The 72,089-nt window shown below is 36.8% G+C and overlaps 2 protein-coding genes across 2 annotated transcripts; one reads left to right on the forward strand and one right to left on the reverse strand.

Moving 5' to 3' along the window:
• The first annotated feature begins 10,641 nt into the window (after positions 1 to 10,641).
• On the forward strand, positions 10,642 to 20,559 carry LOC107783286 (ABC transporter G family member 28). Its single transcript, XM_016604262.2, has 14 exons — positions 10,642 to 11,041; positions 12,084 to 12,160; positions 12,490 to 12,759; positions 13,055 to 13,118; positions 13,218 to 13,364; positions 13,549 to 13,583; positions 14,276 to 14,349; positions 15,311 to 16,233; positions 16,481 to 16,777; positions 17,804 to 18,289; positions 18,567 to 18,715; positions 19,438 to 19,727; positions 19,828 to 19,958; positions 20,186 to 20,559. Exons 1-14 carry the CDS (start codon positions 10,824 to 10,826, stop codon positions 20,340 to 20,342), a joined length of 3,318 nt encoding a protein of 1,105 aa, XP_016459748.2. The 5' UTR covers positions 10,642 to 10,823; the 3' UTR covers positions 20,343 to 20,559.
• A 587-nt stretch (positions 20,560 to 21,146) lies between these two features.
• LOC107783285 (ATPase GET3B) lies at positions 21,147 to 27,335 on the reverse strand. The gene is made up of 11 exons (XM_016604261.2): positions 27,091 to 27,335; positions 25,837 to 26,048; positions 25,685 to 25,747; positions 25,477 to 25,587; positions 24,752 to 24,826; positions 24,582 to 24,650; positions 24,438 to 24,503; positions 24,045 to 24,122; positions 23,868 to 23,966; positions 22,839 to 22,973; positions 21,147 to 21,562 (listed from the first exon to the last, which is right to left on the reverse strand). The coding sequence occupies exons 1-11, from the start codon at positions 27,221 to 27,223 to the stop codon at positions 21,425 to 21,427; spliced, it is 1,179 nt and encodes a 392-aa protein (XP_016459747.1). The 5' UTR covers positions 27,224 to 27,335; the 3' UTR covers positions 21,147 to 21,424.
• Positions 27,336 to 72,089: the final 44,754 nt, after the last annotated feature.

The raw sequence follows: 72,089 nt of genomic DNA on the forward strand, positions 1-72,089 counted from the left end.
CTATGGGTCTCTTTTTTTTTTTAGTAACAACATCCCCTTCATTTCATCCAAATATTTCCAGCTTGTACGGCTATGGCTCTCTTATTTCCTTTTCATGTTTGATTATTCAGTGGAATTGAAAAGGCGTTCAACTTCTTTTCATCAATGGAAGTTATGATTACTTATAAAAAAAATAAAATAAATGAAATGCAACTTTTTTTCATCTTCATATGATTTTTCCCTACTTTGCTCCGCCATTATGTGTTTTTCACAAAAGGCATATGTTAGAGGGATTGTCAAGAGAATCGGCTCAGGTATGTTAAGGCTAATCCTTTTTCTTTGGCATGATCCAACTAACGAGACGTAAACATAATGCTATTCCATAAGTGGTTCTACTCTTAGCAGTTAAGGATATCTATGTTATTCATTCCTATAAAGTGATATTCAAGTATGTCTAAGTATGTTCCTAAGTCCCTATTGAGGTATATGATAGAGATGTTAATGTTTTTAATATAGTGATACATGCATCTTCATGCACTTACCACCGTGCTAACGCCAGTCGGGCAATTACCACTGGTTGGGCAGTTATGTATCATTATTTACCACCGGTTGGGCAGACATGCATATTCATTTACCACCGAGCTACGACCAGTCGGACAGTTACCACTGATCAGTTGGGCAGTCATGCATCATACGATATGGATAATAGTCTCAAAGAGAAGCATTGTATATATGTAAGTATAATAAGTATGCATATACGATGGCACTTTAGAGATTCAGGTTGATTCTTATATGTCTTAAATAAATATTGACTTATTGTTACATTTCGGTTCTGCCTTACATACTCAGTACATTATTCGTACTGACGTTCTTTTGTTGGGAACACCACATTCATGCCTGCAGGTATAGATAATCAGTTTGACGAGCCCCCATAGTAGACGAGATTGGCATTCAACAAAGGATCGGTAAGACTCCACCTCATTCGGAGTGCAGCCGAGTCTATGAGTCATCATGTTAGAGTTTTGCTATCCCATTTGATGTCAAATAATTTTAGAGGCTTTGTAGACAGAGGTTCATTTTGTACAGTATGTCAGAGGCCTTGACGGCCCATATGTATTCATGTTTTAAGAAAAATGATCCAGTGATACAGTGTTGCCCACTTATAGTTATACATTATGAGTTGTGGCCATGTTGGCCCATGATAGTTACAAAAGGAATAAGTTCAGCCAACTCGACCTATGTATGTTCTAGTTTTGGTCGAACGATTATGAGTTACAGAGTGATTCGCTCGGGGCAGTTCGGCACCGGGTGCCAGCCACGCCTCCCCAGGTTTGGGGCGTGACAGCTACCCAGCAACAAGCTAGGGCATCAGCTTCTGACGGGTCTGGGAGTTCAAGGGTCCGAGAGTTTATTGCTTTGAGCCCCCCAGAGTTCACGGGGACATATCAGAGGGAGGACCCGCAAGATTTCATAGATCAGCTTCACAGGATCTTTCGGGTTATGCATGCCACAGAGAAAGAGGCAGTTGAGCTAGCAACTTTCGACTCCGAGATATAGCCATCCTTTGGTACGAGGGATGAGAGAGGTCCAGGGCACGTGATGCACCTCCAGCTAGCTGGGAGAAGTTTTCTGATGCCTTCCTTGACCAGTACTTACCGCGGGAGATCCAATAGGCTCGGGTCGATCAGTTTCTAGACCTCAAGCAGGGAAATATGAGTGTTCGAGAGTATAGTCTCCGTTTTGACTCATTAGTCAGATATGCACCATCCATAATTACTACTATGTGGGACAAGATCCGCAGGTTTATAGCAGGGTTAGCCCCAGAGTTGACCGAGGCATGTGCCACCGCTGCATTGCATGATAATATGGATATCTCCCGGATTCAGGCATTCGCTCAGAATATAGAAAGGGGTAGGCGTCGACAGCAGGGTACAGAGAGGACTGAGCAAGGGCAGCATAAAAGGATGAGATTTCCCAGGTCTCAGGAGTAGTCTCAGGGTAGTTATAGGCCCTAGTACTTCAGACGGCCACCTAGGCCTCCGCCACCTCAGTTTCAGGGTTACAGGGATGACCGTTATACCCAGCCAGGACCAGGTAAGAGCTCACGGGCGTCGGGTTTGCAGCGACAACGAAGTTCAAGGCATACATGGTCATTTTCGCCGCGGTGTGACATCTGTGGTAGATGACACTTAGGCCAATGCCGAGCAGGTTCTGATGCTTGTTATACATGTGGGCGCCAGGGGCATATGATGCGAGATTGCCCAAATAAAGATTTCAGGGGTATGGCACAACCAGCGAGTTCAGCAACAGGATCATCTATGTCTGTGCATCCTTCAGGGCGCGAGTCTCAGTCTTCGGCTGGTAGAGGTTCCAGTTCAGGTGGTAATCAGAACCGTATCTATGCTTTAGCGGGTCGACAGGACTAGGAGTCTTCACCAGACGTTGTGACAAGTATATTGACCATCTGCTCTCATGATGCTTATGCCTTGATAGACCCAGGATCTACATTATCATATATTACCCTATTTGTCGCGGGTAAGTTTGGTATAGTGCCTGAAATACTAAGTGATCCTTTTGCGGTATCTACACCGGTCGGAGAACCGATTATTGCTAGACGGGTTTACCGAGGTTGTACAGTGACAGTTTGTAGTCGTCAGACCTCATCCGACCTAGTTGAGCTAGAGATGATGGATTTTGATGCTATTATGGGCATGGACTAGTTGGCATCTTGCTATGCCACAGTTGATTGCCGAACAAAGGCAACCAAATTTCATTTTTCAGATGAGCTAGTCCTTGAATGGGTAGGTAATACAGCGACACCCAGAGTTAGGTTTATTTCCTATCTAAAGGCGAGGAAAATGATTGCAAAAGGGTGCATTTATCATATTGTGCGAGTTAGAGATGCAGATGTTGAGATACCTACACTTCAGTCTATTCCCGTAGTCAAAGAGTATGCAGATGTGTTTCCAGATGAGCTTCTAGGTATTCCTCTAGAGCGAGATATTGATTTTAGCATCGATTTGCTTCCAGGAACTCAACCAATATCCATCCCTCCGTATAGAATGGCACCTGCCAAATTGAAGGAGTTGAAAGAGCAATTAAAAGATTTGCTGGAGAAAGGTTTCATCAGGCCCAGTACCTCACCTTGGGGTGCACCGGTACTATTTGTGCGGAAGAAAGACGGCTCGCTGAGGATGTGTATCGATTATAGGCAGCTGAATAAGGTAACCATTAAGAATAAGTATCTACTTCCAAGGATAGATACTTGTTTAATCAGTTGCAGGGGGCTAGATTGTTTTCAAAGATAGATTTGAGGTCGGGATACCACCAGGTCAGAGTTCAGGAGAAAGATATTCTGAAGACAGCCTTCAGGACCCGATATGGCCACTTCGAGTTCCTTGTCATGTCTTTTGGGTTGACGAATGCACCCGCCGTATTTATGGACTTGATGAATATCCTATTCCGGCCATTTTTAGATTTGTTCGTGATAGTATTTATTGATGATATTCTGGTTTATTCAAGTTCAGAGGGTGAGAATATGGACCACCTGCGTGCGGTACTCCAAACCCTCTATGATCGTAAGTTGTATGCTAAGTTTTCTAAATGTGAGTTCTGGTTGAAGTCTGTAGCATTCTTGGGGCATATTATATCCGATGAAGGTATTAAGGTAGACACTCAGAAGATTGAGGCCGTGAAATCTTGGTCTAGACCTACCACTCCGAAAGAGGTTCGTAGCTTTCTAGGCTTAGCAGGATACTACTGGAGGTTCATAGAGGGTTTTTCTTCCCTTTTGGCACCATTGACGAAATTGACGTAGAAATCAACTATGTTTCAGTGGACGGAGGCTTGTGAACGGAGTTTCCAAGAGCTTAAGAACATGTTGACCTCAGCGCCAGTTCTAACACTTCTAGAGGGTTATGTCGTGTATTGTGATGCCTCAGGTGTCGGGTTAGGATATGCCTTGATGCAACATGGGAAGGTAATTGTGTATGCTTCAAGGCAGTTAAGGAAGCACGAGAAAAATTATCCAACTCACGACCTCGAGTTAGTTGCGGTTGTCCATGCACTTAAGATATGGCGATATTATTTATATGGTGTTCATGTTGATGTATTTACAGATCATAAAAGCCTGCAATATATCTTCAAGCAAAAAGAGTTGAATTTGTGACAGAGGCGATGACTTGAGTTATTGAAAGATTACAATGTTAACATTCTCTACCATCCAGGAAAAGCTAATGTTGTAGCAGATGCGTTAAGTCGCCGATCTATGGGTAGCTTAGCACATGTAGAGGCCGAGAAAAAACAATTACCTAGAGAGATTCATCATTTGGCTTGTTTGGGGGTTCGGTTAGTAGATTCCGACGATGGTGGAGTTGTACTCCAAAACACTGCAAAATCATCTCTCATAGCTGAAGTCAAGGAAAGGAAGTACGAGGACCCAGAGTTGGTCGAGTTGAGAGAGCGAGTTCTGTAGTAGAAGAAGTCGTTGTTAGAGCTCAAGGGAGATGGGGTTCTCATATACAGGGGTCGTCTGTGTGTTCCAGATGTAGCAGGGCTACGAGACATGATTATGTCAGAGGCACATTATTCGTGGTACTCCATTCATCCTGGGTCGACGAAGATGTATCATGACATTAAGGATGTGTACTGGTGGAGCGATATGAAGAAGAACATCGCTGAGTTTGTCACCCAGTGTGCTAGTTGCCAGCAGGTGAAGATAGAGCATCAGAAGCCCGGAGGGCTAATACAGACTATAGAGATCCCGACATGAAAATGGGAGGCGATAAACATGGACTTTGTCACGGGTTTACCTCGTTCTCATCGTAAGTTTGATTCTATATGGGTGATAGTCGATAGGCTCACAAAATCAGCTCATTTTCTACCGGTCAGATCTACATATACATCAAAAGATTATGCAAAGTTATATATTAAGAAGATAGTGCGGATACACGGAGTACCGGTATCCATTATATTTGACTGTAGGTCCCAGTTTACAACACATTTTTGGAGGTCATTTCAGAGAGGTCTAGGGACTCGGGTGAATCTCAGCACAACTTTTCATCCACAGACTGATGGACAAGCCGAGCGCATAATTCAGACGCTCGAGGATATGTTACGAGCATGTGTGTTGGATTTTAAAAGAAGTTGGGATGAACATCTACCTCTTGTTGAGTTTGCATATAATAACAGTTACCACTCCAGTATCCAGATGGCTCCGTACGAGGCTTTGTATGGGCATAAGTGCAGATCTCCTATAGGGTGGCTTGATGTTGGAGAATCTGGGTTACATGGGCCAGACCTAGTTCAGCAGGCCGTAGAGAAAGTAAAGCTTATCCGGGAGCGACTGTTGACAGCTCAGAGTCATCAGAAGTCATATTCTGATATGCGACGACGAGACTTAGAGTTCGAGGTTAATGACTAGGTATTCTTAAAGGTATCCCCTATGAAGGGCGTGATAAGGTTTGGCAAGAAAGGAAAGCTTAGCCCACGGTATATGGGGCCTTATAGGATCATTCGGAGAGTGGGCCAAGTAGCTTATGAGTTAGAATTACCCTCAGAACTGGAGTCAGTCCATCCGGTTTTTCACGTATCTATGCTACGAAAGTGCATTGGTGATCCTACCAGAGTGGTGCCCACGGATGATGTACAAATTACAGAGGACTTGTCATACGAGGAAATTCCAATTGCCATCCTAGACCGACAAATCCGCAAGCTACGAAATAAGGAGGTAGCCTCCGTGAAAGTTTTATGGAGAAACAAGAATGTGGAAGAGATGACATGGGAAGCGGAGGAAGAAATGAAGTCTAAATAACCCTACCTATTTCAAACTGAAAATATGGCTCGAGATGGGATTCTACAACACAATTCTATTCAGGCTAGTAGGTCATCAGGTAAGCTCTTATTTCCTGGCTTTCAGTATTTATGATTTACGACTTTGAGGCAAAGTGTTGTTATTTATAGACATTGGCCATGTGTGGCATGCATAGTATATTTTCTGCCTGCGTGCAGGTTAGCTATAGTCTAGTGTACAAAGGAGACTCTAGAAAAACAAATTCCAAAGTCTCTAAGAGTAAACATTCGAGGACAAATGTTCCCAAAGGGGGAAATGATGTTACACCCCATATTTTTGTACGTAAAACTGCATCGTGAGCAAACTAATATAGGACCAAAAATGAGATCATCTTTGAAAATATATAAAGTAAGTTAATCATGCTAACTCGGAGGTTAAAAATAATGAAGATCATGAACAACAAGTACAAAGAGGGTTGGAAGGTTCAGAAACTAAAGGAATTGAAGAAAATAATTTTTCGTCAAAAGTCGACAAGTTGGGAATGTTATAGCATGTACTTTTGGGGTGAGACCAGGGTGTTTAACATGATAAGGAGGTTATGTTATGAGTTATATTAGTCGTATGATAGTCGTGTGTTATGTTTTGAAGTCAAGCGAGTGGTGGACCAAAAGTCGATGAAAATCATCACAAGTTACATTCATAAGTTTTACTGAAACTTTGAGTCAAATATAACTGCAATTTTCACCCAATATACTTAGAGTTATGGTGTTTCACCCATCAAATTAAAGATCTATGAGTCTATTTTCTAACGCATTAAACCGTTTGTCAATACGATATCGGAGTAGAGAGATATGGGCATTTTTGCGAGACTGCGTAGATTGTCACCTACTTACTTAAACGAGAATCCAAAAATGGGTCAGTTCGGGTCGTCCAAAGAGGCTTTTTAAAGGCATATCCCCTTCATATATTAGACTTATAATAGGGCAAAATAACCAGACATAATCTCTGCAAAAAGCCTCCCAAAAATTGCCCACAAACACCAATTGATTTTCTCTCCCTTTCAAGTTCTAATTGGAGGTAAAGCCTAGAGTTTGAAGAACCAAGATAGGAACTGAGTTATCCAACAAATAAGGTACGTTTACTGCTCTATTTCATCCATTTTTTTTCTGTTGTATATGCAGAGTACGTCGTTCTATATTTGTAAGAACTCACGGGACGGTGATCAGAAGCCGTGAGTTCGAGTTATTCACTTGTAGCGGACTATTTTGTGTTGCTGTTGGGCTGCGTGTTTTACTACTATTTTGTGGAGTTTTAGAGGAGGAAGGATGTAGAGAAACACCACATAAATTCAGGGTGGTGGGCTGATCGCTCGTCGTAACATTTTCGGGTTGTTTGACACTACTACGGTGGTCGTTTTGTGTATGAAGAGATTGGGGTGTGTTGGGCTATTTTGTAGTATTTTGTGGTGTATATAAGGATGGAAAATAATGTATATAGGTTGCTATTGTTGCGTTCTTGTGTTGTTGGTGTTATCTTGAATTTGGAGGAAGTAAGGATTATAGGGGAGATGCTCCTCGTTTTAATACAAAATAAGCTTATCGTTCGTTGTGCGATATTTGTACCTTACGTAACTTAATGATAGTATTATTATCGTTGTTGTAGATTAAAGTGCGAAGAGGCGAGTTCAACTTGGTGATTGGAAAGATTGTGATGAGGAATGTTAAGGCTAAACCTTTCCTTCATTATGGCATGATCTCGTAACTACATATATTTGACAACGAGACATAAAGAGAAGTTTGTATTCATGAATTTATTCACATTATCCTAGTCTTAGAAGTTATAGTATTCTTCCTTATCGGGACTTTATATTCAATTGAGTATATATATATATTACAGTATTTTCACCACCATCGAGCTATAATCGGTGGGCAGACCCCTATTGGGCAACCTCTGATCAGATGGTAAGTTATATACCGAGCCTACTATGGCCGAGCGCCTATGAGCGAGCCCAGGATGGCCGAGATACATAGTCTAGTATGGCTGAGCGCCTATGAGCGAGCCTACTACGACCGAGCAGTTACACGTACCGAGCCTTATAAGGCCGTACATTTATTTTACTTACTATATTGAAGGAGTTGAGTCAGTATCAGCAGGTAAGTATATCTCCAGATCATCTTTGACTACCAGTTACTTTCAGTTATTATATTATCAATTCAGTTTCAGTTTTCAGTTATGTTATTGCCTTACATACTCGTTACATTATTTCGTACTGACGTCCCTTTTCTGGGGACGCTGCATTTCATGCGTGCAGGTTCAGATAGACAGACAGGTAGACCTTCTCGGTAGGTGTTTCCCGAGTTCAGCCTGATCGGTAAGCTTCACGTCCTTCGGAGTTGTCGGGTCTAGGGTTTTGTGTATATTTTCTGTATGTATGTATATATGTTATGGGTAGATCGGGATCCTGTTCCGATCACAATACATTCATCAGTAGAGGCTTGTAGACATATCCTGTCAGTTAGTGCAGTATGTTGGGCTTGTACACCTGGTATGTATAATTTGTTGGTTTGTCAGCTATAGTAGTCATGACGGCCTTGTCGGCCAAGCTTTATATTGATGTTTAGTCAGCGCTAGTTTCCATTCAGTTTTATATTTTGTTTCGCAAAGTGTCTTGCAATGTGGCCCCATGGTCAAATTATGACATTATATGTTCAAAGTCCCTTAGTCGCAAGTTGGTACGCTAGGTTAGGTGAGGCATCGGGTGCCGGTCTCGCCCCCCAAGTTCGGGGCGTGACAAGTAGTATCTTCGCCGGTCCAACAATAATACTCTTGACTTGCGCCCTCCAGGATAATTAAAGTGATAATTTGCGTTATCCAATAAAAAAAGAGGCAACTTTTGCTTCAGAGCAGATGATTTGCTTCATGAATCAGAGTTGGGTAACACCGTTAATTTTTGAACATATTATGTCAGTGAGACTAAAGGTGCTCCACTTTAGCATACTTAAGGGACTAAATATGCTCAGGGTTATATTTGAGGGACCAAAATAGACTTACCCTCAAAGATAAGGGACAATATTGGTCAAAACCTATGTCAGTGAGACTAAAGATGCTCCACTTTGATTTTGATGATCATAGTATAATATATATATATATATATATATATATATATATATATATATATATATATATGTATGTATATATATATATCTTAATGCGCCTTGATACATTTTTGGCTATGCCCAGCCTCTAGGCTACCCCAGAAAATACCTTTTGGTATGCTAGCATTTTAAGTCGGGGCTAATTCTCATCTTCATAGTTAAAACTCTTCTTCATATATATATATATATATATATATATATATATATATATATATATATATATATATATATATATATATAAAATAGAAGTTGGGAATATATAATAGAATTTGGTTCCCAACTAAAGGAATGAGAGAACATATGCCAAAGAGTAGTCCGATCTTGTAAAATACTCTAAAATTTATGAGATACCATTAATTTAGTTTGAGATCTTTAGCAAAATGAAATTTGTTGAAGTCATATAAAGGGACCAACAGTTCATTAAGTAGCAAATTTGGTTTATGAAATTTGCCCCAAATTCAAAAGCCCCTAAAATTTTGGTTCAAACAAAACAAAAACAAGAACAGGGATGAAGTGGAAGGGTGAATATACAAAGCTTTTCATGAATTATTAGAAAAAAAAATGGGAAAATTATGTGTTACTTACTAATCTAATGAAATATTTTTTTCATATTACAAGTAAACGTCAAGAGAATCGCTAAATTTTTATGTGGAAACCAGTTTTACGCCATCGATCGAATCTATACCCACTTTTAAAAAAAAGTTTAACTGTCACCTCATTTTAGTAACTTCTCTTTTTCTTCACTGCTGCTTTCTTCTTCCTTGTGTTTCGGGTTTCTTCTTCTTTTTCTTAGTTACAAAATGAATTTGTTAAATTTGTTGTTGTTTTAACAATTTGATGAATGAGATTTGTTCTTTATGATATTGAAAGTTATGTTTCAAATTTGAGCTCATTAATTTGGAGTAGATTTGAGTGTTGAATCATGTGTTGGATTGTTAGAAATTCAAAAAACAAGTTTATGTTTCAGAACTTCAGATTTTGAATATAAAGTTGTATTAAAAAATTGAACTACTTAAAATTCCAGATTTTGAATCTGAAGTTATTTGAAGTAGTATTGAAAAATTGAACTGCTTAAACTTTGAATTTCTAAAGTTGCAATTAAAAGATAGAAGAACTTCATACTGAAATCTGAAGTTACTTTGAAGAGCTTGAACTACTTAAGATTTGAATTTTTAAAGTTGCAGTTGAAAAATAGGAAAACTTAAGATTTGTTTTCTGAAGTTACATTGAAGAGATTGAATTACTTCAGACCCGAGCGGGTATACTTTGTAAATTTTTATGCAATGCAGGTATAAATTCAATGGTTACCCCAAAAATGGGTATATATGCAAATGCTCCAAGAGAGTCGGAAACAAATCCAAAATTTAAAATTTATGGGTTCAACATTTAAGCCTCTTAATATTGTAACTATTATATTTTTAAGCTTATGGGTTCAGACGTGTTATTTATTGCAGTTTTAATCAGTTTTTATTCAGAAATTTTTATTTCGCGTAGAAAATTATGGGTTCACATGAACCTTCTCTTTACGCATTCTATTATTAATCAATGTTAGAATTCTACTTATAATGACTGTATTAAAATCTTGGAGAGCTGAAAAATTAATTAAAAATGATTGCATAATTTCGTCATTGGTATGACTGAAAACTATGTCACAGATTATATATTTTCACATTGTTTGAAATACCGTTGCTTAATCTAACGGTCAATAATACAAAATCATGACATCTCTCTCCTCTTCTCCTATTTCCCCTCCCCGCCATTTCTTCCCTCCGAGAAATCACCATTCTCCTTCTTCCACTTTCCTTTCCCCAAATCCAAACCCTAGTTTTCTCTCCGTTTTCATAAACCAAATCTTACCATATATCACCTGAAATATCCATCCATTGTGATGGTCTTTGATGAAAATGCGCAGACAAAAATGGCAGAAATACAATGCCTTGCTTGCCAAATTTTTGCTTTGCATCATCTCGACGAATCACATCGCGACAGCACAGCAGACCGGTAACTCCGGGTCGGCTCAGCTCTTGACCCAGGTCCTTTATAGCAGTTTCAGCAATTTCACCTCCTTGTTTGACCCTGGCGTAACCAAGGAATTGGGGTTTTGCATCGAAGATGTGTAAGTCATTTTCTATAATTTTTCTCTTCATGCATTTTTTTTTTTTTTTTTGTAAAGAATCTCTTACACTACCAGGTGGCGTTTAACTATTAGGGTCTATAGCAGGCAATATGCTCTATTTATAAGAATACAAATCCCACTTCTTATGGAGGCTTATTCCTTTAGGGATATCTTTTAGGTTACCTGATAGTGACAAAAATTCTTTACACTAACAGTATATATAACTTAAACTAGTTTTTTTAATCAATTCAATGTATTGTGAAACTGTTTAGATTAGGAAGTAGGAACTGCAAGCGTATTAGTTCAATTAATGAGCATGGCTGTAGTAGACTTACTTTAGGTGTAATGTTCATTAGGAGTTTTATAATCTAGTTATAATTTGTTATGTTACTTGAATATGTAGATAATTTTTAATTTTAGTAAACCTAAATTATTGAATATTGGATTGTGATGGGTTTAAATAGAGTGACATGTATAGTGAAGATTCTCATAGTCAAACATAACTGCATCGAACGGTGTGGTCTAGTGGTCAATGAAGTGGGAGGAGAACGGTTCAAATCCTAGCTAGACAAAAAATATTGGGTGATTTCTTCTCATCTATTCAAGCCTTTGGTGGATAGAGCTACTTGGTACAACTGGTGGGAGGTAGCAGGTGCCTAGGAAAATAGTTACATACAAAACTGTCATAAAAAAAGTCAACCTAATCTGATTAGGATTTGATGCATATGATACGATGAACATAGTGTGGACTCTCAAACCCTATTCTTACCGATACTGTTGTAAATCTTGGTGTTCGTGCTCTTACTATCTTAGTAGTACTTTATCTTAAATCGTGTCATAATAGAATATATGTCTCGGAAAATGTTTTTTGTGTTGCTTTAGAAAAAGGCACATTCTTCAATTCCTATGTCATTAAGTCAATTTTCGAAAGCTTTTCCTAAATCGTATTTCACTTTGGTTGTTAAGTGTTTGGCTTGACAATTCATCTATAGAACTTTGAAAGCAGCTAATTTTCAGTTGATAAATTCTGATCGTGTTGTAGGGATGCTGAGTGGAACGCGGCTTTTAATTTTACAGACAACACAGATTTTTTGACAGCATGTATTAGACAGACAAAAGGTACTAATTTGCTGAATAAGATTCTCTGAGGTTGTATCTTTTCTAGTTTGAAGCCTGCTGGTCTAGTTCATGATATTCTATAAGATGTGCATCAGTTAAAATTCAGAAACTTGTGAAAAGATGTAGTATGTGGGCTTACTTCTTCTGATAAGCTAATAATATGAGTTTTTTGGTTGGTAAACGTTTGAATAGCAAGTTCACTTTTGTGGTGATCAATAGTAATTCCACAAGTACAGCATATAATATCTAGTTCCTTCTATTTCCAATGGCATGGATTGTTCTATATTGTCTTTATTTTCATATTCACAATGTCTTTGTTGGTCCAATAGGTGATGTAATAAAGCGGTTGTGTACAGCAGCAGAGGTAAAGTTCTATTCTCAACTTTTAACGCAAGGCGCTGGAAGAGGAAACCTGAAACCTAACAAGAATTGTAATCTAGTATCATGGGCTTCTGGATGTGAGCCAGGATGGGCTTGTAGTGTTGGAAAAGACATGCAGGTTGACCTTAAAAATTCAAAGGAAATGCCACCTAGAATTCTTGATTGTCAACCTTGTTGTGAAGGTTTCTTCTGTCCTCGTGGTCTCACCTGCATGATACGTAAGTATCTACAAGTATATTAGCTTATAGTCATTTGTATTAAGCAATTCTGAAATGTTTGAAAACACCATGTCTTGATATTAAGAAACTCTGAAATGATGTTTGGTCTAAATTGATTGAGCTTTCGTATCTACTTCGGATAGCGAACAAGGACATACTGGTTTCTTTTTATTTTATTTTATTTTATTTTATTTTATCTTGAGGTGATTTCTTTTTGTGAAGTGATGAATCTGCTTCTCTAAATAAACAATCACAAATTTATGTTTGTTTTCATTTTCCTGTTTTCCGGTTGAAGCTTGCCCATTAGGCGCGTATTGTCCTCTTTCAAAACTCAATAACGATACTGGCGCATGTGACCCGTAAGTTTCATACATCTTTTGGAGTTCTACTTAATTATTCTTACTTGACCAGAATTTTTTGCATCCTTCAACTGATATTGCCTGCCTCAACATATGAAGGTATCGTTATCAACCTCCTCCGGGACAGTCAAATCATAGTTGTGGTGGAGCAGATGTCTGGGGTGATTTTGTGAGTACTACTGAACTATTTTGTTCAGCGGGATTTTACTGTCCAACTACTACCGAGAAGATTCCTTGCACTAAAGGGTATTTATATTTATCCCAAAACCGGAAAACATGTATCTTAGCGTGCTTTCTCTTTTTCCCCTGCTGGTTTAGGCAGCAAATAGCGAAATGCTACTTCTGTTTAACTTGGTGGATTTTTTTGCTCATATTAGAAGCTCATGTTAATCCATTCACTTATCATACTGTCTGTTTACCTTTTTTTCAGCCATTATTGTAGAGCTGGTTCTACATCTCAAGCAAGTAAGTCCTCATCTCATGTGACAGTCTGTTTTTTCTCTGTACCGCGTTCTGTGTTGCTTTATTTCTTATTCTTGACTTTTCAATAAAATTTTAATCATGGCTTAACTTCGATCATTCCAGATATATAGTACTAGTAAAAATTCCTCTTTGGTTCTGTTGTCTAACTTGTACCATACTTCTAAAGCAAACTACAAAAGGAAAAAGAAAAACACAGACACGCACAAAAATCTCCGCAGAGTGTCTTAGCAGCTTACAATTCAAAGTGAAATCCAAAAGAGAATACTAGGACGCAAATTCGGCATGCTGTCATATCCTATTATCTTTTTTGCCTAGGCTACTAGTACTGTTAAAATATATAAGATGGATATCCAATAACTTTTGCTAGAAATTAGCAGGACATATCAAGATATGTGCATACTGGACATCCACCTTACCAAGATTATTATTTTGGTGGTGGGATGTGCCTGACGTTCTTCTCTACTAAGAGAAAGATTTCTTTGAATTCGTTTTGCTGAGATGAGACATCTTGTAGTTGTCATGCTACAGAGTATGTGTTACTTGTAACTTGAAGATAATACCACAAGATGAAAAGTTATATTAAGTAAGAACTCATTGCATGTACTTCTCAATTTCTATTTGTCAAAATATTTTCTGGTCTGAACATTGCCATCATCATTATTATGGACATGCAGGCTGCTATAAATTGGCTATTTGTGAATCACAGACAGCAAATCAAAATATCACAGCTTATGGTATTATGTTTTTTGTAAGTCGTCTCCTCACTCCTAGGCTGTAGAAATATTAATTATCTGTAAAAATTTCTACTTTTGAAATAATGCTCTTGGGTTGTTAGTTAGTATGGCCATGCATGTCTTAATTTTTTAGGCTTGAAATGGGAGAAGGAAAGTGAGAAATGCATGCCAAAAAGAACAGAATAGAACCAGCAAAAGAAAAGATCTGCTTTCAGCTAATGCCCGCTATTTCCATACCAAAGGAGGAGGAAACGGGAGGGATTCATCTTGACGTAGCTTCTACTCCTCGTTTCTTAACGATAGTGGAGTAATGGCTGCATAAATAATGCAGCTGAACCCAAAATAAGGACAGATCACACAAGATATAACATCTTACATTTCCTTTTCTTCGGATTTCATCTGTAACAAGTCACAACTCGCAACTAACCAAAAAGCTTCTCTGATAACTTGCTTCTTCTTTTTCATTTGAAGTTCTCTAATTTAATTAACTTCATTTCTCGGAGTTCCAAATGGATACATTAGACGGGAACAAATGCTTTTGGTTCCTCGGTAATTCGTTAGGAATTCAAAATTTTTATCTCTGAAGAGTCTGTACATCACTAATTATCAAAAATGAACGTCAAATTCGATATTCATGTTTCATTGTAATAATGAGATCCATGCTGCATTTGCTGAAATATGTGTATGTTTGCAGTGGATATCTGTTAGAGATTCAAAATGTGAAAGTTCTATGAATATGTTAATTGAACTATGACATGTTCTTAAGTAATCAGTTTCCAAGTCTCCTTTAATCTGCAAAGACTTCCATCTGTCCTGAGTTTTTTGTGTTTCAGAGGCATTAATTATCTAATAGATATGACTTCTGTAAACTAGTCATGCTTCAGCCTCGAACATGCTTATTTTATTACCTAGTTGAGATAAGATTTAGATTTCACACAGGTTGCGACATGTAACTGGCCTCTCCATTTCTAATAGGGTGCAATCACACTTATACTTCTCATTATATACAACTGTTCTGGCCAAGTGCTGAGCAGCAGAGAGAAAAAACAAGCAAAGTCCAGGGAACGTGCAGCAAAAAGTGCAAGGGAGACCGTACAAGCACGTGAGAAATGGAAATCTGCTAAAGAGATTGCTCGCAAGCATGCAACTGGTCTACAATCTCAATTGTCAAGGACATTCTCCCGAAAAAAATTTGTAAGTCAACAGGACCCGCATAAGGCCCCCAGTCACGCTAGGTCTCGTTCAGAAGCTGCCTTACCCCCATTGCCCTTAGGTATGTCTCATGCCAAAGCTAAAAAGCAAACCAACCTCACAAAGATGGTTCAAGAGCTTGAAGAAAATCCTGATAGTCATGACGGTTTCAATATTGAGATTGGGGACAAAAATATGCAAACGCCTGAGCAGGTTGTGGACAAAAATATGAAAAAGCCTAAGGCTAAACAGTTGCATACCAAGAGTCAAATATTTAAATATGCATATGGTCAAATTGAGAAAGAAAAAGCTCTGCAGGAGCAGAATAAGAATTTGACCTTTTCTGGTGTAATCTCAATGGCAAGTGAGATTGAGATTAGAACTAGACCTCCCATTGAGGTGTGTTTCAAAGATTTGACACTTACTTTGAAGGGGAAAAACAAGCATTTATTGAGGTGCGTAACAGGGAAATTATCACCTGGCCGTGTTTCTGCTGTTATGGGTCCATCAGGTGCTGGGAAGACAACGTTTCTGTCTGCATTGACTGGTAAGGCTGCTGGGTGTACCACGACTGGTGTGATTCTCATAAATGGGAAGCCCGAACCAATGCAGTCATACAAGAAAATTATTGGCTTTGTACCTCAAGATGACATAGTACACGGAAATTTAACAGTGGAGGAGAATCTTTGGTTTAGTGCTCGGTGCAGGTATTCTGTCATACTTCTGTTAGTCTGAATCTATGCATTCATATAACATTTCAAAGTATTATTGTGAGAATTCTATGTCCCTTCTATTGTTGTTAAACACAAACTAGGCAGAGATATGACCAGCTTATATTATCCAAAAGGAAGTTAGTTTTGCTTTTCGCTACTGCTTTTACTTTTAGCATTGCTGTTTTTGATACTATATTCATCTGGCGCTTGACTGCTCTTCTTTATTGAATCACTCTTCCAGATTGGCAGCTGATTTGCCTAAACCAGAAAAGGTTTTAGTTGTTGAAAGAGTGATAGAGTCCTTGGGATTGCAGCCCGTGAGAGATTCTCTTGTGGGGACAGTGGAGAAGCGAGGCATCTCTGGGGGTCAAAGGAAGAGAGTAAATGTTGGGCTGGAAATGGTTATGGAACCTTCTTTATTAATCTTAGATGAACCCACTTCTGGTTTGGATAGCTCTTCATCTCAATTGTTGCTTAGAGCACTCCGTCGTGAAGCTCTTGAAGGAGTTAATATATGCATGGTGGTGCACCAACCAAGGTGATGTTGCGAATGATAGTCTCAACTCTTTGGTCTTACTCTATTCTTCCGCATTCCCTGGTGGTTATCATATTGACTTTTATCTATTGCAGTATCTTTGTGTTTATCGCCTCACACTCATTGAACGAATTGCAATCATAAAACATGTGGAATTATATCCATATAAATTTAAGTAGTTTTTCGTCCAGCATAATGATGGCTTCCAAATTACTTTAATTCTGAACTACAGTGATGAAAATCAAATTAAATGCTCGATGTTCTTATGGACTAATTGGGCCAACATGTAGCTAGTGAAGTGTGATATTCATATAGTTCTTAAGCTAAGCTGCAACTAGTGGCTCTTGGGGGTTCTACATTTCAGCAAGTTGGATATGCCTTCTTAAATGTGTAACTAACGCTGCAACTAGTGGCTCTTGGGGGTTCTACATTTCAGCGAGTTGGATCTGTCTTCTTAAATGTGTAACTAAACGCTGAAATAGTTATTCAAGCCTGTGGAAAATATATTTTGTTATTATTATTATTTTGATAAGCAAGCTTTTGAAAAAAATGCTAAATCATTCTGAAGGCCGTGAATATTTTTATGCTTCACCATTTTTGCTACTGTTGGTCTTCCAAAAATGTTATCTCATCAATTGAGTTTTTAGGAAGCTCATACTAAAAACCTTATCTAGTCAATTAATTCTGTTTATTATTTAATATATATCAAGAGTCAGAAAAGACAAATATGAATACCATTACCTAAAGAGGCAAGTAGAGAACTTACGAATGGAGAAAACTGAGGGTCTAAAAAAATTACTCAAACAAGTTGACGAAACTTGTGAATCAAATTCGAACCTTAGGAGAGGATTTTCAGAAGAAAGAATTGTACCAATGATTAGCTAAACCAAACCGGCATGGAAGAAAACCACCACAACTGGGATGGTTTGACAAAGTTTCCTTTTGGTTCTATGTAATAAATTAAGGAAACATATATATTTTCCAACCGGACCTTACCATCCCTATCTCAGTAATCACTTCCTTTTGCAGCTATACTTTGTTCAGGATGTTTGACGATTTGATACTTCTCGCCAAGGGTGGCCTTACAGTATATCATGGACCAGTGAAAACAGTTGAAGAGTACTTTGCAGGCATTGGAATAATTGTACCTGATCGTGTTAACCCTCCTGATCACTTCATCGACATTTTAGAAGGAATTGTTAAACTTCCGAGCACAGCAGTGAACTATAAAGATCTTCCTCTCAGATGGATGCTTCATAATGGTTACCCCGTACCACCAGACATGCTAGATTCTTCTGGTTCAAGAGCATCTTCGGTTGGAGAAAATTCAGCTGATGGAGCAAGTCCTGCAACTGCTACCTCCGATCAATCTTTTACGGGAGACCTGTGGTCAGAGGTCAAATCCAACGTTGAACAAAAGAAAGACCGCATGCGATACAACTTTTTGGCATGGAAGGACTTGTCCAATCGGAAAACCCCTGGCATATTGTTCCAATATAAGTATTTCCTTGGAAGGTAATGATAAATTTCTCTCCTTTTCAGTTGTATAACTTCTAATTATCATTCAAGATGCATGTGTGTGTGTGTATGTATGTATGTATTTATAAGTTTCTCTCTTTTTCCGTCGTATACCGTCTAATTATTGTTTAAGATGTCTGTGTGCTTGTGTTTGTTTATCTTGTGCTTTCTGTCCTATATTCAAATACGTGTACCAGTTCGTTTATGTGATGTACAAATGTTTTGAGTTTGCATTTGTTCTGACATTGGCATCTATGATACTGCATACTGTCAGAGTCGGCAAGCAGCGATTGCGAGAAGCCAGGATGCAAGCAGTTGATTTTCTTATTCTATTACTTGCTGGAATCTGTTTGGGAACACTTGCTGAAGTGAGCGATGAAACCTTCGGAACTATGGGGTACCTTTACACCGTCATTGCAGTTCGTAAGTTCAAAACCTTGGAACAGTGTATATACTTAAAGTTTTTTCATCTTTATTAAGGAGAATTAATTACTTAAAGGCAGTTGATTATTTTTCATTTGCAAACTTAATCATATTTTGAACTCTGTTCCCGAAACGTGCTAAAATAAAATCATGATTTATTTCATGCAGTTCATCATTTTGTAAATCTTTTTACAGATAATGAGGTTCGCTGATCTAAATTAGCATACTGTGCATGTGTAGTGTAAAACTTTCTGCCATGAACTGACAAAGTGTTTTAAAGTTAAATAAAGAAATTAATTGCAGTTTTTGTTTTTGAACCTCCTTACTGTTAATAACCATTCTTTATTGCTTACCTGTAGTAAGAAATAATAAATCTCAAATAAACAAAGCATCTCAGAAAAGGAGATAGTACAACAGATTGCAGAAGTTAGAGAGTAAAAGAGAAGTTACAACATTTTTCACACCCAGCCCAGAAATTCTCTTGGAAATGTAGGTTTAAAGTTTAGACCGAGAATTTGAATCATGGATTTGGCATGGTGAATTTTACCTTGAAACAGTGGCATTTACTGTATAGAAAACTGTCGAGGTGTCAGAAAAAATGGATTTTGATACCTTATCGTTTGATGGTTTTTATATGAAAATTTTATTATTGGCAGTTCTCATATATCTTCATTAACTTTTTACTTTCCCTTAGTTCTAATCTTTCCTAAATTTTTTTCCAGCTCTTCTCACCAAAATTTCGGCATTGAGATCATTTTCTCTAGATAAATTACACTACTGGAGAGAGAGTGCATGTGGCATGAGCAGTTTGGCATACTTTATGGCTAAGGATACCATTGACCATATCAGCACAACCATAAAGCCTGCAGTTTATCTATCAATGTTCTACTTCTTCAATAATCCAAGATCTTCGATTTTGGATAATTATATCGTCTTGCTTTGTGTTGTATATTGTGTTACTGGGATAGCGTATGCACTTGCCATCTACTTCAACCCTGGTCAAGCTCAACTGGTGTGTACTATTGGAACTTTGATTGTGAAATACATTTCATCTCTATGCCATTATCCTATATTGCCATGATTCTTTACTAACAAGCTAATTTGTGTTTCAGTTGTCGGTGTTGCTACCAGTTGTTTTGACCCTAGTTGCAAGGCAGGACAGTAGCTCAATAATGGGGAAAATAGGAGATTATTGCTATACAAAGTGGGCTATGGAAGCATTTATAATTGCAAATGCTAAAAGGTTTGCTGTATCCTTCTCCCATAATCCCATTATACCTAACTTTTTCTTGCATTTTAACTACCTTGCTAACTAATACTAGCTGAAAGTTAGAGTATTAGTAAATCATCAGCAATATGCACCTGATATCAGGCATTTAACAAGTCTCCATATGTTGATCTATTCATTCCAGGGAAGATTTTAATTTCTTTCTTTTTTTTCCTCTTGCTTTTTGTTTTCGCGGATTTTAGGTACTCTGGAGTGTGGCTGATCACAAGATGTGGTGCACTAAAGCAAAAGGGCTATGCACTTGATCATTGGTATCCTTCCTTAATATCACTCCTCCTCCTTGGTGTTATCAGTCGTTGCGTAGCATTTTTTCTTTTGGTAACTTTCCAGAAAAAATAAGTCTTATGTAGTTGCTCTCTTGCTTCATCGCTCGGCACACTACTACTAGCACAAACGAGAATACCAGCTTACAGGCTCGCACCATGTTGAAAATGTTGGGAAGCCTCTTCAAAGTTGGGTCCCTTGTGAAAATTATAGTACATAACCTTGATATGATTCTTGCCAAAAGTGTAATTTACTCAAAACAAACTGTATATGGCAGCCAGAGTATTAAAAAGGTTAGATGTATCATTCTTTGTTTGGAAAAAGAAAACAAGGGCAACTTATGTGCTGGTAGTGGTTTCTGTTGGAGATTGATGCTACCTGCTTCCCGAGCCTCATGATGTAGCTATAAGCCTATAACCATCAAGAGAAATACCGAGAATGTCGTCTCATCTTTGTGAAGTTGTCAAAGATATGACTGAGAATACACTTCAGAATTTGAGGATGTACCCAAAAGATGATGTAGATCAAGATAGAAAATATCATATTATGGAAATGGCTATGCAGCCAAATGTGATAAATGCCAACTTGTTGACAGCATAAATTCAGTTTTGAGTAGCCAGTATTTTTTACCAACTTGTTGACCTCGACTCCACACCCCCCCCCCCCCAAAAGCTCCAACAGTCATTATACCCATTTGTGCATGCACAAAAATTTTGCATGTTTTTTTTTGGATAAGCAAATATAGTGAAAAATGCTTCACAAAGCAAAAGAAATTGGATACTAATGATTTCTCTTCATATTCATGCAATGTATCAAAAGCCATACAATCGAATAGTTGAGTCAAAACGGGATGATAACGGTTGAACTATCAAAGAGATCTGCCGCCAAAGAAATAATAATTTTCCAGTCAACCAAACATCATAAATATCAGCACAAAACTTTTAACTATCGTTGCCTCGCTGAAACAGAATTTGTGTTTCCCTGGTAAAATGCCTAGTTAGAGTGATGATGAAGCCTATCTATAACCTCCTCCTACCCCTATCCCCTACCCCTAACCAAAAAAGAATGAAGGATATAATCACACTCCTAACATGCTCAGAAAACTATAACTAGAATGCTGAATATCTGGTAAAATACATCAACTTTTGGAACAAAATTTATTTCCAAACCATATCCCCAAAGAATTTTAGTCCAGCGACGCCCCTTATCTCCACGTCAACCAATGGTGCTTGGATTAACTTTAAACTTGCTAACTCTGGATCTTTAGTGATCATATCAAGGGCACGCATCTGATCCTGTAACGTATAAAACAACTGTAACATCAGCAAAACTATGCAAGATAAGTTCAGGGAAATTAGAGATTCACAGTATAATGCAGTTTCTAAGTTAAGCTAAAAGTTTCAAGGTCTTGAATTTGCACTTAAAAGATTAGAATATAAGATGTAGAGGATTAGATTGGTTTGTTTTGACATCTTGTCATGATATAAACCCCTTAAATGACAGATAAATTTGGGCCATTTGTTGAATGACTGCAATTTACATCAGGAAAGGTACCATAAGACAGAATAACTTCCCATGAGAGATAGAGAAGATACCCAGAAATCCTAGTAATTTTTCTCTTCTATATCTTCTCGTCTTATACTCTCTATGTAACAGCATAAAACATCAAACCAATCTATATCAACATTCATATTATTTGGATTCAAGTTAAAAGAATTAATGCCACTTCTTTTATCAACGCCAAGTGCATTTTCATTTGTGAATCTCTAATCTGACATCCTATTTCTGTTATAACATATAGTAGCTCTCAGTGCCCTGTAATGAAACAAAAAGCATGCGTGATTTATGATGTATTGGTTTGGTCATGAGTACCTTTTCTCGTGCAAAGTTTGTTAAAAGTTGCAGATGCAGAAATCAAAGGATAATGTGACACGTGGAAAAAACTTGGCGCAACCCACCATACGACAAGTTATGAAACAGTTAGCATCTCCATAAAGCTGAAGACATCAGAACCAATGTGTTTCCCCTAAAACCTCCTTGAAAAGGACATCTTGGAACTACGAAACATACACATTGTGGAAGTGTACATTCAGGACATCCATGCCTTCTTGCATAACTTCTCCTAAAAGGTGTATCTACAGGGCCTTATTAAAATTAGTTTTCAAGAGTTACATCTTTTTTGCTCAATAATTGAGATATATCAATGGTTTGACACAAATAAATGATTCAAAAGAAATTTATTCCCAATTAGAAATTCGGACACCTAGCTCAGCTTCCTTTAATAGCTTCACCGCCTTCCAAGTGATGCAAAAAAGAAATGCAAGGGAATCTGCTGTAAATCCTGTGGACTGGGTATCTTTCATCTAACTTAGGTTAATACATTTTTTAGAAGGAAAAAAAAAATTAGGTTAATACTTCACGAAAAAACTTCCCCTTTAGCAGTCTAATTGGGAAGGATTAAACTTAAAAGAGAGATTCATCTGGATCAGAATCAACCAATAAATAATTCGAGATATGGGATGAATCAGAATATTTTTCACTAGGCTAAATATTTGAAGAGCCAACTGTTACCTTTCTTCTCATCACACAGAACTTGCAGTCTGATGTAGACGGAGGTAGGACTTGGTTGACAATAAGTCTTCTTACTGGGACAGTTTCCTTCTTCAAGGATGCACAGAGCCGTGAAGACTCATTTGCCGCCATAACCTGTACAGAATGTTTTTTTTCCCACAAAGAGGTCACTCAACAATTTTTCAAAAAGATGTTGCAAGCACTGGCAAAGAACAGCTTGTCCTACATGATAGCTGTTTTGGTCAATTCATATTGATTGGTTGAGCATAAGTAGCACTTAGAGGTACTACAGGTAAATGTGTTTAACTGAGCAAGGAAATCCTGATAATAATACATGGGAAGCAAATATGGTAGAAATGACACTGGCCTCTGAGACAATAAAAAATAAGCATAAACAATACCACAGGGCAGCAATTGCTTATCTATTGCTCCAAGTATTATGAAAAGCCCTAAAAAGAAGGTGAACAGCACAGAAAGATATTTATGCAGCAATTAGCTGCACTCATCTTATCTCAAGATAGACCCCAACGAAAGCTGTACAGTCTTATCTTCCCACCACGTGATATAGGAGGATTAAGATGAATGCACAAAGAAATGAAGGTTTTTTTGTTGGGTAATTGAATGAAAGATTAAGTGAAAAAAAGGAAAACTGTTAAAGAGTTCAAGAACTTGTCAAAAAAACAGCCTTTTTCAACCAATGAAGTCACCAAAATTCCAACATCTTTCCACAGCCATGATAGCAATGTTTTTTTTTTATTCTTTAGTTTCTCTAATATGCATTACTTAATTTGATCCATATTTTCAACCCTGAGAAAATATTATGTAGAAGCCTCCATATGATGAATAATATTGGACTTGCCGGTAAAATACAACCCAACTCTAAGGAGCACGAATCACATTAAATGAAATTACAAGAGCTGGGGGATGCTATTTATGATTGGACGCTAAAGTTAGAGAATTGATTTGTTGCAAACTTATGCTGCCTAGTTCTTAAGTTAAAATAAGAAGACAAGGAATTTGGCGCATTACGGTGGGGATTATCACAATGATAAACTCTGTAGTTGCTGAATCACGGAAAAGATCTCGAACTTTTGCCATCCTCTCCCTTAATTGCTCAAGCTTGTCACTCTGCAGTGAAAAGAAATGATGCTCAATGCAAAGTAATTAGCACAGCAGGAAAGCTAGTATTGCAACTTTAATGCTTACAGCAGCATTTTCTTGTGTCTCCGCCTTGTTGAACATGGATTTTAAAGCTGAAGTTGCTGATGCTATTTTCTTTTTAAGCTGTGACACACAAAATAGTACTTATAATGCTGAAGTGCCCAAAAGTAATACTTTGCTTGATAAACTCGAAATGAAAGGAGTGTCGCAAAGCCTCACATTTAAACATGCTAAAACCACTGGAATATGTTATGGTTAAGAGGAGAAGAAAGACGTTCTCACATTTAAACATGCTAAAACCACTGGAAGTCTGGAATAAGTTATGGTTAAGAGGAGAAGAAAGACGTATCGGCTTGAGAGTTCTCATTCTTAAACATGGAAACAATTCGATGAAAGAAATAATCTATAATGTCCTTCTAGTAGCATAACAGTATTTACCTTCATCATCTTGCCTATTGATGCATCCAAGAAATCTGGAAGTGATAGTAGTCTAAGTGTGTGCCCCTGCAGTATCAACATGTAAATGCAAACTTTAAGCCCAGAGAACAAGTTTTACAATTAAGCCAATTTCTTTCAACTCACCGTTGGGGCTGTGTCAAAAACTATGCGAGAAAAGCTACTATAGTCTTTTGATTCAAGAAACTGCATGACCTGCAGAACCATTCTATGGTCAAAGAGACTGGAATAAGACAACAATAAGACAGTTGTTTATGTGGAGCATTGATACTAAAAACAGCATCTACTATACATGCCTTGGAAATTGCAATAGCCTCATCTAGACCAGGTGGAGGAGTGTCCAACAGCTCTCCAAGTTTTAGTTCTCCCAACTATCACAAGTTAATAAGAGCAGAGTCAGATACCACAAGGAATCTTGCGAACATCATACTGCCAATTGCCAAAATCAGAACTTTTTTTAAACAGTTGCTATTTCAACTGCTGCAATAGAGAAAGAAACTTGAACCTGAACTTAACATGTAATGTTGAGTTCAGAGGCTTTACCAATTGAAACAACAACCAGATACATGGTGAATTGCTAAAAGATCTATGATTAAATCAGACACAGTTAAATTGCTAGTTGTGTAGTACTCCCTCAGTTCCCGTGGACTTGTCCAGTATCAGTATACTATAAATAGATATTCCCTTTTACTTATCCACCTTAGCAAATCGAGAGAGAATTAATTATATTTTTCCAATTTTACCCTTATTATTATGTAACTATTTCCCAAACTAATTGGAGTAGCAGTACTCAAATTTAGATTTCCAAAATACCATTAATAAGGATAATTTAGTAAAATAAACACTTAACTAATGATTTCTTAAGGGGACTGCAAAATGCAAACTGTAAAAGTAAAAGGGAACAGAGGGAGTAGGAAACAAGGAGAAACCAAGAATAGGCATGCATAGTTAAAACCAAATGAAATGAGAGGGATTTATTTGGAAAAGAAAAAAAAATGAAACATTTTGCTTGTGCTGTCACCTGCTCAGCAAGCATTCCGAGACCCATGCTGTCCATAAAATCTTTGACACCTCTGCCACCTTGTAGTTGGCTTCTAGCACGGAACTCTTCCCTTGTTTTCTCAGGGTTTATCTATTTGAACAGCAGTTTATTACATGATATATTTGTCTTAAACAAGTGGATACTGTGATCTAAGTACCAGCATCACAATCATAAGAAAGAGATATACCTCTAGTGCATATAATGGAGAATCCACTCCTTGAACCGGAACAAGTGCCCCTCCAGTCAAATCCTACAGAAAACACAAATTATTAAATAATAAATACATTAACTTTTACCCTCTTTTCGAACAATTTTATAAGAGAAGTACGTAGCAGTTACCTGATCAAAAGAATCACTCAAGGAGTGGGCAGGGTCAGTTGAAACAACAAGAGTCGGGTGACCATGATTTGCAAATTTTACTGCCAGAGAAGCAGCACAGCTAGTCTTCCCAACCCCTCCTTTCCCACCTAACATGAAATACTTCCGCTGTGTCCCACGAACCATCTCATCGAAGCCAACAAAAGCTTTAGTGGGAGTTGTAACCAATCTTACTACAAAGATGAGAGGAACTTAAAACAAATCACAAAGTTGTTCTTTATAAAACATCTTAAACATTGTCCTGTGTAATGTCAAGAATACGTGAACTCATGATTTAACGATTCAAGTTGGCATTTACTGTTTACTGTTATGTGCAAAAGTAGCTGTGCGGATTCTTGTTTCAGACGTATTTGTCCTAAGTATTAACAATCAATTGCTACACTAGATACAGTATAACTTGTCATTAGAACTCGGGTGGCGTTGACAGACCGCGTAGAGCAAGATACAAAAAAACTAAAAAAGCAGGGTTTCAAATGCTGAATTGGGCGTAAAGATGTGATTCACAAATCTCCCACTGTTGGTCTCAAACAAACACCTAAGTAGAATCAGCAGGACTACTGGCTTCTCTTGTGAAAAATAACTGACAAAGTTGAATCACTCCTTGGCATTTGCATTTTTTAAGTCCGAAATTATTCTTGAACAAAGGTCTTCTTTTTATGTTTTTAACATAGAACACTAATGCTTGTATTAGGGTACGCTGTCTACATCACACCCCTTAGGGTGCGGCCCTTTCCCAGACCCTGCGTGAATGCAGGATGCTTTGTGCATCGGGCTGCCCCTTTTCTAACCAAGTTACTCCATTTAAACTCATCTCATGCCTATATTATGCAAAATATAAATAAAAACTATTAGAAGATCTGTATATTTTCTAAACGGTAAATCTATGAAAAGCTAAACCACTCCTAGAAACCACTCCAGTAAAAGTGTTAAAGTCTAAAACATATTCTCAACTAATATGTATCGCCTATATAGATCAACAAAGGCATAACAAGGGATTACCCGAGTGACATAACGGCCTAAAACAAATGCATATTTACCTAAAATACCCGATTCTTAAAACAATTGATACACTTCAACTACATAACTTAATATTCCAACTCCCATATACAGATATAAGAAGCATTAATAAACAGAAGCAACACATGTTTGATAAAATTACCCAATGAAAATCAACTAAAAGGCATTAAAAATACCAACTTTATAATGTAGGGTTACCTTGATATGGGGATGTGAAAGGTTTTGAGTTGAAACTTGTGGAAAAAGAATTAAAGCTTCTCTTAGTGTCCTTCATTAAAGAAAAATATGTATTGGTTTTTGTAGTTTTATGAAAAAAAGAATTCATGGCCATGGCTATGCCGATTTTTGCTTCAGGTTAAAGCTTATTTTGCAGCAGCCTAAGGAAGAAAGAATCTTGATGGTGTAGGGAAATTGAGGAAATTTTGTTTTGGGGGTGTTTTGGAGAGTTGGAAAAGAAGATAGGGTCGAAATTATAATATTTTGGTGTTTGTTGGATGTTAACTTTGGTCCTAGAACTTATTTGGATATTAACATTGATCTCCCAAGTTATCAATTGAGCAAATAAGAGTTTGTCCGATTCACAAGGATGTAAAATTCTATATTACCTGTTTTAACAAGTAATTTGTCTAATTTTTAAGATTTCATTCTTTAAGGGTTATATATAATTTTTTTTAAATAACCCGATAATATAAAAAAAAAATTACATCGATATATATAAGTTAAACTCGCAAAGAAAATCCTGAATTTTCGTAGCAATACCGATCCTCCCTGATTTAATAAGAATCGAGAACTGCAAAATGGTTCTGACCGGCCTAGCCTAACCAACTGCTACTAGCGGGCAAAAAATAAATGTTGTGGAGATTCAAGCTTCAATCATGATCTTGTTGCGCGAAAGATATTTGTAAATGAGCTGTTGTGAAATTTAATTTTTGATTTTCTTTTACTTTAGGCAGAATACATAAGTGGGCCCTTAAACTTGACCCCTTTTATCATTTGGACACCTAAACATAGGGAGTGACTGGCACAATGCGTGGGAAAGGGAGTTTGAACATGAGAAAAACTTGTTGATTTGTTGTTGTTATTATTATTATTATTATTATTATTATTATTATTAATATTATTATTATTGTTATACTCCATATTATGATTATTTTATATATTCTAATATATTATTCCTATTAAAGCTCTAACTTTTATCCCCGTTCTTCTATTTCTTTTCTTCTTCCCCTTAGACAGAACCTGTCGATTTTTTCTCTTAATTTGTTTGCCCCTTTTTGCATATAAAGTTCACTCCTTTGAAGCTCTCTTGAATTGGGTCTCATCTTCTTCACATTTTGAAGTGTTTATGGCTCCTTTGAAGGTCACTCATTGATGTGGGTATTAGCTTCTCCACTCACTCATAGTGTCGAACAAATCGAAATTACCTTTTTAAGAGAAGTTTCTTATTATTGTGGGACTGCTGCCTAATTATTATTTCATTGACTCCTTAAACCTAGATTGTCATTTTTTCTCTTGGCAAAGTTGCTTGTAATTTTTTCAGGTGGTATGACGATGAAATTTTTAAGAAACCTAAGAGGGTAATTTTTGGTTTATTGAGTAGAGTAAAAAAGTTTGAAGAAGAGAGGGATCAAGTTGGGATAATCGGGTTTTTCATTTTATGAAATGAGTTTCAATTTGTTTTGGGGGTTAAATTTATTAAGTGACATGTTTTAATTATGTGGAATAATTTGTTGTTAAATTTAGGGTGTTAAGAGGCAACTGTAATACACGCACTTAATTTTTTTATTTTAAAAGTTTTTCGCGGACAATCTGGATAGTATTTAATTGGCACAGATAAGGTTTAGTTGGAGTGCCTCATAGGAACAACCCTATGTTTAGGTGTCCAATGATAAAAAAAAGGCCAAGTTTAAGGTCCCACTTATGTATTCTGCCTTTACTTTATTACTACATAAGTAAAACGGAAGAAAATAAGCGAGAAAGGAGTTTCAATATATTATTAAAAGAAGAGAAAAAAACCTTCTCCTTAAGCCAAGTGGCAGCCTAGAAAAATGTCACATGACGTAAGTAGTTACAATTTAGTTATTTAGTTAATAAATATTTATTGCTTATTGTTTTTTAATTTAAATATCTATAAAATAATATAATAAAAACTAAAATTAAAAAACCATTCATTCAAATTGGATAGTAGTTTCACGTTGGAGTTTTTAAATTATTTTAAAATAAAAAACCAAAAAAGAAAAATGCGAGTTCAAATTTGAGAAGTAATTTTTTCCTAATATGGTAATGTGTGTATGTGTGTGTGTGTATATATATATATATATACACATACACACATAGAAGAATTTAAAGCCAAAAAAAGAAAGACACCACATTAATTCAAATAATAGCCTAGAAAAAACCAACATGGTATAATTAGTTAATAATTAATTATTACAAATTAACAAAGAAATTAACTACCTAAAATTAACTACTCAACCATGGGTGGGGGTTGGTTTAAGTTAATTTCTTTGTTTCATTTTTAAAATTATTTTCGTTTTTTATTTAAATAAAAAGTATATTTATTCATTAAAATTCAGACAATATTACTGAGAATCTATATATTATTAAAATGAGAGGAAAAATCCCTCTCATTAAGCCAAATGATAGCCTAGAAAAATGCCACATGGCATAAGTAGTTATAATTTAGTTATTTAGTTAATAAATATTTATTGCTTATTATTTTCAATTTAAATATCTATAAAATAATAAAATAAAATATTTTATAATAAAAACTAAAATTAAAAAAAATTGTCCATTCAAATTGGAGAGTAGTTTCACGTTGGAGTTTTTAAATTATTTTAAAATAAAAAACTAAAATTAGAAAATATAAAAAACTGCGAGTTCAAATTTGGGAAGTAATTTCTTCCTAATATGGTAGTGCGCGTGTGTGTGTGTGTGTGTATATATATATATATATATATGTCACGACCCAATTTCACATGTAGGTCGTGATGGCGCCCAACACTGTAGCTAGGCAAGCCAACTAATAAATTAAGCGTACATTGATAAAATTTAAAATCAAGAAAATATAAACACAAACTCTACCAATGTGTGTGCCAAGACCTGGTGTCACAAGTGAATGGGTATTTAGTAGATTATACAAAACTCCAAATACTGTCTGAAATGAAATAGACAAAATATAAATATAAGAAGAGACACTGTGTAATGACCGGACTTGTTATTTTGAACATTTACGCTCCTTCCAACTATTTGAAGTCTTGAATATCTTCATATGATGTATTGTGACGTGTGTGAATCGTCGGTTTTGATTTTCAAGTGTTTCGGGATTTGTTCGAAAGAATAAATTTCATGTTAGAAGCCTTAAGTTGAAAAGAGTTGACCGGAGTTTGACTTTTAGCAGAACGACTCTGGAATGAGATTTTTATAGTGTCACTAGCTTCGTATGGAGATTTCAGACTTAGGCGTATGTCCGGATTTGGATTTGGAAGTCCGTAAGAGAATTCGACGCATTTTGGCGAAAGTTGGAAAATGGAAGATTTTAAGAAAAATGTCGATCGGGAGTTGACCTTGATGTATCGGGCTTGGACTTCGATTCCGGAAATTTGAATAGCTTCGTTATATCATTTACGACTTGTGTGCAAAATTTGAGGTCACTCCGGATTGATTTGTTATGTTTCGGCACAAGATCTAACTTAGAACGAGATTATCTACATATATATAAGGTGTTATGTGATGCACAGTATATCAAATGAAAGATCTTCGAGTCTAGTTTCTAACACTTCAAACCGTTTGTCATTTGGACTTTTCTACAAGAAGTTATGAACAAATTACCAAAGGCTGACAGAGGAGACTACGGATGCGAAGCATCCGGGGCCGCATCCGAAAAAGGGGCTGGCAGTGAAGTGCTGCCATAGCATCCGCGGCAGCATCCGAAACCTAGAAATTTGGGCCTATAGATACAATTTCGGGGTTCATTTTCCCCACTTCATTTGGACGAATTTTGGAGCTCTTCTCCACTCTCCCAAGACCACCAACTCCTCTCTTCTTCAAGGTAAGCAATCCCTATTATCTTGATGTGAAATTTCATTATTTCTACACTAGTATTGATGAAATCTACACATAAAATACTTAGATCTTCAAGAAATTTCTTCAAGAACTCAAAGGAGGGTTTTGCAAGATTTCTTCCAAAAAGGTAATCCTACACCCTTAGACTTACATGTATGGATATATTATGGGAATATGAGTATCAATTAAGTATTAGAACTTATGGTATGGCGATTGGAAGCCATATGTTCCCAATTTAAATACATAACCATTGTAGAGATTGAAATGTGATTATTTGATGGAATTTTATTGGTTAGGTGTGGATGGATGGTCATGTATGTGATGTTGGAAGTTATGAATTGTTTAAGAATGATGGTGGGATAAATTGTTGGTAAATGGTAGTAGTTGGATGAACTAATTCTATGGTTAAGATATGTAGAGATTCATGCCTACTAGGTGTTTGATAAAATACTAAATGACCAAAAATCTGGAAACTTGTTTACTAATATTGGTGCAATTATTTTGCATTGTTGTAGATTGAAATTTGTTTAGTGTGGTGGACCATCGTAGTATTATTAAGGGGTGAATTTCAGATTTGAGCCGTCCGAAGGTGGCTTCACTCACGAAGATCATTTAAAACATTGACTTAGTTTCGTCGGGGTAAGTGTCTTGCTTAACCTCGAGTGGGGGAATTACCCCTCAGGCATTGAGTATTATGTGCAAATTATGTAATTGAAATCTATGTACGCGAGGTGACGAGTACGTACTTGGTTTATATGTGCAAATTTTATTGATTAAAATAATTATACGCCCTTATGTATCAAATTGAAAATTATTGGCAATTATTAAATCCTCTATTTATCATGCCTAGATCCTTGTTGAAATTATTTTTACACGATGATTTGGTATGATTGCCACCTTGATTTTTATGTGAAATATTATTTTGTCGAGTTGTTCGCTTCCGGATATTTTGTTAAGATTTTTGTGCACATTATGGTCGAGCCGTGGGCTCCTTATTGTAGAAAATAATGTATTGTTGATTTCTGTGGCAAGTTATAATATTTGGGCACTCGATGTGCAATCTGTGATATGTTGTAATTTGAGCACTCGATGTGTAATTTGTGATATGTTGTAAGATTTGAGCACCTGATGTGCAATCTGTGATATGTTGTAAGATTTGAGCGCTTGATGTGCAATTTGTGAAATGCTGTAATATTTGGACACTTGAGGTACAAGTTCTATTATGCTGTGATATTTGGGCACTTGAGGTGCGATTTGTGAAATATTGTGATATTGATACGCATGCAGTGAGATAAGGGTGGCTTGAAACGCGTGGCTAGTAGGGGAACTACTAGAAGTCATTGCGGTGATATAAGGTCAGGGTGATGAAACGCATGCGGTGAGATAAGGGTGGCTTGAAACGCGTGGCTAGTAGGGGAACTACTAGAAGTCATGCGGTGATAAGGGTGGCTTGAAACGCGTGGCTAGTAGGGAAACTACTATATTTGTGAAATATAATAATTTAATAATGGGCTGAGACCCGTATTTATGAAAAATATGAAATTGGATTGAGACCCGTATTTTTATTATTATGAAATGAGGTGTCACATGGTGACTTTTTAATTGAAGAATTATATTCAAAATATTTATTTGGAAGGATTTCTTTTTATTTAGAAAGTATTATATGAAAGATTTGTGTTTAAAAGATAATTATTTGAGGAAAATTATATTTGAAAGAGAGTTAATTGGTAGAATTATATGTGAAGGATATTTAATTGAAGAACTTGATTTAACTGGGTGTAATTGTATTTATTAATTGTTGAGCGATATTAAATGGTGATCTTATTGTCTTACGGTGCATATCATTGGTTGTTTTATGTTGCCTTGTTGTGATATCACTGGTTGAGTTGTTGTTATCATTGTTAGTTATTTTTCAGTACCATTGTATACTGCGATATTGCACAGGGTATTAGACTAGTGAGTGTCTTGACTGTACCTCGTCTCTACTTTATTGAGGTTAGTCTTGATACTTACTGGGCACCGCTGTGGTGTGCTCACTCTACACTTCCGCACATTTTTGTGCAGAGCCAGGTATTGAAGATAACAGACTTGAGCAGAGTTAAAGCGAGGTCGTAAGGATTCAAGGTAGAGCTGCTTGGTCGTCGCAGTTCCTTGGAGTCCTTTCATTTCATTGTACTGTTAACTTGTAATCAAACAGTATTGTATATTCGGTTCTCGTGATCATTCTATGTATTCAGTTAGAGTTCATGACTAAGTACTACTAGTCTTGGGAGGTTGTATATTGTAATTATTTTCGCGGTTAGTTTTGGTTACTTATTAAATTCAAAAACAAATGGCTTCAAAAAAATGCAATGGAAATTGGCTTACCTAGTCTTAGAGATTAGGTGCCATCACGACGCCTGTGGTGAGATTTGGGGTCGTGACACACTGGTAGCTGCATAATGGCTCAGAAAGGCAGCTCACCACTATGCCTCGGGATGACGTGGGTATGTGATGATAGGTCCTCCACTAGTACCTGTCTCAGATCCTGCACAAAAAGTGCAGCAAATGTAGTATGAGTACGTAAACAACGTGTACCTAGTAAGTATCAAGCCTAATCTCGAAGTGGTAGAGACGAGATGACCGACTTTGACACTCACTATGAGTTAATAATAATAACTGAAATAAAACTAGGATATTTAAATCAGCATGATTTACATAATTTATAATAATTTATTTAATCAGCGAAAATAATCAAATTCCTTCAAATGTAACAATTCTCATTATATTAATTAAATTCCTTCAATTCAAATAATTTCTAATTTATCAATCAAATCTCATTTACAGGAGTAACAATTAATTCCTTAACATGCAAGAATAATAATTCATTAAATTCCAAGGATTTTCCAATTTATTAATTAGCTTCACAAGCTTAAATAAATTATTAAAGTATCGTGTAATTATTATTATTAAGTACGATTTCTGCCGAGGTCGTTCGGCCCGATCCAGAATATTATGTACACTACCGAGGGACGTGCGGCACGATCCATAGATGCATCTATCCTGCCGAGACGTTCGGCCCGCTCCACAAGAAAGGAGGACATTTTCTTATGTACCTCCGGAAGAAGAGTATATTTATTATAATATAAATTCGGGAGAATGAACAGTTTCTTTTAACAATGAATTAATTTAAACAGAAAATCAAGTATATGAGATTTCCATCCTTTAATATTTTTAGCTAACAATTCAATATATATATATATATATATATATATATATATATATATATATATATATATATATATATATATATATATCAAATAATATTAATTAAACAAAGAATACAATTTACACAAGTAAAGCAGCTTTGAGTCCTAAACTACCCGGACTTTAGCAGTAATAGTAACTACGCACGGACTCTCGTCACCTCGTGCGTACGTAGTCCCCAAAATTAGCAACAATTATTTAATTTTAATCACCTATGAGGTAATTTTTCCCTCACAAGATTAGACAAGAGACTTACCTCGCCTTGCTCCAATTTAATTCACTATAATGCCTTTTCCACGATTATCCAACCCCGTCTAGCTCGAATCTAGCCAAAATAATTCGATACAATCACTAAATATTATAGGAATCAATTCTATAATAAAATACTACATTTTTAAGAAAACATCCCGAAATTAATTAAAAATTTACCCGCGGGGCCCACATCTCGGAATCCGGCGAAAGTTATGAAATCCGACAACCCATTCAATTACGAGTCCAACCATACCAGTTTCACTCAAATCCAACTCCGAATCGATACTGAAATCTCAAAAATTCGTTTCTATGAGATTTCTAAAATTTTCCAAATTTCAATCTCAAAACACTAATTAAATGGTGAAAACAATGATATATTTGTGTATATAGACTAAATCCGAGTTGGAATCACTTACCCCAAATTTCTTTCCTTGAAAATCTGTCAAAAGTCGCATTTGTTCAAGCTCAAGTTTGTCAAAAATGGCAAATGGGCCGAATGCCTCTGTTTTTTATAACTTACAGATCTGTCCAGTTCGATCTTGGGAGCTCGATCTCGGGAGCTCGATCTTGGGCTCGATCACACCCCAGAATTTCCAGCAGAAGAGAAAAATTGAAGCAGCTGTTTAAGTCCAATTTTTGATCCGTTAACCATCCGAAACTCACCCGAGGTCCTCGGGACCTCAACCAAATATACCAACAATTCCTAAATCATCATACGAACTTAGTCGAACCTATAAATCACATCAAACAACGCTAAAACCACGAATCATACCCCAATTCAAGCTTAATGAATCTAAGGATTTTCAACTTCTACATTCGTTGCCGGAACCTATCAAATCAAGTCCGATTGACCTCAAATTTTGCACACAAGTCATAAATGACATAACAGAGTTGTGAAATTTTTTAGAACTGGATTCTGACCCCGATATCAAAAAGTCAACTCTCCGGTCAAACTTTCAAACTTTAAATTCCTATTTTAGCCATTTCAAGCCTAATTTCACTACGGACTTCCAAATAAAATTTCGATCACGCTCCTAAGTCAAAAATTAACATACGAAGCTGTTGGAATCATCAAAATTCTATTCTTGGGTCGTTTGCACATAATTCGATATCCGGTCACTATTTGAACTTAAACTTTTAATTTTTCATCAAAATTTCATATCTCGGGCTAGGGACCTCGGAATTTGATTTCGGGCATACACCCGAGTCCCAAATCATGATACGGACCTACCGAAACTGTCAAAATACCGATCCGAGTCCGTTTGCTCAAAATGTTGATCAAAGTCAACTCAATTGAGTTTTAAAGCTCTAATTCACATTTTAATCCATTTTTCACATAAAAACTTTCTAGAAATATTTTTTTTATAGATTGCGCACGCAAGTCGAGGAATAATAAATAGTACTTTTCGAGGACTTAGAACACATAATTAATCATTAAATTTAAAGATGACATTTTGGGTCATCACATTCTCCACCTCTTAAACAAACGTTCATCCTCGAACGGGTTTAGAATTATACCTGAAGTGCTGAATAAGTGTGGATATCTGTTCCACATGTTTTCCTCGGCCTCCCAAGTCGCTTCCTCGACTGGTTGGCCCCTCCACTGGACTTTTACTGCAGAAATCCTCTTGGACCTCAACTGGCAAACCTGTTTATTCCACAATGGCAATTGGCTCCTCTTCATAACCCAAGCTATTATCTAGCTGAACTGTGCTGAAGTCTAACACATGTGATAGGTCGGCATGATACTTCCGGAGCATAGATACGTGGAAAACCGGATGAACTCCCGATAGGCTGGGAGGCAATGCAAGCTCATAAGCAACCTCCCCAACTCGTTTCAACACCTCAAATGGGCCTATAAACCTTGGGCTCAACTTGCCCTTCTTCCCGAATCTCATAATTCCCTTCATCGGCGAAACCTTCAAGAGAACTTTTTCACCTATCATAAATGATATATCACGTGCTTTCTGATCCGCGTAACTCTTTTGTCTGGACTGTGCTGTACGAAGTCGCTCCTGAATCAACTTTACCTTTTCCAAGGCATCCCTTACCAAATCAGTACCATATAACTTAGCCTCACCTGGCTCAAACCATCCGATAGGTGAACGATAATCGCCGACCATATAAAGCCTCAAATGGAGCCATCTCGATGCTGGATTGGTAACTATTATTATAAGCAAACTCTGCCAAAAGCAGGAAACGATCCCACTAACCTCCAAAGTCGATCACACATGCCCTGAGCATATCCTCCAAAATCTGAATTGTCCTCTCTGACTGTCCATCGGTCTGCGGATGAAAGGCTGTGCTGAGCTCTACACGGGTCCCCAACTCACTCTGTACTGCTCTCCAGAAATGTGAAGTAAACTGAGGGCCTCTATCTGATATGATGGAAATTGGCACACCGTGCAACCGAACTATCTCCTGAATATAAATCTGGGCCAACCTCTCTGAAGTATACGTAGTCACAACAGGAATAAAATGTGCCGACTTGGTCAACCTATCAACAATCACCCAAACTGCATCAAACTTCCTCAAGGTCCGCAGCAACCCAACTACAAAATCCATAGTAATTAGTTCCCATTTCCACTCTTGTATAGTCATATGCTGAAGTAGGCCACCTGGCCTCTGGTGCTCATATTTCACTTGATGGCAATTTAGACACCTAGATACATACTCAACTATGTCCTTTTTCATTCGTCGCCACCAATAATGCTGCCTCAAGTCACAATACATCTTAGTAGCACCTGGATGAATAGAATACCGAGAACTGTGTGCCTCATCCAGGATCTTTTTCCTCAGTCCATCCACATTAGGAACACATAAACGATCCTGGAGTCGCAGAACACCATCCGCTCTAATAGTAACTTCCTTGGCACCACCTTGTAGTACCGTTTCACGAAGAGCCATCAAATATGGGTCATCATATTGGCGAGCCTTGATCTATTCAAATAGTGAAGATTGGGCCACCACACATGCAAGAACTCAGCTGGGCTCTGAAATATCCAGCCTCACAAGTTTGTTAGCCAAGGAATGAATATCTGAGGCTAATGGCCTTTCCTCTGCTGAAATGAAAGCCAAAGTACCCATACTCTCCGCCTTCCTGCTCAAGGCATCTGCAACCATATTTGCTTTGCCTGGATGATACAAGATAGTAATATCATAATCTTTTAGTAACTCCAGCCATCTGCGCTGCCTCAAATTTAGATACCTCTGCTTGAACAAATGCTGCAAACTGCAATGATCAGTGTAAACTTCACAAGACACCCCATAAAGATAATGCCTCCAAATCTTTAGAGCGTGAACAATCGCAGCTAACTCCAAATCATGTACTGGATAATTCTTCTCGTGGGGCTTCAGCTGACATGAAGCATATGCAATAAGTCGCCTTTCTTGCATTAATACACAACCCAAACCAACGCGTGACACATCGCAATACATAGTATATATTCCCAAACCAGATGGTAACACTAACACAGGTGTTATAGTCAGTGCTCTCTTGAGCTTCTGAAAGCTTGACTCACAATCATCAGAACATCAGAACTGAACACCCTTCTGGGTTAATTTGGTCAAAGGTTCTGCAATAGATGAAAAACCTTCCACGAATCGACGATAATAACCTGCTAAACCCAGAAAACTCCTGATCTCAGTCGCCGAAGTGGGACGATGCCAATTCTAAACTGCCTCAATCTTTTTGGGATCAACTTTAATACTTTCGCCCGATACAATATGTCCCAACAATGCTACAGACTCTAGCCAAAACTCACATTTAGAGAACTTAGCATATAGCTTTTGTTCCCGCAATGTCTGAAGCACTACTCTCATATGCTGCTCATGTTCCTCCTTACTGCGCGAATAGATTAATATGTCATCAATGAAGACAATGACAAACGAATCAATATATGGCATGAATACCCTGTTCATCAGATCCATAAATGTTGCTGGGGCATTTGTTAAACCGAAGGACATTACCAGAAACTCATAATGACCATATCTAGTCCGAAAAGCAGTCTTTGGAACATCCGAATCCCGAATCTTCAACTGATGGTACCCCGACCTCAAGTCGATCTTAGAGAATACCCTAGCACCCTGCAATTGGTCAAATAGATCATCAATACGCGGCAACGGGTACTTGTTCTTAATAGTGGCTTTGTTCAATTGGCGATAATCAATACACATCCGCATTGTTCCATCCTTATTTTTCACAAATAATACTGGTGCACCTCAAGGCGATACACTCGGTCTGACGAACCCTTTGGCTAGTAACTCTTCAAGCTGTTCTTTCAATTCTTTTGAAGCCATGCGATACGGTGGGGATAGATATAGGCTGGGTATCTGAAGCCAATTCAATACAGAAATCAATATCACGATCAGGTGGCATACCTGGAAGATCTGACGGAAATACATCGGGGAACTCCCGAACTACAGGCACTGAATCAATAGCCAGAGTCTCTGCAGTAGCATCCCTAATATAGGCTAGATAAGACAAACAACCCTTCTCAACCATGTGTTGAGCCTTTATAAAAGAAATAACTCGATTAAATGAACTAACAGACGAACCCTTCCACTCCAGCTTAGGCAATGCTGGAATAGCCAAGGTAACAGTCTTGGCGTGACAATCTAGAATAGCATGATATGGAGATAACCAGTCCATGCCCAGAATAATTTCAAAATCGGTCATCCCAAGCAATAGGAGATCTGCTCTAGTTTCATAACCACAGAATGTAATAATACAGGACTGGTAGATCCGGTTCACAACAACAGAATCACCCACATGAGTGGATACATAAACATGAGTACTCAAGGACTCACGAGAAATACCCAGGAATGGAGCAAATAAAGATGACACATATGAATATGTAGATCCTGGATCAAATAATACTGAAGCATCTTTGCCACAAATAGAAATAATACCTGCAATCACGGCATCTGAAGCCTCTGCATCTGGTCTAGCCGGAAAAGCATAGAACCTAGCTGGAGCGCCAACTGTCTGGCCTTCGCCTGGCTGACCTTTACGTCTAGGACAGCCCCTACCCACCTGTCCTCCACCTCTAGGTGGTCGGACTACTGGTGGAGCAACTGGTCTGGTAAGCATAGGTTGCTGACCCTGCTGTACTGGTCTACCCCGAAGCCTGGGGCAAAACCACTGCATGTGACTGGGATCCCCGCACTCGTAAATACTCTTCGGTGCGATAGGCTGCTGACTAAGTGTCTGGCCCTGGGGACCTGAATACCCACGGAAAGAACCCTGAATAGCTGGTGGGCGATAAGAACTCTCTAGTATAACACTAAAATAAGGTCATACTGGAGCACCCCGAGGCGGCGGGGGTGCTGGATATAGGGGCCTGCTGGACTTCCCACTCATGAACTGACCTCTGCCCCCAGACGGAGCACCTCTGAACTCTCCAGAATACCTAAACCGCTTATTTCTAGTAACCTGCTCTCGGCTACGCTGACTTACACCCTCAATCCTCTGAGCTATCTCCACGACTAGCTCATAAGAAGTACCCATCTCAACCTCTCGAGCCATAGTGGCCTGAATGCCAGTATGTAAACCCGCAATAAACCTCCGCACTCTCTCCGCCTCAGTAGGGAGTATCATAAGTGCATAGCGAGATAACTCAGAAAACCTCGCCTCATAATCGGTCACTGACATCTGACCCTGCTAGAGCTGCTCAAACTGAAACCTCAACTCTTCCCTATGGGAGGGTGGAATATACCTGTCCAGGAAGATACGGGTGAACCTGTCCCAAGTTATGGGAGGAGAATCTGTTGGTCTGCCACCATCTACGGGCTCTGCCCTCTAACTAAAAAGTAGCAAAGTCTACCATGAGACTCCAATATCCTCATGTTGTGCAGTCTGTCCCTGCAACGATCAATGAAGTCCTGTGGATCCTCATGTCGCTCACCCCCAAAGACAGGAGGATGTAGTCTAGTCCATCGATCCAATAATTTCTGAGGATCGGAGGCTACAGCTGGCCTGGGCTCAGGTGTAGCTGCTGCCACTGGCTGGGCTCCACCCATGGGTAGTGCACCCTGGGTCTAATATACAGCAACTGCCTGTCCATGAGCATGTGCGGTTGGGGTCTGTGCTCCCCCGCTCGCCTGAGATATGGCTTGGTCTGCCGAAAATAAACCGGCTTGTGTCATATTGTCCATGAACCGCAGCATACGACCCATGACGTCCTGAAATCCTGGTGCAGATGTGAAATCCATCGGAGCTGGCTCTGCCACAGGCACCTCATCCTGCTCCTCAATAATGGGATTCTCTGCTGGACCCACTGGCGGCATAACTGGAACAATCCTGGGATGTCCTTGCCCTCTACCACGGCCTGGAGCCCCCCCGGCCTCTCCCTCGGCCTGTAGTGACTGGGGGAGTAGCTCTTCCCTGGTCTGGAATCTCATTAGAGCGTGTTCTCACCATCTGTGAGAGAATAAGAGAAGGATATTTAGTACTACATCAATTGCACGATGGAATATGAAGAAAGGTAGTTTCCTAACACCATTTAGCCTCTCGAAGATAAGTACAGACGTCTCCATACCGATCCGCAAGACTCTATTAGGTCTGCTCATAACTTGTGAGACCTACGTGAACCAAGGGCTCTAATACTATGTTGTCACGACCCAATTTCACCTATAGGTCATGATGGCGCCCAACACTACAGCTAGGCAAGCCAACTAATAAATTAAGCATACATTGATAAAATTTAAAACCAAAAAAATATAAACACAAACTCTACCAATGTGTGTGCCAAGACCTGGTGTCACAAGTGAATGAGCATCTAGTAGATTATACAAAACTCCAAATACTATCTGAAATGAAATAGACAGAATGTAAATATAAGAAGAGACACCGGTAGCTGCATAACGGCTCAGAAAGGCAGCTCACCACTATGCCTAGTCCGAAAAGCAGTCTTCGGAACATCCGAATCCCGAATCTTCAACTGATGGTACCCCGACCTCAAGTTGATCTTAGAGAATACCCTAGCACCCTGCAATTGGTCAAATAGATCATCAATACGCGGCAACGGGTACTTGTTCTTAATAGTGGCTTTGTTCAATTGGTGATAATCAATACACATCCGCATTGTTCCATCCTTCTTTTTCACAAATATTACTGGTGCACCCTAAGGCGATACACTCGGTCTGATGAACCCTTTGGCTAGTAACTCTTCAAGTTGTTCTTTCAATTCTTTCAAAGCCATGCGATACGGTGGGGATAGATATAGGATGGGTATCTGAAGCCAATTCAATACAGAAATCAATATCACGATCAGGTGGCATACCTGGAAGATCTGACGGAAATACATCGGGGAACTCCCGAACTACAGGCACTGAATCAATAGCCGGAGTCTCTACAGTAGCATCCCTAATATAGGCTAGATAAGACAAACAACCCTTCTCAACCATGTGTTGAGCCTTTATAAAAGAAATAACTCGATTAAATGAACTAACAGACGAACCCTTCCACTCCAGCTTAGGCAATGCTGGAATAGCCAAGGTAACAGTCTTGGCGTGACAATCTAGAATAGCATGATATGGAGATAACCAGTCCATGCCCAGAATAATTTCAAAATCGGTCATCCCAAGCAATAGGAGATCTGCTCTAGTTTCATAACCACAGAATGTAATAATACAGGACCAGTAGATCCGGTTCACAACAACAGAATCACCCACATGAGTGGATACATAAACATGAGTACTCAAGGACTCACGAGAAATACCCAGGAATGGAGCAAATAAAGATGACACATATGAATATGTAGATCCTGGATCAAATAATACTGAGGCATCTTTGCCACAAACAGAAATAATACCTGTAATCACGACATCTGAAGCCTCTGCATCTGGTCTAGCCGGAAAAGCATAGAACCTAGCTGGAGTGCCAACTGTCTGGCCTTCGCCTGGCTGACCTCCACCTCTAGGACGACCCCTACCCACTTGTCCTCCACCTCTAGGTGGTCGGACTACTGGTGGAGCAACTGGTCCGGTAAGCATAGGTTGCTGACCCTGCTGTACTGGTCTACCCCGAAGCCTGGGGCAAAACCTCTGCATGTGACTGGGATCCCCGCACTCGTAAATACTCTTCGGTGCGATGGGCTGCTGACTAAGTGTCTGGCCCTGGGGACCTGAATACCCACAGAAAGAACCCTGAATAGCTGGTGGGCGATAAGAACTCTCTAGTATAACACTAAAATAAGGTCATACTGGAGCACCCCGAGGCGGCGGGGGTGCTGGATATAGGGGCCTGCTGGACTTCCCACTCATGAACTGACCTCTGCCCCCAGACGGAGCACCTCTGAACTCTCCAGAATACCTAAACCGCTTATTTCTAGTAACCTGCTCTCGGCTACGCTGACTTACACCCTCAATCCTCTGAGCTATCTCCACGACTAGCTCATAAGAAGTACCCATCTCAACCTCTCGAGCCATAGTGGCCTGAATGCCAGTATGTAAACCCGCAATAAACCTCCGCACTCTCTCCGCCTCAGTAGGGAGTATCATAAGTGCATAGCGAGATAACTCAGAAAACCTCGCCTCATAATCGGTCACTGACATCTGACCCTGCTAGAGCTGCTCAAACTGAAACCTCAACTCTTCCCTATGGGAGGGTGGAATATACCTGTCCAGGAAGATACGGGTGAACCTGTCCCAAGTTATGGGAGGAGAATCTGTTGGTCTGCCACCATCTACGGGCTCTGCCCTCTAACTAAAAAGTAGCAAAGTCTACCATGAGACTCCAATATCCTCATGTTGTGCAGTCTGTCCCTGCAACGATCAATGAAGTCCTGTGGATCCTCATGTCGCTCACCCCCAAAGACAGGAGGATGTAGTCTAGTCCATCGATCCAATAATTTCTGAGGATCGGAGGCTACAGCTGGCCTGGGCTCAGGTGTAGCTGCTGCCACTGGCTGGGCTCCACCCATGGGTAGTGCACCCTGGGTCTAATATACAGCAACTGCCTGTCCATGAGCATGTGCGGTTGGGGTCTGTGCTCCCCCGCTCGCCTGAGATATGGCTTGGTCTGCCGAAAATAAACCGGCTTGTGTCATATTGTCCATGAACCGCAGCATACGACCCATGACGTCCTGAAATCCTGGTGCAGATGTGAAATCCATCGGAGCTGGCTCTGCCACAGGCACCTCATCCTGCTCCTCAATAATGGGATTCTCTGCTGGACCCACTGGCGGCATAACTGGAACAATCCTGGGATGTCCTTGCCCTCTACCACGGCCTGGAGCCCCCCCGGCCTCTCCCTCGGCCTGTAGTGACTGGGGGAGTAGCTCTTCCCTGGTCTGGAATCTCATTAGAGCGTGTTCTCACCATCTGTGAGAGAATAAGAGAAGGATATTTAGTACTACATCAATTGCACGATGGAATATGAAGAAAGGTAGTTTCCTAACACCATTTAGCCTCTCGAAGATAAGTACAGACGTCTCCATACCGATCCGCAAGACTCTATTAGGTCTGCTCATAACTTGTGAGACCTACGTGAACCAAGTACTCTAATACCATGTTGTCACGACCCAATTTTACCTATAGGTCATGATATCGCCCAACACTACAGCTAGGCAAGCCAACCAATAAATTAAGCATACATTGATAAAATTTAAAACCATAAAAATATAAACACAAACTCTACCAATGTGTGTGCCAAGACCCGATGTCACAAGTGAATGAGCATCTAGTAGATTATACAAAACTCCAAATACTGTCTGAAATGAAATAGACAGAATGTAAATATAAGAAGAGACACCGGTAGCTGCATAACGGCTCAGAAAGGCAGCTCACCACTATGCCCCAGGATGACGTGGGTATGTGATGATAGGTCCTCCACTAGTACCTGTCTCAGATCCTGCACAAAAAGTGCAGCAAGTGTAGTATGAGTACGTAAACAACGTGTACCCAGTAAGTATCAAGCCTAATCTCGAAGTGGTAGAGACGAGATGGCCGACTTTGACACTCACTATGGGTCAATAATAATAACTGAAATAAAACTAGGATATTTAAATCAGCATGATTTATAGAATTTACAGTAATTTATTTAATCAGCGGAAATAATCAAATTCCTTCAAATGTAACAATTCTCAATATATTAATTAAATTCCTTCAATTCAACCAATTTCTAATTTATCAATTAAATCTCATTTACAGGAGTAACAATTAATTCCTTAACAGGCAAGAATAATAATACATTAAATCCAAGGATTTTCCAATTTATTAATTAGCTTCACAAGTTGAAATAAATTATTAAAGTATCGTTTAATTATTATTATTAAGAACGATTTCTGCCGAGGTCGTTCAGCCCGATCCAGAATATTGTGTATACTTCCGAAGGACGTGCGACACGATCCATAGATGCATCTATCCTGCCGAGGCGTTCGGCCCGCTCCACAAGAAAGGAGGACATTTTCTTATGTACCTCCGGAAGAAGAGTATATTTATTATAATATAAATTCGGGAGAATGAACAGTTTCTTTTAACAATGAATTAATTTAAACAGAAAATCAAGTATATGAGATTTTCATCCTTTAATATTTTTATCTAACAATTCAATATATATATATATATATATATATATATATATATATTGAATTGTTAGATAAAAATATTAAAGGATGGAAATTTATTCATGCTTTGAGTCCTAAACTACTCGGACTTTAGCATTAATAGTAACTACGCACGGACTCTTGTCACCTCGTGCGTACGTAGTCCCCACAATTAGCAATAATTATTTAATTCTAATCACCTAGGAAGTAATTTCCCCCTCACAAGATTAGACAAGAGACTTATCTCGTCTTGATCCAATTTAATCCACTACAATGCCTTTTTCACGATTATCCAACTCCGTCTGGCTCGAATCTTGCCAAAATAATTCGATACAATCACTAAATATTATAGGAATCAATTACGAGTCCAACCATATCGAAATCCGGCGAAAGTTATGAAATCTGACAACCCATTCAATTATGAGTCCAACCATATCAGTTTCACTCAAATCCGACACTGAATCGATACCAATATCTTAAAAATTAGTTTCTATGAGATTTCTAAAATTTTCCAAATTTCAATCTCAAAACACTAATTAAATGGTGAAAATAATGATATATTTATGTATATAGACCAAATCCGAGTTGGAATCACTTACCCCAAATGTCTTTCCTTGAAAATCTGTCAAAAGTCGCCTTTGTTCATGCTCAAGTTTGTCAAAGTGGCAAATGGGTCGAATGCCTCTATTTTTTATAACTTACAGATCTGTCCAGTTCGATCTTGGGAGCTCGATCTTGGGCTCGATCACAGCCCAGAATTTCCAGCAGAAGAGAAAAATTGCAGCAACTATTTAAGTCCAATTTTTGATCCGTTAACCATCCGAAACTCACCCGAGGTCCTCGGGACCTCAACCAAATATACCAACAATTCCTAAAACATCATACGAACTTAGTCGAACCTATAAATCACATCAAACAACGCTAAAACCACGAATCATACCCCCAATTCAAGCTTAATGAATCTAAGGATTTTCAACTTCTACATTCGATGCCGGAACCTATCAAATCAAGTTCGATTGACCTCAAATTTTACACACAAGTCATAAATGACATAACGGAGCTGTGAAAATTTTTAGAACTGGATTCCGACCCCGATATCAAAAAGTAAACTCTCCGGTCAAACTTTTAAACTTTAAATTCCTATTTTAGCCATTTCAAGCCTAATTTCACTACGGACTTCCAAATAAAATTCTGATCACGCTCCTAAGTCAAAAATCAACATACGGAGCTGTTGCAATCATCAAAATTCTATTCCGGGGTCGTTTGCACATAATTCGATATCCGGTCACTATTTGAACTTAAACTTTTAATTTTTTATCAAATTTCATATCTCGGGCTAGGGACCTCGGAATTTGATTCCGGGCATACACCCGAGTCCCAAATCACGATACGGACCTACTGAAACTGTCAAAACACCGATCCGAGTCCGTTTGCTCAAAATGTTGACCAAAGTCAACTCAATTGAGTTTTAAAGCTCTAACTCACATTTTAATCCATTTTTCACATAAAAACTTTTTAGAAATATTTTTTTACAGATTGCGCACGCAAGTCGAGGAATGATAAATAGTACTTTTCGAGGACTTAGAACACATAATTAATCATTAAATTTAAAGATGACATTTTGGGTCATCACATTCTCCACCTCTTAAACAAACGTTCGTCCTTGAACGGGTTTAGAATTATACCTGAAGTGTTGAATAAGTGTGGATATCTGTTCCACATGTTTTTCTCGGCCTCCTAAGTCGCTTCCTCGACTGGTTGGCCCCTCCACTGGACTTTTACTACAGAAATCCTCTTGGACCTCAACTGGCAAACCTGTTTATTCCACAATGGCAATTGGCTCCTCTTCATAACCCAAGCTATTATCTAGCTGAACTGTGCTGAAGTCTAACATATGTGATAGGTCGGCATGATACTTCCGGAGCATAGATACATGGAAAACTAGAAAACCGAAAAACCCAAAATCCCACCACAGACGTCGTGATGACACCTAGTCTCTAAGACTAGGTAAGCCGATTTCCATTGCATTTTTGAAGCCATTTTTTTTAATTAAATAAGTAACCAAAACTAACAGCGAAAATAATTATAATATACAACCTCCCAAGACTGGTAGTACTTAGTCACGAACTCTAACTGAATATATAGAATGATCACGAGAACCGAATATACAATACTGTTTGATTACAAGTTAACAGTACAATGAAATGAAAGGACTCCAAGGAACTGCGACGACCAAGCAGCTCTACCTTGAATCCTTAAGACCCCACTTTAACTCTGCTCAAGTCTGTTATCTTCAATACCTGGCTCTGCACAAAAATATGCAGAAGTGTAGAGTGAGCACACCACAGCGGTGCCCAGTAAGTATCAAGACTAACCTCAATGGAGTAGAGACGAGGTACAGTCAAGACACTCACTAGTCTAATACCCTGTGCAATATAGCAGTATACAATAGTACTAGAAAATAACTAACAATGATAACAACAACTCAACCAGTGATATCACAACAAGGCAACATAAAACAACCAATGATATGCACAGTAAGACAATAAGATCACCATTTAATATCGCTCAACAATTAATAAATACAATTACACCCAGTTAAATCAAGTTCTTCAATTAAATATCCTTCACATATAATTCTACCAATTAAATCTCTTTCAAATATAATTTTCCTCAAATAATTATCTTTCAAATACAATTCTTTCATATAATACTTTCTAAATAAAAAGAAATCCTTCCAAATAAATATTTTGAATATAATTCTTCAATTAAAAAGTCACCATGTGACACCTCATTTCATAATAATAAAAATACGGGTCTCAACCCAATTTCATATTTTTCATAAATACGGGTCTCAGCCCATTATTAAATCATTATATTTCTCCGGCACATCGTGCCCTCATTTCATATCTCAACTACACAGACAACTCACATGCCAAATATCATTATCATTTAGTCACAGCACCTCGTGCCCACATTTCATATCACAATCACACGAACAATTCACATGCCAATATCCTCAATGTATATAAGATCCACATGATCAATTTATTTCCACTAAAGTGAGTTTAAAAGTTTTTAAATCAAGTAAGAAATCAACAAAGAATTGAATTTTATTTTTTTATTTTTTTTGAAATCATTTGGGTGAAAAAAAAATCCTTGCACTTATATCAAAGCATCAGATAAACTACTGGTTTGGTTGTAAAACTATTTAATTTAAAATATAATAATAATTCTTTTTATTTAAATCAACTCAATCATCGAAAATCAGTAAGAAAAACTAGAAATATACTTCTTCAGAGTCTCGTGCTAAAAAGCCAAAGTCTACACAATACAACTAGGAGCACAAAACACATAATAATAAAGTTAACTAGTACACCACGGAAGAAGACAAGAATTTACATATTAAATAAAACCAAATCACCCAAGGCAAGAACATGAATAAAGAAATATTAACAGGGCACTCCCGAGGTACCGCCTCGTAGTCTCAAATCATAAATAAATTCACAATATCTCATTTACTTATATCACCACGGGAGCCTTCACATTAAATTTTTAAAGAAATCATTTTCCCGAAATAGCATCCCTCGTTTTAGCCACCCTTATCACACCGCATGACTTATAGTAGTTCCCCTACTAGCCACGCGTTTCAAGCCACCCTTATCTCACCGCATGACTTCTAGTAGTTCCCCTACTAGCCACGCGTTTCAAGCCACCCTTATCTCACCGCATGCGTTTTCAACACCCTGACCTTATATCACCGCATGGCTTCTAGTAGTTCCCCTACTAGCCACGCGTTTCAAGCCACCCTTATCTCACCGCATGCGTATCAATATCACAATATTTCACAAGTCACACCTCAAGTGCCCAAATATCACAGCATTTCACAAATTGCACATCAAGTGCTCAAATCTTACAACATATCACAGATTGCACATCAGGTGCTCAAATCTTTGGACATATCACAAATTGCACATCAGGTGCTCAAATCTTACAACTTATCACAAATTGCACATCAAGTGCTCAAATCTTACAACATATCACAGATTGCACATCAGGTGCTCAAATCTTTCAACATATCACAAATTGCACATCAAGTGCCCAAATATTACAACTTGCCACATAAATCAACAATACATTATTTTCTACAATAAAGAGCCCATGGCTCAACCATAATGTGTACAAAAATCTTAACAAAATATCCGGAAGTGAACAACTCAACAAAATGATATTTCACATAAAAATCAAGGTGGCAATCACACCAAATCATCATGTAAAAACAATTCCAACAAACAAGGATCTAGGCATGACAAATAGAGGATTTAATAATTGTCAATACTTTCCAATTTAATACATAAGGGCGTCTAAGGATTTTTAATCCATGAAATTTGCACATATAAACCAAGTACGTACTCGTCACCTTGCGTACATGGATTTCAATTACACAATTTGCACATAATACTCAATACCTGAGGGGTAATTCCCCCACTCGAGGTTAAGCAAGACACTTACCTCGACGAAACTAAGTCAATGTTTTAAATGATCTTCGTGAGTGAAGCCACCTTCGGACGGCTCAAATCTGAAATTCACCCCTTAATAATACTACGATGGTCCACCACACTAAACAAATTTCAATCTACAACAATGCAAAACAATTGCACCAATATTAGTAAACAAGTTTCCAGATTTTTGGTCATTTAGGTATTTTATCAAACACCTAGTAGGCATGAATCTCTACATATCTTAACCATAGAATTAGTTCATCCAACTATTACCATTTACCAACAATTTATCCCATCATTCTTAAACAATTCATAACTTCCAACATCACATACATAACCATCCATCCACACCCAACCAACAAAATTTCATCAAATAATCACCTTTCAATCTCTACAATGGTCATGTATTTAAATTGGGAACATATGGCTTCCAATCGCCATACCATAAGTTCTAATACTTAATTGATACTCATATTCCCATAATATATCCATACATGTAAGTCTAAGGGTGTAGGATTACCTTTTTGGAAGAAATCTTGCAAAACCCTCCTTTGAGTTCTTGAAGAAATTTCTTGAAGATCTAAGTATTTTATGTGTAGATTTCATCAATACTAGTGTAGAAATAATGGAATTTCACATCAAGATAATGGGGGATTGCTACCTTGAAGAAGAGAGGAGTTGGTGGTCTTGAGATAGTGGAGAAGAGCTCCAAAATTCGTCCAAATGAAGTGGGAAAAATGAACCCCGAAATTGTATCTATAGGCCCAGATTTCTGGGTTTCGGATGCTGCCACGGATGCTATGGCAGCACTTCACTGCCAGCCCCTTTTTCGGATGCGGCTCCGGATGCTTCGCATCCGCAGTCTCCTCTGCCAGCCTTTGGTAATTTAGTCATAACTTCTTGTAGAAATGTCCAAATGACGAACGGTTTGAAGCGTTAGAAACTAGACTCGAAGATCTTTTATTTGATAGGTTGTGCATCACATAACACCTTATATATATGTAGATAATATTGTTCTAAGTTAGGTCTTATGCCGAAACATAACAAATCGATCCGGAATGACCTCAAATTTTGCACACAAGTCGTAAATGACATAACGAAGCTATTCAAATTTTCGGAATTGAAGTCCAAGCCCGATACATCAAGGTCAACTCTCAGTCGACATTTTTCTTAAAATCTTCCATTTTCCAACTTTCGCCAAAATGCGTCGAATTCTCCTACAGACTTCCAAATCCAAATCCGGACATTCGCCTAAGTTTGAAATCTCCATATGAAGCTATTGACACTATAAAAATCCCATTCCGGAGTCGTTCTGCTCCAAAGTCAAACTCCGGTCAACTCTTTTCAACTTAAGGCTTCTAACGTGGAATTTATTCTTTCGAACTAATCTCGAAACACTTGAAAATCAAAACCGACGATTCATGCACATCATAATACATCATATGAAGCTATTCAAGACTTCAAATAGTTGGAAGTAGAGTAAATGTTCAAAATAATAAGTCGGGTCATTACAGACTCGATCACAGCCCAGAATTTCCAGCAGAAGAGAAAAATTGCAGCAACTATTTAAGTCCAATTTTTGATCCGTTAACCATTCGAAACTCACCCGAGGTCCTCGGGACCTCAACCAAATATACCAACAATTCCTAAAACATCATGCGAACTTAGTCGAACCTATAAATTACATCAAACAACGCTAAAACCACGAATCATACCCCAATTCAAGCTTAATGAATCTAAGGATTTTCAACTTCTACATTCGATGCCGGAACCTATCAAATCAAGTCCGATTGACCTCAAATTTTGCACACAAGTCATAAATGATATAACGGAGCTGTGAAAATTTTTAGAACTGGATTCCGACTCCGATATCAAAAAGTCAACTCTCCGGTCAAACTTCCAAACTTTAAATTCCTATTTTAGCCATTTCAAGCCTAATTTCACTACGGACTTCCAAATAAAATTCCGATCGCGCTCCTAAGTCAAAAATCAACATACGGAGCTATTGGAATTATCAAAATTCTATTCCGGGGTCGTTTGCACATAATTCGATATCCGGTCACTATTTGAACTTAAACTTTTAATTTTTCATCAAAATTCCATATCTCGGGCTAGGGACCTCGGAATTTGATTCCGGGCATACACCCGAGTCCCAAATCATGATACGGACCTACCAGAACTGTCAAAACACTGATCCGAGTCCGTTTGCTCAAAATGTTGACCAGAGTCAACTCAATTGAGTTTTAAAGCTCTAATTCACATTTTAATCCATTTTTCACATAAAAACTTTATGTAATGACCCAACCGGTCGTTTCGACTTTTAGAACCCCGTTCCCCTAAATAAAACTCCCTGAATGTGTTTTTAATGATTTATGACTTGCAGAGATGGTTGGTTCGGGATTTGGAAGTGTTTGGGTTGAAATCGGAACACTTGGTTCCTTAAGTTAGCCTTAAAAGGGCAAATTTTACTTCGGTCAACACTTTGAGAAAACGACCCCGGAATTGAGATTTTAAGGTTCCAGCAGATTCGTATGTTAATAAGTGAACGAGTCATATTATAAGTGATGTAGGGTCTAAGGAGAGCCCTAAGTCTTAATCAAGTTGGAAATTACATGATAGACTAAAGTTCCAAATAAGTACACATAAAAACCTAACTTTGGACGAGCATGCCTATATATATATAAGGAGTTATATGGTGGACAACCTATCAAATAAAAGATCTTCGAGTCTAGTTTCTAAATAAGGATTTATATGGTGGACAACCTATCAAATGAAAGATCTTCGAGTCTAGTTTCTAACGCTTTTGACCGTTCGTCATTTGGATATTTCTACAAGGACTTGTGGACATTTTAGTAAATGGTGTCCAGCAGGGCAAAACTTGTAATACGAGGTACAACTCGCTGAAGCACCTGTGCCTTTATAAGGCAGTCACGGGCAGCAGCCATTTTTGGGGATTTTCTTGAGCTAGGGATTGGTTCTTTCATGGTGGATTCGACCTTGGGGACTACTTAAGAATACAAGGTGAGTTTTATTTTTGGATATTTTAAGTTAATAACATCCTATTAACACTACTATTAACATCCTTCAATCTTTGAAATCCCTAGAAATCTTTCAAGTTGTTCAAGAACACCAAATTTCCCAAATATTGGAATTTCAAGGAAAAGCTTCAAGAAGGTAATACTAATGCTTCAAGCTCATTTATTATGAGTCGGTGAGAGTAATTCTAATAGTTGTTTCAAGTTGTTATTGTTGGATAATTGATTTCATAAACTCTAGTTCATGGCATGAATAGTGTTCTTGAGAAAATGAGGAAAAGATAAATAGTGTTCTTAGAAATGAAATTAAAGGATGCAATGAACCTATGGAATCATATTCTAGCTTAGTTGGAAGTATTCAACTAAGTAATCACCAAATTGAATGTTTTGGAAATGTTGGTTAAGGAAGACGATGAATAGTAATTTGGCGGTGTTGGAGAATTAATGTAGTATCATTGATGACTTCAAATGGGTATTGAATGATAAGAGTGGAGTTGAATGTGCTAGTAAGTGAACCTATTAGACGATTTGAGTTGGAGGCTTGTAGCCAACTTGAGAGCCATAAATGGATATTGATAAATATTTTTGAGTCATATTTTGATTGTAATTGGGATTGTAATTGTAGATATCAATTTGTTGGTGGTGTATGAGTATTTTACTCAATGTTACGATGTCGGAGGAGGATTAAAAGCTTGTGAATGTTAATAAAGCGAAAGCGAGTTTTGGAGTGTTGGGCATCAGTCGAGTTATTTGAAAGGCTTGGGAGCCAGCTATGGAACTTCGGAGCGAGGCGAGTCTCTTGTCTAATCTTGTAAGGGAAAAATTACCCCATAGGTGATTAAATTAGTAATGGTTACTAATTGTGGGGGCTACGTATGCACGAGGTGACGAGAGTCCGTGCGTAGCTACTATTAATGCTAAAGTCCGGGTAGTTTAGGACACAAAACATGAATTACTTGTGTAAATTGTATTCTTTATTTAATTGAATTGTTTGATATATAAATTGTGAATTGTTAGGAAATATAATAAAGATGAAAATTTCATATTCTTAATTTTCTGTTTAAATTAATTAACTGTTTAAAGAAATTGTTCATCCTCCCGAATTTATCTTATAATGAATATACTCTCCTTCCGGAGGTACATAAGAAAATGTCCTCCTTTCTTGTGGAGTGGGCCGAACGCCTCGGCAGGATAGATGCATCTATGGATCGTGCCGCACGTCCCTCGGCAGTGTACATGAAACTCTGGATCGGGCCGTACGACCTCGGCAGAAATCGTGCTTAATAATAATAATAATAATTACACGATACTTGGACAGTTTATTACAGCATGTAAAGCTATTTGATAAATTGAAAATTTATTGAAATTGAATTTCACCTTGTAAAGCTATTTGATACATTGGAATTTTTATTGAAATTGAAGGATTTAATTAATAGATTAGAAATTATTTGAATTGAAGGAATTTAATTAATATATTGAGAATTATTGGAATTGAAGGAATTTAATTACCTATGCTGGTACAATAAAATTATTGTTAACTCTGTGAATCACGTTGATATAAATATTTCTATTTTCATGATTATTTAATATTATTGACCCATAGTGAGTGTCATAGTCGGCCATCTCGTCTCTACCTCTTCGAGATTAGGCTTGATACTTACTGGGTACACGTTGTTTTCGTACTCATACTGCACTTGCTGTATATTTTATTGTGCAGGTACATATATGTACAGCGGCCTTGTGGGCACAGAGGTGTGGTTAATAATTGTGGGGACATAGGTGAGCTGCATTCTATATTACGATCCGCAGCTAATAGAGTCTCCTTCAGAGTTATTATATTTTCATGTCTAATTTATATTCTAGACAGATGCTGTACTTTATTTTAATTCCCTAGTAAATGCTCATGCACTTGTGACACCGGGTTATGGGATGATTATGGGTTGCACTGTATTGGAAATTTTTAAAGATATTAGTACGTATTTGGTAAATGTCATCTTCTGCTATTTAATTGAGGGGAACAACTATGACTTCAAAAATATTAAAATGAGAATTTATTTAGTATTTATTGTTGGCTTGTCTGACAGCGGTGTCCGATGCCATCACAACCTATAGGTGAAATTGGGTCGTGACACTTTCTAGAAATATTCTTTTTTTACGGATTGCGCACGCAAGTCGAGGAATGATATATAGTACTTTTCGAGGTCTTAGAATACATAATTAATTATTAAATTTAAATATGATATTTTGGGTCATCACAATATATATATATATATATATATATATATATATATATATATATATATATATATATATATATATATATATACACACACACACACACACACACAGAAGGATTTAAAGCCAAAAAAGAAAGACACCACATTAATCCAAATAATAGCCTAGAAAAAACCAACATGGTATAATTAGTTAATAATTAATTATTACAAATTAAAAAAGAAATTAACTACCTAAAATTAATTACTCAACCATGGGTGGGGGTTGGTTTAGGTTAGTTAATTTCTTTATTTCATTTTTTAAAATTATTTTTGTTTTTTATTTAAATAAAAAGTATATTTATTCATTAAAATTCAGACAATATTAGTGAGAATCTATATATTATTAAAAGGAGAGAAAAAAGCTCTCTCCTTAAGCCACATGACATAAGTAGTTACAATTTAGTTATTTAGTTAATAAATATTTATTGCTTATTGTTTTTTAAATTTAAATATCTATAAATTAATAAAATAAAATATTTTATAATAAAAACTAAAATTAAAAAAACTGTTCATTTAAATTGGAGAGTAGTTTCACGTTTGAGTTTTTAAATTATTTTAAAATAAAAAACTAAAATTAGAAAATATAAAAAATTGCGAGTTCAAATTTGGGAAGTAATTTCTTCCTAATATGGTAGAGTGAGTGTGTGTGTGTGTGTGTGTGTGTGTGTGTGTGTGTGTGTGTGTGTGTGTGTGTGTGTGTGTGTGTGTGTGTGTGTGTGTGTGTATATATATATATATATATATATATATATATATATATATATATATATATATATATATATATATATATATATATATATATATATATATATTAAAATTCAGACAATATTACTGATGAACAATAAAATAAAATTAAAAATTAAAGAATTCTTTCAAGAGTTATAAAATATATATCTTTTATTATGTTACAAAAAGAAAGTAGCAGAAAAAAATATTAAACTATATATTATTAAAAGGAGAGGAAAAAACCTTCTCCTTAAGTCAAGTGTCACTCTAGAAAAAAGCCACATGGCATAAGTAGTTAACAATTAGTTATTGGTTATTGCTTTTGAATTTAAATATCTATAAAATAATAAAATAAAATATTTATAATAAAAAACGAAAATTTAAAAAATTGACCATTCAAATTGGAGAGTAGTTTCAAGTTGGAGTTATTAAATTATTTTAAAATAAAAAACTAAAATTAGAAAAAAATAATAAACTACCAATTCAAATTTGGGGAGTAATTTCTTCCTAATGTGGTATATATATATATATATATATATATATATATATATATATATATATATATATATATATAATAAACAAGATAGTAATATTAAATATTGGATAATATAATAAAGACAAATACAAAATAAAAAAATATTATAGTCCCTTTAATTTAATAGAGATTTTATTCATCAAAATTCAGATAATAATTTTTAGAACAACACAATAAAATATAAAATAATTGTTTTTCCAGGATTAATAAAACATATATCTTCTTTTATATTACAAAAAGAAAGCGAGCAGATAAAAATATTAAACAAAGTAATATGCCAATAATATTTTTTATTAATAATGCAATTATACTAAAGATTGGATAATACAATAAAACATACTGAACAAAAATGTTATTCGATGACTTTATAAGTTCCTTTAATTTAATAGAGGTTTTATTTATTAAAATTTAGACAATATTATTGAGAACAATAGAATAAAATATTAAAATTTAAAAAAATATTTTAAGGGTAATAAAATATATATCTTCTATTATATTTATAAACAAAGTAGCATACAAAAATTTAAATAAAGTAATATGTTAATCAAATTAACAATACAATAATATTAAATATCGGATCTTATAATAAAGAAAAATACAAAACAAAAAAGTTATTCGATGCCTATATAAGTCTCTTTAATTTAACGGAGATTTTATTTATTAAATCTCAGATAATATTATTGAGAACATTAGAATAAAAATCAAAATAAAAAAATATTTCAAGAGTAATAAAAAATATATATTCTATTACATTACAAAAAAAAAAGTAGTAGACAAAAGTAAACAAAGTAATATGCTAATAAATATTTCTATTAACAATGCAATTATATTAAATATTGGATAATATAATAAAGAAAAATACATAATAAAAAAGTTATTCGATGACTATATAAGTCCCTTTAATTTAATAGAGATTTTATTCATTAAAATTCAGATAATAATTTTTAGAACAACATAATAAAATTTAATTTTCCAGGATTAATAAAATATATATCTTCTTTTATATTACAAAAAGAAAGCGAGTAGATAAAAATATTAAACAAAGTAATACGCTAATAATTTTATTTATTAATAATGCAATTATACTAAAGATTGGATAATATAATAAAAAATACTGAACAAAAAAGTTATTCGACGACTTTATAAGTCCCTTTAATTTAATAGAGGTTTTATTTATTAAACTTTAGATAATATTATTGAGAATAATAGAATAAAATATTAAAATTTAAAAAAATATTTTAAGGATAATAAAATATATATATCTTCTATTATATTATATAAACAAAGTAGCATGCAAAAATTTAAATAAAGTAATATGTTAATCAAAATTTCTATTAACAATGCAATAATACTAAATATTGAATAGTATAATAAAGAAAAATACAAAATAAAAAAGTTATTCGATGCCTATATAAGTCTCTTTAATTTAACGGAGATTTTATTTATTAAAGTTCAAATAATATTATTGAGAACATTAGAATAAAAATCAAAATAAAAAAATATTTCAAGAGTAATAAAAAATATATATTTTATTATATTAAAAGAAAAAATAGTAGACAAAAGTATTAAACAAAGTAATATGCTAATAAATATTTCTATTAACAATGCAATTATATTAAATATTGGATAATATAATAAAGAAAAATACATAATAAAAAAGTTATTCGATGACTATATAAGTCCCTTTAATTTAATAGAGATTTTATTCATTAAAATTCAGATAATAATTTTTAGAACAACATAATAAAATTTAATTTTCCAGGATTAATAAAATATATATCTTCTTTTATATTACAAAAAGAAAGCGAGCAGATAAAAATATTAAACAAAGCAATACGCTAATAATGTTTTTTTAATTAATAATGCAATTATACTAAAGAATGGATAATATAATAAACAATACTGAACAAAAAAGTTATTCGATGACTTTATAAGTCCCTTTAACTTAATAAAGGTTTTATTTATTAAAATTTAGACAATATTATTGAGAACAATAGAATAAAATATTAAAAATTAAAAAATTATTTTAAGGATAATAAAATATATATCTTCTATTATATTTATAAACAAAGTAGCATACAAAAATTTAAATAAAGTAATATTTTAATTAAAATTTCTATTAACAATGCAATAATATTAAATATTGGATCTTATAATAAAGAAAAATACAAAACAAAAAAGTTATTCGATGCCTATATAAGTCTCTTTAATTTTATAGAGATTTTATTCATTAAAATTTAGATAATATTATTGAGAACATTAGAATAAAAATTAAAAGAAAAAACATATTTCAATAGTAATAAAATATATATCTTCTATTATATTACAAAAAAAAGTTGTAGTAGACAAAAATATTAAATAAAGTAATATGCTAATAAATATTTCTATTAACAATGCAATTATATTAAATATTGGATAATATAATAAATAAAAATACATAATAAAAAAGTTATTCGATGAATATATAAGTCCCTTTAATTTAATAGAGATTTTATTCATTAAAATTCAGATAATAATTTTTAGAACAACATAATAAAATTTAATTTTCCAGGATTAATAAAATATATATCTTTTTTTATATTACAAAAAGAAAGCAAGCAGATAAAAATGTTAAACAAAGTAATACACTAATATTGTTTTTTTATTAATAATGCAATTATACTTAAGATTGGATAATATAATAAAACATACTGAACAAAAAAGTTATTCGATGACTTTATAAGTCCCTTTAATTTAATAGATGTTTTATTTATTAAAATTTAGACAACATTATTGAGAACAATAGAATAAAATATTAAAAGTTTAAAAAATATTTTAAGGATAATAAAATATATATCTTTATTATATTATATAAACAAACTCAAATAGGGTATTGTAACGACCTGGTCGGTCGTTTCGGGAGTTATAGCCCCGCTTCCCCTATTTCCGTTTCCTTTATGCTCTTAAGCTAAATTATGATATACCAGGTTAGTTGGTTCGGGCCCGGAGTGATTTCGGAGTGGAATGAGACACTTAGTCTCTTATTTAGAACCTTAAGTTGGAAAAGTCAACCGGATGTTGACCTATGTGTAAACGATCTCGGATTTGAATTCTGATGGTTTTGTTAGCTCCGTTAGGCGATTTTGGACTTAGGAGTGCGCCCGGAATATGATTTGGAGGTCCATGGTAGAATTAGGCTTGAATTGGCAAAATTGGAAATTTGGCGATTCTTGGTCGGCAGTGAAAAATTTGATATCGGGGACGGAATGGAATTCCAGAAGCTGGAATGGGTTCGTAGCATCATTTGTGACGTGTGTGCAAAATTTGAGGTCATTCGGACGTGGTTTTGTTGGTTTCGGCATCGTTTGCCGAATTTGGAAATTTAGAAGTTCTTAGGCTTGAATCCGAGGATAATTTGGTGATTTGATGTTGTTTTGAGTGATTCGAAGGTTCGACTAAGTTTGTATGTTGATATATGACTTGTTGGTAATTTTGGTTAAGGTCCCGAGGGACTCAGGGTGATTCCGGGTGGTTAACGGATTTGTCGAAGTTGGAAAATGCAGTTGAAGCTGCTACTACTGCTATTTCCACATATGCGGAAGGAGGAGTCGCAGGTGCGAGGTCGCTAGTGCGCAAGGGGAGTCCACAGATGCGGAAAAGAGGGCGCTGGGCAGGCTTCGCAGAAGCGGAAGGAAATGCGCAGGCGCGAAGGATTTGGACGCACCTGCGAGCCCGTAGGTGTGAGACCTGGGCGCAGGTGCGGAGGCTGAGAGTTTAAGTGATTCTCGCATGTGCGAGGATTTTTGACCGCAGGTGCGGTCCCTCAGGCGCGTGGAATAGGCCGCAGGTGCGAAAATCTGGGCTGAATATATAGATAGCACTTCGCGAATTTTGGTTCATTTCCACCATTTTCAAGTCAATTTTTGAAGCTTTTGGAGTGATTTTCGAAAGGTGATTCAAGTGCTATCAGTGAGGTAAGTTTCTTGAGCCCTAATACTTGTATACATGGTGATTTTCCGTTGTTTAATCATTGTAATTAGTGAAAATGAGGGGTTAGGGCTTGGAATTTTTGGAGAGTAATTTAAGGATTTGAAGGACCAAACGATGTCGGATTTTGATGAATTTGGTATGGTTAGATTCATGAGATTTCTAGTTTTCTGAATTTTATCAAATTTCGAGACGTGGTCCCGGGGACCGGGTTTGAGCAAATTTCGGATTTTGGTCTAATTTGATAGTTTTTCTTGTGGAATTCATTCCATTAGCGTATATTGATGGTATTGTACTGATTGTAAATAGATTTGGAGTATTTTGAGGCCGAATTCAGAGACAAGAGCATTGCAGGGTAGAGATTTGACCGGTTTGAGGTAAGTAACGATTGTAAATCTAGTCCTGAGGGTACGAAACCACGGATTTTGTATCATTCTACTATTTTTAGTGACGCACATGCTAGGTGACGGACGTGTGGGCGTGCACTGTTGGGGATTGTGACTTGGTCCGTCCCATAGCAAGTGTAAAGTTGCATACTTTGTTGAAACTATATGATACTTATATGTTTTAGAAAGAATTTCTGTAAATTGGGCTGAATGCCATGTTTGGGCCTTGTGCCAGTGCTGTTTGGACCCTTAGGGGCCTTTTCTTACTATCCTCTCATTGATTTCGATTAAAAATCTATACTCAGTTATGTTTATACTTGTTTACAGCATAACTCAGTTTTATGACTCTATTTTGATGCATATAAATGTTTTGGGCCGAATGCCCTGTTTTACTGAAATGCCCGAGTGGCTTGAGAGGTTTATGACTGAGTGAGGTCGAGAGTTTGATTTGTGAGGATATTTATGGGATCGGGCTGCACGCCGCAATATGTTGCATATTTATGGGATTGGGCTGCACGCCGCAACATGTTGCATATTTATGGGATTGGGCTGCACGCCGCAGTATGTTTGATATCGGCCGAGGGCCTGATTGTGAGGATGAGTGTGGATCGGGGCTGCCCGCCTGCAACATACTCTATTATTATAACACGTGAGTTGTCCGTGCAGCACGTGAGTTGTCCGTGCAGATTATAGCGCTTGGGCTGAAGGAGCCCCTCCGGAGTCTGTGGATAAATAAACACTACAATCCCGTCATACCTAATCCCGGGATTAGTTATATCGCAATTTTATCCCAACCAAATATGGAATAAACTCACTACAAATTTAATCCCGAAATTATTTATCTTTTATTCCTCATACTAAACGTGTCCTTAATAGGTAAATTGCTGCTTCAAGATATTCTTATCGACCCATTTTTGTTAAATACTACATCCGTTACAATTTAGATTAAAAAGTTCTTTCATTCACTACTTGTCATGTGTGATTACAACAGGAATATATATACATACACACACACACACACACATACACACACACACACACACACACACACACACACACACATATATATATATGGAGTTCCATGATGTATAAGACTCCTAAGTCTATAGACATACAGAGAGCAATATAATACAAGTCCTTATACTACAGGGAACCTAAACCCACAATAAATAGATAACTTTAACCAAGATTCTAGTTGGTGTAGGCAACACCCCCAGTGAGCGCAGGTACCTACTGAGTGCGAGTGTCGAGTGCCGAGTGCTGAGTGACTGGGAGGCATGAGTGATTGTAAGGTATGCCCGAGTGGCAAGAGTAATTGTGAGGTATGCCCGAGTGACAAGAGTGATTGTGAGGTATGCCCGAGTGGCACGAGTGACTGTAAGGTTTGCTAGAGGGGCTGTATATGAGTGATGTTTTGCCCGAGGGGCTGTTTATGATTTCATCATTTTTGCTCACCTTTGCATTTTTTCTCTGTTTGAAAACTGTTGAAAAATATATTTAAATGATTTTTACTGGAACTGAGTTTAAACGAGATGTTTTGATTCAAATCCTGATTTTTAAAGCATTTGGTATTTTACTGAGATTTCCTGATATGAACGTTATATGCTTTATTGCTCGTCACTACTGCTGAGCCTTTATTTATTGTTGTTACTTACTGCGTTGGCATACTCACATTACTCCCTGCACCTTGTGTGCAGATCCAGGTGTAGCAGGACACAGTAGCGGTTGTTGATTGTTCTGATTGCAGATTTTCCCGGGGATAGCAAGGTAGTTGCTTGGCGATCACAGCCCTGCTCTTCTCCCTCTTATCTTACTCTAGTTGTATTTAGCTATTTTCCAGGCTGAGTTAGCCTTGATATTGTTAGACAGATTGTAGTAGATGCTCATGACTAGTGACACCCCGATATCAGGCTTTTCCTTCCGTACTTTTATTTTGATTTGAACTCCTTTACGAAGGTTTTTATGTTAAATAACATTGAAATTTTCTTTAAAGGAAAATATCGGTTTGTTTTGGAAATGAGTCGGCTTGCCTAGTTCCACGAAAGGCGCCATCACGACAGGGGCTAGTTTGGGTTGTGACAGATTGGTATCAGAGCCTAGGTTACATAGGTCTCACGAGTCATGAGCGGGTTTAGTAGAGTCTTGTAGATAGTACGGAGACGCCTGTACTTATCTTCGACAGGTTGCAGAACCCTTAGGAAAAAACAAAATTTCACTTTCTTGTATTCTATCATACGGAATTGATTCAGCGTGGAACATAACTCCTTGAATTCCTTCCACGCATTCTTATGTGCACATGAGTGCTCGGTATCAGTTGTGCATCGCCGGCTTATAATTCTATGAAAGAGGTTCGAGATATGTATTATGTGTTTTGGTGATGGGCTAGTCTGGAGGACTTGAGGCCAGGTTTAAACCATAGTTTTGGCTCGGTAGCTTTAGTTGTAACCTGTACATTTGGACTCATATGTAAGGTAATGCCCCTACGAGTGGAATTCGTGGCTCGATGAGCAGTGGAATGGCTTTGCGATGAGTATGATGTAACTGCGGGATGTGTTAAGACGATTTGAATGTGACGAGAAGTGTTTCCTTGAAATGTAAAGGAAGGCCATTGGGCGCTTGATTTTTGTTTTGATGTGACGTATGGTCTCGAGTGTGAATGTTTTGAAGGATCTTTCACGTTGTTAAATTTTGGGGCAAATTAAATTCTCATGTCTTGTTAATGAGTTTGGACTCAAAAAGAGTAAGCGATTGTGTAGTAATTGTGGTTGTGAATGGGTATTTTTGATGTTGATGGCTCGAGAAAGATGATCTTCAAAGAGACTTAGAGTCGGTAACATTTTATTGGTTCAGGTACGACAGAGATACATTTCGATTTGATGCAACAGTTGTGTAGCAAAGTATGAGGGAAGACATGAAGGGAAGTGTTTCGCGGTGGTTGAAGTACTAGCAGATCAAGTGGGAGAAGTAGAGGTTGAGAAGTTTCTTAACGGAGATGATTTAACCGAAGTAAAAGTGGCAAATTAGCATATGAATTCACAAGTAGGGTAGTCATGCGCCTTGAGAAAGTGTAGAATGGTTTGGAATCGTGTTAGTATGTGAATCGACCTGTAGACTCTAGTTGGAGTGATGGTTCGTGTACAAAGGAAGATTGAATATGGCAGAAAGGAGTGTGTTTGAAATGAATAGAGGTGTGAAGATCTGATTATCATGTCAGGTGCAATATGACTTGAGTTCGGAAGGTATTGTTGACGTACAATTGATGTCAATAGGGAAAGTGCAGATTTATACAAATGGTGGGCGAGCATGAACTCAGGAGAATTTACGAATTTAGTGGTCATTGCACTCAGTGCAGTGTCATTGGAAGATGTCAGTAAGGAATTCCACATGTGGGTTATCTCCTGTGTGCAGGTAGCGGTGGCATGATGTTGATGAAGCTTTTGCGAGGAATATTGCCTGCTACCGGGTAGGAGGTCGCGTGTGTGATTTTGGCTAGAGATTCAGAATGTTCATGAAAGGCTTAATAAAAGACTTCGAGAAGTCTGGCAGGTTAACAGTGCGAGACCTTGGTAATTGAGAAGGATAAATCCTTACGGGTTCTAATTTTATATAATTGTAGCTTAAGGCTAAGTGGGGGAGTCTGCTATCGACAAGTTGATTGCACGGTTATGGATCGTATTAGTTTCGGTTCGGGGTATACCGGTGAATCAGTTATGACTTGCAGAGGTCGAGATCGAGATCGAGGATGACTCGGGTAAAGGAATTTCTGGACACAAGTTGTATTACATTCTATGGTTATAGGAGGACCATAAAATAATTGAGTAGTTATTCACAGAGAATGTAGTGTACATGGAGCGGGAATTTGCTCGGTTGCGTAGGAGTGTGGGTTACTCTTTTTTCCCTTGGGTGTTAGTGTGCTAATGGGGTACAGGTCGTTTTGGTCCGTTTGGTCGGTTAATTCGAGATTTGAGTAAAGTCGATGACTCTCGAGAATGATTCCAATGGATTCAAGATTTATAAATATGGCTAGAAAACTGGGAGTAGCATTGAACGGTGTTGAGACTCGTGGCATCTTATATCATTGTGAATTATGCATTTCAGTACCAAGAAGGTGAAGGAAATAGTTTTAGGTTCACATAAAGTCTCTTCGGAGTAAGCATTTTTGGTTATGGAATCTTTGGGATACATAAAAAGGGAATTCGGCCGCTTATAAGCCTTAGGGCGACGTGATTCTATGCTAGAGTTCGTGGGGTAAGTTTTAGTTAAGGATAGTAATGTTCTAACAAGGAAAATGTAGCAATTTGAAGGCAATTTATAAAGAACTTGGAGAAATAGGACAGCTTGGTAGTAGGTTGGGTTAGCACAGTAATGGGTATGATCGGTTCTTTGGGTACTTATGATGTGGCTAGTATCTACAGGTGTTTCGTGGCAACGCTCTCGAATTTGGCAACCTGTGTGGCTTGGTGGAGTTAGAGGAATTCAGTTCAGATAGCTTGGTTATGGGCAAATGGATTTCAAAGTGTTCATGATGGGTTCTACCATGGTTTGAACTGGATATTTTCTACCGATGTACGGAATGTGTTGTATGTTATGATTTCCTCCTGGAAAGAAGCAAGAAAGAGGTTTCTGACTAATAAGGTATGTAATTTATTAGTGACTCAGAGTTGATAATGGAATTCTTATGCTTGTCACATGATGGCATAATAGATGTGGTGTGTTGTGCGGGAATAGGATTTACATGTACAAGGTCACAGTTCAGTTTTGAAGGGAAGGACATAAATTCTTAGGTAGCATGAACGGTTTCCGATGACTAGGTAAATGATATTACTATCTGATATAGCTTGATGAGAGTGTACATTTCAGAAGGGGCAGTGTGTTTTGATTTATGGGTACTTCGCTGGTATTGCGGCACTCTCCTGGTTGATCGACTGTTGGTATTCAAATTTTTGCCAGGTGGCACGGAAGAATTTTTTAAGTATTTCTCGTGGGATGGTTGTGTATGAGATAGGTGTTAGGCATTCGGGAGGTGGAGGTGGAATCAAATATGGTGATTCATGTGTTCTATGGAATTGGAGATTGGGAGTTCTCAAGAGCTGATTGTTTCATGGTTGTGGACTGTGAAGTTGTGGCCGGAGCTAGCCAGATGATAGAAGGTGTTATGATTCCGTCATTGTGAACTTTCGGAGGTTGTTTATCTATTGGTGGCTGACCATAGTTGATTTGGGGCTCATTGGTATGCCCAATTAGGATGTGTATTCTACACCGAGCCAGATTGATTGGCTCCATACTGCTATTGTTGAAGGATTTGCCATTCGGTTTATGTGAAGCTTATTCGTGTTCTGAAATGATCTATGAGTTACTTTTCTATGCTACGAGGAGTTGTGATTCGTTGGTTACATGCACATATGGTGCAGTTCTATTGTGGCCTTATAGCGAAATTTGAGCGAGAATAGTATTGGATATTGCTTGGTTGATGATGTATTGGTTATGTTCTTTCGGGTTTTATGTGGCATGGTGTCGTTTGCTTCTCCGTGGTTATGGTAATGCACTTTGGGTACTTGATGTCGAATTGCACATAGTTATTGATTTTAGCAGGGTGGCTTGAGGTGTTTCATATGGACCAGTATTTGGATAGGGTCGCGTATTGCAGCAGAGTTATATGATCCCTCGTGTAAGATTCGTGTGTTATGGTTCTGCGGTGTGTGATGGGTTCTTAGCATTGCGTCGGGGTGGTACTCGTCGAGCTTGCGGAACGGTTCTCCTGTTTGGGTCATTGTTACGATTGGGTACATTTGGAATGTTGCTATCTGGTGCACGGATTGCACGGGTTGTGGCTTTAGATTGTATTGATGTGTCATGTCACTAGAGTGGTCGTGTTGGATGACACGAGGTCATTGGGCCTAGAATGGATGCTATCAGATTTGATTGTGGTATAATTGGGAGGATAATATCGGAAGTCGGCTTTGAAATTGGCTATAGTTCTTGTAGAAGGAACGGGAGCTCCATGACCTGTTGGTCTAATGAATGGTTATGAATTCAGTATGTTTCTTTCATTATCGGCAGTGTACGAAGGTTTTAGAATGAGGTTTTGTCTGATATGAGGTTTATTACCAGCACTAGGTTGATTTGAGTCGATACTGTGATTTGAAATCATTGCTTCGAGCATTCGAGCTATGTGGTATTTGAATTTGAGTATTTGAGTTATGGTTACGGTTTTTGGTACAGCTCGTTCAGACTTATACGGTATGTAGATGCGAACTTCTGATCTTATAAGAAATTTCGGATGTCGGAAATTTGATTCGAAGGCTTGTGGGCTAGGTTGAATTGAGGAATTTCAGTTATGCTGTGCTATCAGACATGTATGGGATAGGGTGATGTGGGATCACCTGCGGGTATGTGCATGGTAAAGTTACACAGCTATTTCTTGGCTTTTGGAACAACTCTCGGCACGTTCGAGGACGAACGTATGTTTAAGTGGGGGAGGATGTAACGACCCGGCCGGTCGTTTCAGGAGTTATAGCCCAGTTTCCCCCATTTCTGTTTTCTTTATGATCTTAAGCAATATTATGATATACCAGGTTAGTTGGTTCGGGCCCAGAGTGGTTTCGGAGTGGAATGAGACACTTAGTCTCTTATTTAGAACCTTAAGTTGGAAAAGTCAACCGGATGTTGACCTATGTGTAAACGATCTCGGATTTGAATTCTGATGGTTCCGTTAGCTCCAGTAGGTGATTTTGGACTTAGGAGTGCGTCCGGAATGTGATTTGGAGGTCTGTGGTAGAATTAGACTTGAATTGGTGAAATTAAAAATTTGGCGATTATTGGTCGGCATTGGATAATTTGATATCGGGGTCGGAATGGAATTTCGGAAGTTGGAATGGGTTCGTAGAGTCATTTGTGACGTGTGTGCAAAATTTGAGGTCATTCAGACGTGATTTTGTTGGTTTCGACATCGATTGCCGAATTTGGAAATTTAGAAGTTCTTAGGCTTGAATCCGAGGATAATTTGGTGATTTGATGTTGTTTTGAGTGATTCGAAGGTTTGACTAAGTTTGTATGTTGATATATGACTTGTTGGTAATTTTGGTTGAGGTCCCGAGGGCCTCGGGGTGATTCCGGGTGGTTAACGGATTTGTCGAAGTTGAAAAATGCAGCTGAAGCTACTGCTACTGCTATTTCCGCACATGCGGAAGGAGGAGTCGCAGGTGCGAGGTCGTTGGTGCGCAAAGGGAGTTCGCAGATGCGGAAAAGAGGGTGCTGGGAAGGCTTCGCAGAAGCAGAAGGAAATGCGCAGGTGCGCTACCACAGGCGAGGGAATTTGAAGCGCAAATGCGGAAAATTAGAGGCCAAGGCTGGAGCGCATGCGCGAAGGATTTGGACGCACATGCGAGCCCGTAGGTGCGAGACCTGGGCGCAGGTGCGGAGGCAAATAGTTTAAGTGATTCTCACATGTGCAAGGATTTTTGACCACAGGTGCGGTCCCGCAGGCGCGTGGAATAGGCCATAGGTGCGAAAATCTGGGAAGAATGTATAGATAGCACTTCGCGAATTTTGGTTCATTTTCACCATTTTCAAGTCGGTTTTTGGAGCTTTTGGAGTGATTTTCGAAAGGTGATTCAAGGGCTATCGGTGAGGTAAGTTTCTTGAGCCCTAATACTTGTATACATGGTGATTTTTCGTTGTTTAATCATTGTAATTAGTGAAAATGAGGGGTTAGGGCTTGGAATTTTTGGAGAGTAATTTAAGGATTTGAAGGACCAAACGATGTCGGATTTTGATGAATTTGGTATGGTTAGATTAGTGAGTGAATGAGCTTTCTAGTTTTGTGAATTTTGTCAAATTTTGAGACGTGGGCCCGGGGACCGGGTTTGAGCCAATTTCGGGTTTTGGTCTAATTTGATAGTTTTTCTTATGGAATTCATTCTATTAGTGTATATTGATGGTATTGTACTGATTTTAAATAGATTTGGAGCATTTGGAGGTCGAGTCCAGAGACAAGAGCATTGCGGGGTAGAGATTTGACCGGTTTGAGGTAAGTAACGATTATAAATCTAGTCCTGAGGGTACGAAACCCCGGATTTTGTATCATTCTACTATTTTTAGTGATGCACATGCTAGGTGACGGGCGTGTGGGCGTGCACTGTTGGGGATTGTGACTTGGTCTGCCCCGTAGCAACTGTAAAGTTGCATACTTTGTTGAAACTATATGATACTTATATGTTTTAGAAAGAATTTCTGTAAATTGGGCTGAATGCCATGTTTAGGCCTTTCGCCAATGCTGTTTGGACCCTTAGGGGATTTTTCTTACTATCCTTTCATTGATTTCGATTGAAAATCTATACTCAGTCATGTTTATACTTGTTTACCACATAACTTAGTTTAATGACTCTATTTTCTATGCATATAAATGTTTTGGGCCGAATGCCCTGTTTTACTGAAATGCCCGAGTGGCTTGAGAGGTTTATGACTGAGTGAGGCCGAGGGCCTGATTTGTGAGGATATTTATGGGATCGGACTGCACGCCGTAACATGTTGCATATTTATGGGATCGGGCTGCACGCCGCAGCATGTTGCATATTTATGGGATCGGGCTGCACGCCGCAACATGTTGCATATTTATGGGATCAGGCTGCACGCCGTAGTATGTTTGATATCGGCTGAGGGCATGATTGTGAGGATGAGTATGGATCGGGACTGCCCACCTGCAGCATACTCTATTATTATAGCACGTGAGTTGTCCGTGCAGATTATAGCGCTTGGGCTGAAGGAGCCCCTCCGGAGTCGATACACACCCCCAGCGAGCGCATTTACCTACTGAGTGCGAGTGTCGAGTGTCGAGTGCTGAGTGACTGGGAGGCATGAGTGATTGTGAGGTATGCCCGAGTGGCAAGAGTGATTGTGAGGTATGCCTGAGTGACAAGAGTGATTGTGAGGTATGCCCGAGTGGCACGAGTGACTGTGAGGTTTGCCTGAGGGGCTGTATATGAGTGATGTTTTGCCCAAGGGGCTGTTTATGATTTCATCATTTTTGCTCACCTTTGCATTTTTCCTCTATTTGAAAACTGTTGAAAAATATCTTTAAATAATTTTTACTGGAACTGGGTTTAAACGAAATATTTTGATTCAAATCCTGATTTTAAAGCATGTGGTATTTTACTGAGATTTCCTGATATGAACGTTATATGCTTTATTGCTCGTCACTACTGCTCAGTCTTTATTTATTGTTGTTACTTACTGAGTTGGCGTACTCACGTTACTCCCTGCACCTTGTGTGCAGATCCAGGTGTAGCTGGACACGGTAGCGGTTGTTGATTGTTCTGATTGCAGATTTTCCCGGGGATAGCAATGTCGCTGCCTGGCGATCGCAACCCTGCTCTTCTCCCTCTTATCTTCCTCTAGTTGTATTTAGCTATTTTTCAGGCTGAGTTAGCCTTGATATTGTTAGACAGATTGTAGTAGATGCTCATGACTAGTGACACCCCGATATCGGGCTTTTCCTTCCGCACTTTTATTTTGATTTGAACTCCTTTACGAAGGTTTTTATGTTAAATAACATTGAAATTTTCTTTGAATTGAAAATATTGGTTTGTTTTGGAAATGAGTCGGCTTGCCTAGTTCCACGAAAGGCGCCATCACGACAGGGGCTAGTTTGGGTCGTGACACATACAAAAATTTAAATAAATTAATATGTTAATCAAAATTTCTATTAACAATGCAATAATACTAAATATTGGATAGTATAATAAAGAAAAATACAAAACAAAAAAGTTATTCGATGCCTATATAAGTCTCTTTAATTAACGGAGATTTTATTTATTAAAGTTCAAATAATATTGTTGAGAACATTATAATAAAAATCAATATAAAAAAATATTTCAAGAGTAATAAAAAATATATATTCTATTATATTACAAAACAAAAGTAGTAGACAAAAGTATTAAACCAAGTAATATGCTAATAAATATTTCTATTAACAATGCAATTATATTAAATATTGGATAATATAATAAAGAAAAATACATAATAAAAAAGTTATTCGATGACTATATAAGTCCCTTTAATTTAATAGAGATTTTATTCATTAAAATTCAGATAATAATTTTTAGAACAACATAATAAAATTTAATTTTCCAGGATTAATAAAATATATATCTTCTTTTATATTACAAAAAGAAAGCGAGTAGATAAAAATATTAAACAAAGTAATACGCTAATAATTTTATTTATTAATAATGTAATTATACTAAAGATTGGATAATATAATAAAAAATACTGAACAAAAAAGTTATTCGATGACTTTATAAGTCCCTTTAATTTAATAAAGGTTTTATTTATTAACATCTAGACAATATTATTGAGAACAATAGAATAAAATATTAAAATTTAAAAAAATATTTTAAGGATAATAAAATATATATCTTCTATTATATTATATAAACAAAGTAGCATGCAAAAATTTAAATAAAGTAATATGTTAATCAAAATTTCTATTAACAATGCAATAATACTAAATATTGGATAGTATAATAAAGAAAATACAAAACAAAAAAGTTATTCGATGCCTATATAAGTCTCTTTAATTTAACGGAGATTTTATTTATTAAAGTCCAGATAATATTATTGAGAACATTAGAATAAAAATCAAAATAAAAAACTATTTTAAGAGTAATAAAAAATATATATTCTATTATATTACAAAAAAAGTAGTAGACAAAAGTATTAAACAAAGTAATGTGCTAATAAATATTTCTATTAATAATGCAATTATATTAAATATTGAATAATATAATAAAAAAAAATACATAATAAAAAAGTTATTCGATGACTATATAAGTCCCTTTAATTTAATAGAGATTTTATTCATTAAAATTCAGATAATAATTGTTAGACCAACATAATAAAATTTAATTTTCCAGGATTAATAAAATATATATCTTCTTTTATATTACAAAAGGAAAGTGAGCAGATAAAAATATTAAACAAAGTAATACGCTAATAATTTTATTTATTAATAATGCAATTATACTAAAGATTGGATAATATAATAAAAAATACTGAACAAAAAAGTTATTCGATGACTTTATAAGTCCCTTTAATTTAATTAAGGTTTTATTTATTAAAATTTAAACAATATTATTGAGAACAATATAATAAAATATTAAAAAATATTTTAAGGATAATAAAATATATATCTTCTATTATATTATATAAACAAAGTAGCATGCAAAAATTTAAATAAAGTAATATGTTAATCAAAATTTCTATTAACAATGCAATAATACTAAATATTGGATAGTATAATAAAGAAAATACAAAACAAAAAAGTTATTCGATGCCTATATAAGTCTCTTTAATTTAACGGAGATTTTATTTATTAAAGTCCAGATAATATTTTTGAGAACTTTAGAATAAAAATCAAAATAAAAAACTATTTCAAGAGTAATAAAAAATATATATTCTATTATATTACAAAAAAAGTAGTAGACAAAAGTATTAAACAAAGTAATGTGCTAATAAATATTTTTATTAACAATGCAATTATATTAAATATTGGATAATATAATAAAGAAAAATACATAATAAAAAAGTTATTCGATGACTATATAAGTCCCTTTAATTTAATAGAGATTTTATTCATTAAAATTCAGATAATAATTTTTAGAA

The sequence above is a fragment of the Nicotiana tabacum genome, chromosome 9 (assembly GCF_000715075.1).
Source record: "Nicotiana tabacum cultivar K326 chromosome 9, ASM71507v2, whole genome shotgun sequence".
Lineage (NCBI taxonomy): Eukaryota > Viridiplantae > Streptophyta > Magnoliopsida > Solanales > Solanaceae > Nicotiana > Nicotiana tabacum.

What these genes read in the sequence shown, in the direction of transcription:
- LOC107783285 (XM_016604261.2), bottom strand. Translation starts at nt 27,223, where the DNA reads ATGGCCATGAATTCTTTTTTTCATAAAACTACAAAAACCAATACATAT. An exon ending in TTTCACATCCCCATATCAAG is followed by an intron (nt 26,049 to 27,090) that starts GTAACCCTACAT and finishes TCATCTTTGTAG; the next exon opens with TAAGATTGGTTACAACTCCC. An exon ending in TCATTGTGATAATCCCCACC is followed by an intron (nt 22,974 to 23,867) that starts GTAATGCGCCAA and finishes CATTCTGTACAG; the next exon opens with GTTATGGCGGCAAATGAGTC.
- LOC107783286 (XM_016604262.2), top strand. Translation starts at nt 10,824, where the DNA reads ATGAAAATGCGCAGACAAAAATGGCAGAAATACAATGCCTTGCTTGCC. An exon ending in GGGTTTTGCATCGAAGATGT is followed by an intron (nt 11,042 to 12,083) that starts GTAAGTCATTTT and finishes ATCGTGTTGTAG; the next exon opens with GGATGCTGAGTGGAACGCGG. An exon ending in ATGTATTAGACAGACAAAAG is followed by an intron (nt 12,161 to 12,489) that starts GTACTAATTTGC and finishes TTGGTCCAATAG; the next exon opens with GTGATGTAATAAAGCGGTTG.